The sequence below is a fragment of the Ambystoma mexicanum genome, chromosome 10 (assembly GCF_040938575.1).
Source record: "Ambystoma mexicanum isolate Mex_15411 chromosome 10, UKY_AmexF1_1, whole genome shotgun sequence".
NCBI classification, from domain to species: Eukaryota; Metazoa; Chordata; class Amphibia; order Caudata; family Ambystomatidae; genus Ambystoma; species Ambystoma mexicanum.
Window position 1 is genome coordinate 1106061835 of NC_090932.1, and position 72089 is coordinate 1106133923.

Genomic DNA, 72089 nt, shown 5'->3' on the forward strand with positions numbered 1-72089 from the left:
TTTTTTAACCACTGTGCCAACAAGATTGTTTTCTCTCCCAACATTCCTCCTCAATGCTCATCGTCTCCCATATCCACCATTCCACCAGGGCCGTTCCTGCTGCAAAGTTCGAAGCAACATCTCCAACCGTTGGCTTTTGTTGTTAACCTGCTTGTAACCTTGTAATATATTATTGTGATTTAACCATATTCTAATTTCATTACAGCTCTGGAGGCGAGGGTGGTAACGGATGTTTTTGTCCCTTATCCTCCTTATGCGTCCTTCACTTTGCCTCAGGCCCATAACTTTGGTATGGAGTGAGAACCCTCTCCCCAGGGTTGGACTAACTCCCTACTGAATCTTGACTCGCCCATTCTTCAGCATATACGATATAGGCAGAGTACCATGTGGACCTCAAAGTAATGAACCTAGATTGATCTGGATTACTGGAGGAGATGTAGTGTTAACCAACACTTGATCATGCTTTCTTATTGACCTCTGTGCTGTCTGCTTAGTTCATTTCGCTTAGCTCTTCCCTTTCCTGAACCGCACAGTTAATTTGCAGGCTTTTGCAAAACTTTTTTAAATCTTGCACTCTGAGTGATAATCCTGGGGAGTTATCACTTATCCCCAGCCTAAATTCTCATCCCTTGTGGCCAGGGGAAGGCAGTCACTACCTGATCCTGAACCTGGGGGTGGTATTACAAGGGAGGATCACATGGGAGGAGATGGCTGCTGAGATTTGGGGAACACATCAGGAGGGATGCAGTATTCTTCCCTTCCAATGGAAGAAGGCCCTAATATTCCAAAATTCTTGATGGTTTACGGTCACGTCAAAAATCCCTCTCATTGCAAGACTCAAAAACCTCTTCTTGCAAAACAATCCGAACAGAACACCATCTATACTTCATGTACACATAATTCTAACAACTCCTGTCTGTTTTTGATTTCAAGATCCGAAACAACTCCACTTTCAAGTTCATGTGGACTCCAACTCCCGCAAAGCCTCAAGTACTGAGACGAGGAAGCGGAGAAAGGAGTTAATGTGGATTAAAGGAAATCCCAAACCAAAGGTGCGGACTAGTTATTATGAAAATTGGCCATGCAGGACATTTACACCTGGGGAATGCATTCCATTGGCTGGTGGAGATGAGAGATGCAGAGCAGGAAGCTGAACTGGAGGCAGACGTTGGTGAACAGTAATGGACCGTACTAAGACCGGTTCTTACAAGCAATCATTTGCATGTCTGATTTACCAGCGCTGTGGGAGACCGAAAGAAGCACAGTAGGTGATGTGAAAGGACTCCTGTACCACCAGCAGTGAGGCTGCTGTCACCTGGGAAAGCAGCAGTTATGCCAGCGGCAGAACGCAAAACCAGAAAGGGAACCGAGCTAGTCTGCCAAGCAGGGGAAGCCTTCCCAAAGAGAAAGCGTCTCTGCAACAGTGTCACAGTTCCGAAGCACCAGCAAACGCCAGTGAGTCTGCACATGTGGACCCCAGAGTGTACAGACGGGTATATGGACAATCAAAAACCCAGTTTTGAATACGGACCAAGTAAATTTGAAAGACCAGATTTACACAAGTCCTCAGATAAGAGAAGTTGATAATGGGGGGGAAAATTTGTAGTAAATATCACTAGTAAATGAACAATAAGGAACTTGACAGGCACTATACGTACAAGTCTTCATATGTGAAATGCCAATTTGGGGATAATTGGAACATGCATTGCCACAAGCAAATAACTACCAGTGAAGAAGTTAACAGACAGAACTTGTACAATTCTCCATATGAGATGTCACTGTGGGGAAGTTGGAACGAGTAGCATCTTAAGTCAAGGTAGTATAAACTATGAAGAAGTATGTGTTATACTGAAAGAAAACATGGAATGTCCTGGTGAGGGAAGTAAATCTGGCAGTGAGCCTTTAGGAGAAAGATGCCAGGCAGGGGAGTATACCGGGGGATCGGTAAAACCCAGAGGGGGAATCCTGGCAGGGGAGTATACCACAAGATCTGTATCATAAGAAGATATTGTTTGAAAAAGACACTTTTGATTTTCTTCCAAAAGACATTTTTGCCATCCTGAAGAGTGTGGGGAAGAGACGTTTCCACCACCCCTTAAAGAATCATTGGTTGAAAAGAACACCTTACTATTCTACCTGAAACAATCCAGGGGAAGGGTCTGATACGTTTTGGGCACAAGGACAGTTTGCATAATTTTGACGATGAGACATAGACTGATTTTTAGTCGAGCCTCGTGAAATCTGGTAGCCCGCTCCCATTGGTAACATTTTATGAAGAGAGTACTGTTTTCATGGTACTCTACCTTGTTGGCGAGTATAGGGAAGTTTGAAATTCATTTACTGCAAACAACTTTGGCCTTTGGGTGGCAGAATTGAACCAAATATAAAGTGTGCTTATGGTCGAATGTACCATTTTACAGAAAGCGCTGGTAAATATTTTGTCACCTTGGGACAAGTCGATTTCTCTTAGGCCAAGTATGTAAACTAAGGAACTCTCTATGCAGGTTTAGTAGGATTTTTATATAATTTGCTAGGCCTGGATCCTTGAAAATGAACACAGCTGGCCACGGAAATTACTTAATATTCCCTTTTTTTTATTATAACCTCATGCATGGTGCTTGTACAGTGAGCTCAATCTGCAATTGTATTTGGATGTTCTGAGTTTGCAAGAAAACAATAGTTCGAAAAAGAGCATGAACTCCCTTGAGCCGAAAATTGCATTTCCGTAGTGGATTAAAAAACATTGGCAATGCCAGCAGTTTGGGTTTTTGTGTAGGCCTGGGAAAGGCACTTGCCAGGCACTACTGTAGTGGTGTTAACTGGCCAATGATGGTAGCAGGTGCAAAATGGTGGAAGTACCTGGGCCTCTAATAGCCATGTCTGGCAGATGCCTAATACTTATACAAGCCATAGTGCTTCTAAATAATTCATTGGCTGAATGCAAACCCGTTAAGACGTTTTATTGCACCAATAGCATGTTTATATCAAATTAAGTCCCCGAAGACTGCTTTGAGAAATACTGGCAGCCACATCACGTGCAAAGTTTGATGGTTAGGCTTCATTGGAGTGAGCTCAAAGAGTTCCTATTAGGAGGTGTTTTGGGTGGGGCAGGAACTGGGTGGGAATGGCCTTGGGGATTAGCAAATAACCAAATGTCGCCATCAAGCTTTGGGTCCCTCCTCGTATGCTATTTCTCCTAATCTGTACTCTTTCAGTTTATAGGTGGCACTGCCACCTAATAGTCCCAACCACCTAATAGCCCATACTTAATTATAGTGGGGTTGGGGAGAGTGTAAGGGGGCCAGAGGATGGCAATTTTGGAAAAAAGGACACATTTGGACAAAGTGGACGGGTCTAATAAATATGGGTCCAGGCTAAATGGGAGGGCCGATCATCTATGCCAGGCCTTGCTGGCCTTGAGGTGCTGGTTCATTTCTGATGGAGCAAAATGGACAAAAGATGTTTGCAAATACTTTAATTCTACCTGGAAATGTAACATGCTTAATAATTGCTTGGTTTTCCTCTGAAATGACTCGGCAAAAAAAACATGTCGGTCTCCCGAAGGTAAATGAGTAGAGCATTTTGATCGAAGGGAAATACGCTTGTTGGCTTCATTTCAGCAAGTGCGAAAGAGTAATCTTGTTGGCAAAGAAACCAGATTCCAGCCTCATTCAGTTGGCTCATATTCGCAGTATGCCTAGGAAAGCCTTTGTGAAATTACCATGTCCAGATCAGGCCGCACAGGTAACTTGCAATGGCACCTCTTCCAGGGCCAATTTTGCCCTTTGCCGCCTGTTCTCACCGTGTGCTGCTTATTTGACCGCCTTTTTTTGTTTTTATTTGTTCTTTTTTGTAGTTTTTTTCCCTTAACTTCCAGTAGCTGTTGGGATGCTCTGCCACATGATCTCCTATTAATGCATGTCTGCGTAGAATACTGCTAAATTGGTATGAATGCCTTTATAACTAAGACTATATTACATGATTATTTGTAAAAAAAATTAAAAAAGAATACAAAAAATTATAAAAAAAAGGGGTTGTCGCCTGCAACAAAAAAAAGTGCATCATTTTCGGTCTATTTCAATCCTGCCACTGCTAGCTCAGTCCTCGCAAAGGATACGCCACAGTTAACTTGAAATGAAGTTTGGCAGCTGTTAATGGAGCTGGAGTTTTAACCTTGATGGTGATTTATCTCTTGGCGGATTTCAATGTGGTCAACCATTCCTTTCTATGTGTAGTCCATCTTGGACACAGAAGTTGAATTGCAGACCTCAAAGAGAATGTCACATCGCAACAGTCAACTTGCTTATCAAAGTCCCGGGCATTGCGTTCTAAATCCATGTGCACACGAGGCTCCCCTCTAGGAAGTGGTGGAAATGGGGGGGGGGGAATATAAAGGGGATCCCACAAGAAGTGGGGTGGGAGTGGGACTTGGAGGAGGGGGCGGAGCTCAGAGCAGGCAGTTGAACTGCGCTCAAAGGAAATGCTCCAGATAATTGTTTTAAAATGGGTGCAATTTCTTTCACGCTGCTTCTTTCCAATTACTATTCTGCTGGCAAAGCTTACAAGGTGATTACATTTTAAACTCGGCAATCTATAGAGCAATATTGCCTGGCAAACAAAATATCCAAATATGAGACATGTGCTTTGATGACCATATTATTTGGTCTTGTGGGTAAGCCCCAACACTGGGAACGTGACAACCTAGGTGAAATACTGGTAGCCAAACACTTGATCAAGCTTGCTGGCCTCAAATACATCGAACGGGTTCTGCACCTGCTTTCTGGGGGGGCGGGGGCGGGAAGAGCGCGATACTGTACTCATGTATCCTTTTCTTGTGCCCCGAAAAGCAGCACAGGGCCATAACTGCTCCAGTCTCCAGGATTGCAACTCTTTCCACACCCTGGACAAATATTCATGACTCGCTTGCACTCCTCTCCCTCCGCACTCCCCTATTTGGCTTTCAACAATACTCTGCTTTATTTAAATTTCTGCTTTATTAAATTTTCAAGAAACAGTTTACTACAGATACAAAAGGGTCCATTAAACACGGATAACCAACATTTTAACAAAAACGCAACAAAATGTCTTTCAACCTACCCCCAACCACCACCCCTCCTAACGTTAACACCCCACCCCCTCTCATAATAACATCTAGATGGCTCTCACGCGTTCACTCTCACATGGTTACTTTTTGAGGATTCATGGTTCTCTGGGACGAGTTTCGTCTTCAGCTTGAGTATCGTTTCATCATATATGGAGTACTCGGAGCATCGTGGTCCCACCAACCCCCTTTTGGTGATCTTCCTCCCTGATGCATGAATTTACAACAAAAATCCAACCATTCCACTTCAACAGAGCTGGGGTCTCCGTGGATTGACGCTGTTAAGCGTTCCATCAAGTATGTTTCGGGCTGTGTTGATCTGTTCTTTCTTTCTAGGTTTCAACTCTCTCTTCCAATGTGCCGCCTGGCATGCCCTCCTTACAAGGAGTAAGCCATGGACCATTTTCGGTAGTCTTATGTATTCTCCTTCTAGTTCTTGGAAGCCAAACAAAACCAACATCCGTGTTTTCCCTCGTGATCCCATCCAGGTCCCTAATCCAGTTTAAGACCTCGTCCCAGTAGGATTGAACCACCTCACATCCCCACCACATATGCCAATAGCCTTTGATCCACACTCACGCCAGTACATTGGGCTCACACTTTGGTACATTCTGGAGAGCCTAAACGGCTCATATTGCCATCTGTCTCAGCCTATCAGAAGAACCACTTCCTGTCTCCACTAGGGCCCTGTATAATGAGCCAATCAATCCCTTGAAATCAGATGCGGCATCTAAGATCCTCTCAAAGGGTGTGAGCTCCCTCTGTGTCTTTTCTTTCCAAGCCTCCCTCGTTAGCACCCCCTTCAACTGTAGATGTGAAAAGGAGAGCATACCCAATCCTAGGGCCTCTTCTAACTGTTATCGTGATGAATCTACCACCCATCCACATTTGTCCAACCCTTTCTAGTCCTGCTTCAAACTCTATGGATTTGGAATAGCGCCCAGACCCCCAGTACCCAGAGATATCGCAGTGGTGAAGGGATATTGTGGATTCCTAGAGCTTTCTCCAAATGTAGCTGGTTGTAGATGATAGTTGTCCAAGCCCACCCATTGTAAATAACCCAGTAGTCCAAGATGTGGCATCAGAGTCCTGAGCTGAGCGGCCTTATAATACAGGTGTATGTCCGGGAATCCCACTCCCTCACTTTCTTTGGGAAGACTCGGGACCTCCATGGAAACCCTGGGTTTCTTCCACTGCCACAGGAATCGTAGAAGAGTTCCCTTAGTTACTTTGAATTAGGAGTCAGGAATATGAATGGGCAGCATCTAGAACAAGTATAAAATCTTCGGGAGAATCATCATTTTAAGTGCATTCAAACGCCCCAACCAAGAGATCGTCGGCCATTTCTCTAGTTCTTCGGGGGGGGGGGGTAAAGTTTGCTTCTTACAGCCCCTTAAGATCTCTTGTGACGGGAACACGGTTACCTGGGTATTAACAAGTTAACTTTCATTCCTAGAGATAAGAAACGTCCCTACTTCTGTCCAAGGGGAAGAGAACTGATTTTGCTGTGTTAATTTTGAACCCTGCCATGTGACCATATGGTTCAATCAAACTAACCACAGCCGGCACAGAGGTCAGCAGGTTTACCACATGCAGTAGCATGTCGTCCGCATTTTTGTAGAACGTCCCTTCCACCCTAAACCCCTCAACTCGAGGGTCCGAGAGCTAGGGATAGCGGGCAACCTTATCTCATCCCTGTGCCCAGAGCAAACCAACGTGAGTATCCTCTGTTCACCGCAACACATGCCCTCGGGGAGGAGTAGATCGTCATTATACCACTTGGTCTCTTGCCCACTCCAAATTTGGTAAGCACTACCTCTAGGAAATCCCACTAAACCCTATCAAAGGCCTTTTCGGCATCAACGGAGAGGAGAGTCTGGTTTCCAGGCCATCCTTGAGCCTCGTTTATCAAATGCAATGTTTTCTTCATAGTGGCTGTCCACTGGGCGACCTCTGACAAAACCCACCTGTTTGGATCTTTTCTCACGAAGTGTCCCTACAACCTAGCTGCCAAGACCCTGGCATGTATCTTGGCATCTATTTAGAAGAGAAATTGGGCGGTAAGAGCCACATGACAAGAGTCCCTACCCTCCTTCGGTATTGCAGAACCCCATACGGTTCCCTTTCTCCCCTCCTCTGTCATTGATTCTATTCTCCATTTCCTCTTTAAACACAACGCCTTCCCGCAGGGACTCATTGCACCTCCATTTAGAATTTCTAGGGCACAGACCCCTCCATCCAATGTAAACTGACACCATGGGCCTCATTATGACCCTGCCGGTCCGGAAAGAACGGTGGCGGTCTGACCTGGCGGGTTTAACACCACCCGCCTGCAGGCGGACATGGAAACGCCAGCTGTCATAGACGGAACCGGTGTTTCCATGGGGACTTGCAGAATTCCACCTCCGGAATTCCCGGTCCCCGGGGTCGTAATGCCCCGGTGATTCCGGGAATCACGGAGGCGGAATGGTAATGGTCCGGCGGTAACATGCCGGTTTTTCCGGCTCGGTTACTGCCGGACTCGTAATGATCTGACAAGCTAACTGGGTGAATCTCTGACCCCATTGCCATGTCCCAGAAGTCTCTTGAAATGTAAAGGTAGTCTATTCTCATTGAGGTTCCATGTGGGGCAGAATAGAAGGTAAACCTCCTTTCCTAAGTAACTCCATATGTCCTAAAGCCTGTACAGCTCCAAAGCTGCTCTGAGCTTCATGCCACCTTGTTTCTGGGATTCCTGCCCCCACCCCTCAATGCTCAGTCTGCCTATCCAGACTGACATCCATCCATCCATCCATCCATACATTAAGATCTCCACCAACTAGAAGATGTTCCTGACCCTAGTTTTATTACTTTCTATAAGGTTCTCTGCAGGAATCTCCTGTTGACCCTGATTTGGGGCATCTTGCGGCAAACGTAAACTTTATTTTCTTGATCAAGCCCAAGATCAACACAACCCTTCCCTCCGAGTCTCACCACACCTTAGTAACCTCCATCCTGAGTCCCCTCCAGACCTAAATCCCAACTCCTGCCTCTCTTGTTATCTCTGAACCACAGTATTCGCATCAGATCACACCACAGGGAATCCTACATTCTTCATCCCTCTGATACCCGGTCTCTTGAAGGAATAAGACGTCGCTCCCAGGCCGGATGAATTCCCTTGTGACAAAGGTACTCTTGGTAGGGGAATTGAGCCGCTTGACATTCAGTGTACATACACGCAAACTCTCTGGCCTCGCCCCTCCTCCCCAGTTAACCATAGCAAACGTTTACCCAAACCGAATCTGACTAAAAGGTTAATTCCCGCACAGTATGTTGGGTAAATCCATGGGTGAACATTGCAAGAGCCCTACCATAAGATCTTCGTCCTGTTCTCCCGACCCCCCTTGAATCCCCCCTCTTTCCCCTACCTATGCCTCAGGGCGTTCTACCCCTCTGTTACCATCACTAGGCGAGTGCCGAACCACCCCGAAACCCAGGCCCCTATTACCTCAGTCCCGTGTGCACCAAGCCAGCCCCCATGAATTCAACAAATACAATAACACTTTTGTACATCTCCAGAACCACCTGAACCAGCCCTAGTGATGAATTTCCCCCCCTCCCCTCAATCACAGACTCAGCCCAACCCTCCCGTATGAAGCTTGCTGGTGGTCAGACCGTATAGAAAGTTTACATTATCACCTTAGTTTCCTTCTCCATTAGTGTGTTCAGGATGTGTTGGGAGAGGAAGTGTTCAGCTTCCTAAATTTCCTTTAGCCCGGCATTCTTCTACTATTCAGACCCTTAATACGCCATTGTCTATCTCCTTCGCTGTCCCCTTGTGAACCTGAGGTCGATTCTTCACGCCCAAGTAGCTCTCCTATGACTTTTTTAAAATGTCTTCTTCTGTCATCAGCCTGTACATAGAGTTTGAAGGGGATCGAGAACGGGAATCCCCATCTGTATACTACTTAGCCATTCAGCCATTTCGTCAAGGGTTGACGCAACCGTTGCTTTGTGAGGGTGAGGGTGAGGGAGGACAGGTCCTGAAAGATAGCAATTCTTGCTGTACCCAGCATCACCGGCCCCTTAGCCTTTGCTTTGTCCAAAATCTTGAGCCTGTCAGGGTAGTTGTGGAAACGCGCCAAGACCAGTCTCTAACCCCTGGCCAGACGTCCGGCTCTGTGGACTCTCTCAATGTTTGTTTCATCAATCAAGTTGTCATCAAAGAGGAGTTTTGTGACCTCATGTACGATTCTCGTGAAATATCAGTCTGTCTTCCCTGCCTTATCAGGTATCCCAAAGAATCTGAGGTTATTCCTTCCATCATGATTTTCAGTCTTCTATTTTTAGCACAATCTCAGCTACCCTCCCTCTCCATTTTACACATCCTCACATATATTTGGGTCGCCAAAGTGTCCAGAGAGGATTGGTTATATTCCCGCCTCGTCAAGTCTAGTATTGATCTTGTCGACTTTACCACCAATATTGGCCCTCATGCTCTGGATTTCTTTGAGTAGTGAGGCAACATCCTTTTTAGTTGCCATCGAGTCCTCTCCTCCCGCCGCCATTGTTTTCTCAGTGTTTTTGTCTGAGCCTTTTAGGCCTACCTATGTAAATTCAGCCAACCGACATCTAGTCTCCATATAACACTGGGCCAAAGAGGAGCCTCACCAGTCGCCACAGGCACACTCCCCCCTCCACCACACCAGTGGGGAAGACTGGTATGGCTCTCGTGGCACAGCTCTGTGCAAAGGTCCAGGACACTTATCTGGCAAAGAATATCCTCACAGCTTGTGTGTGGGTGGGGGGGATAAACCCTTATTTCACTCAGTCTGTCTTCTGGGGGCCCCTTCAAGTTTGCTGGGTTGAGCGATGCGCTCCAACTGTCCTCCCTTGGGATCTCCACAAGTCTCCCTCCAAGCCAACTCTTCACAAGAACATCGCATCTGTTTGGTTAAGGTTCAGGGGAGGCAGGCACATGCCCCGGGGTCAGGGGCCCACCACCACCACCACCACCACCACCCCCCCCCCCGAGGCCCTTCTTATTGTGGGCCCAGTGGGTGGAACCTGCTTGTCTACGATGAATCCTGGGGATCCACTTTCTCCAATTTGTTGCGCCAGCGCCCTCCGTTTTAAAAGGTCCAAGTGTGCAGTCATCCAACTCCAACTCTGGTCTTTCCAACCGCACACGGCCACCTAAAAATCCTGAGCTCCAGGACCAGCGAGGCAGGCACATGCCCTAATTCTGGGGGCCCACACCTTCCACGCAGCTCTTCTTGCTGTCTACCAGGCAGCTAGCCTGGTCCCTCAGCATGAGCCGATCTAACTTTCTCGGGCCTCAGATGAGGGGGACCCCCTCTACCCTGCTGCTCCACCCCTTACTGTTTGTGGAGAGTCCGGTGTGCCAGCCTGGGCCTCTCGAGCAAGGGTTCTCATTGGCGTCTCCTTGTGTCAAACCTTGCAGCTGGGGCCGGGGCCTCACTGGTGCGTAGGTCTCGTAGGCAGCCTATCCGATCCTCATTCCGAAGGGGGAGGGAGGGATCCCGATCCTCCCTGCGCCCCCGGAATCACTGGAATATTCACTCTGCTGCCATTACGCCGGTCTTCGTGCAGGCCCACAAAGCCCGAGAATCACTTTGTTTTCCCGAGTCTCTGTCGGAGGGCTGGTGCTCGGCTTTTATAGGACCTATTATTTCCGGATTTTGAGCAATATGCACTCCATTGGGTCATAGTCAACGTTCCCAGTCCTTGGGGGCCATAAGCCGGGGCACACTTACTTTATAGGACCCTGGGTTCCTGGAGGAGCATGATCAGGAGACTTCACCAGCGTGCCCCCTGGTGGCCTCAATACTCTGTTTTTTTAAGATGGCTTAAAAAGGGGTGCAAGGGGGCAGGGGCCTGAACAGGGGTGTGAGGGGCCTGGTTGGAGGGAATGGGAGGAGGCCAAAAAAATGCACTTCACTTTAAATTGGCCATTGTGCCACAGCATAACAGGAGCACACTTGCCGGACTATGTCCGTATTGGTTGCCTGACTTCCTGTGGTCCCAGCCAATCGGAGTGACTAGGGTGGGGATAGGGAGTGAGGCGGCCGGGACAGGCAGGAAGTCAGGCCAACATGCTCCTGTTGTGCAGTCCACACTGGGGGGTGGGATGGGAGGAGTGTAGGGTGGGGGGGCATCGCTTTGGCCTGCTTGCAAGCTCTACCTTTGGCACTGATCCACAGGGATTATCCAACTCCACTATTCTTTAATGTTTGTCTGGCCACTGTGTGTTTTTTAAAAAGAAATGTGAAAAAGAAATTTAGTAGGCGCACTAACTAATTAAAGTATAGAGTAAACTTTCTGATTAGTAAATGGTAATTTAGATATTATTTTTAGGTGCGGGGGGAGGAAAAGTGACCCTGGCACAGGATCACTACAACATATATGTAGAGAGAGAAACGAGGATCCAAAGGTAGGAACCCTCCCATCCCCTGCACTCTATTTCAAGTCCATCAAATGATGGTTCAACATGGTCAAGTATAATAGTTATTATTCATTCAACAATATATGATTGATATCAAGAAAACAGGCAATCCTTCATTAGATTCATAAAAAGACCTCAAAGAGGTTTTAATAATTGGTCAAAATGGATTCACCGTTAAAGATTTAAACTGAAAAAACCTAGCTGATTGTTAACAGTGTGTTCATAAGAAATGATGATCCATCTTTGAGGTCTTTTTATGAATCTAATGAATGATTGCCTGTTTTCTTTATCAATCATATATTGTTGAATGAATAATAACTATTATACTTGACCATGTTGAACCATCATTTGATGGTCTTGAAATGGAGTGCAAGGGACGGGAGGGTTCCTACCTTTGGATCCTCGTTTCTCTCTCTACACTGTGTGTTTTAGCCACACTCCTAGCGTTCATTTCTATACTCCTGTAGATGTCAAAATCCTGCTTTGGCTGGATGGGGATTTGGTTTCCGCTGCCCAATTTTCCATCTGTGCTCTATTACCGAATGGATAGGTACAAGTTGGCTGAAAAGTTGATGCTGAAACAGGTTTACCGTTGGGAGGGCAGCCCATCTTGGTGGTGATCACATTTTTCCAATTCAGGTTGGTTTGCAATAAGTGTTGGTTTGGACTACCACAGCCTGATGTAGATGGCCTTTTCATGATTTGACCGTCTGCGTGCTACATGGCAAGAACCAAGCACTTGCTCGCCACAGGGGCAATGAAGTCACTGGTGAGCCGGTGTTTGTTGCAAATGGACTGTAGGCTGCGAGCACTGCTGTGCTTTGTAGGGTTTGAGATTTATTGAGCAGGAGCTAAAAGCAGCTCCTTGGTGTTGGGCATCGCCCAGTAGGCAGGAGCTACCAGAGATGCTCCTTATCTTTTTGCCCATTTTGTGTAAACTATTGTATTTAAATGTGTATTAGTTGTGTTCTAATTCAAATATTCAAAGTTAATGTCACATTTACATGTTTGGAATGCCCTAGGAGCCAAAAGTAGCTCCTGGTAGCTGTTTTTTTTTCTCAAGCTAACCATGCTATACTGTGCTAGAAGCAGAGGCTCACTGTTACCTGGTTCTCTAGGCTTGACTTTTGCAAGAGCCTCCTCCTGAATTTACCCTCTTCCGCTCTGCGACTCCCACCCCCCCCCCCCCCCAAACTAATCCAGAATAGGACATCAAGACTTATCCCTGGCCTTAAGCCCAGGGACGGCATAGCTCCTGCCCTAGAAAGTCTTCATTGGCTCCCGGTTGCTGCACGGATTAAGTTAATATCCTTCTGCATCATCCACAAGGCTGTCTGGGTCCGGGGACCACACTATCTTCAACTTTATCTTACAAAATACTCTCCCTCTAGACCACTTCGTTCCTCTGGCACCAACTCTTTGTGTGTAAAGCGTTTTGCTAAACAGAGGGTAGGTGGTCGATGGCTTTCCTCAGCTGGCTCCCTCCTAAGAAATCGCCTCCTCCTGCCTCTGCACTTTGAGCAGGACTTTCTTAAATTCTGAAAGCTCCTCAAGACCTTCCTCTTCACCTCCTCCTTCCCATATTCTCTCCTCTGCTGACTCCACAGATGCTTTGATTGGTGTCCAGGGCCCTTATGCATACACAGGGCCCCTGATCTCTGCATACACAGGGCCCCTGATCTCCCACACCCAATCGGCCCAGCTCCTGTCTTCTCTGAACACTTTCCTTGGCACACCCTCCACCCTGGAGGATCCCACTTACTCCTAACGTGGCTCTTGGCCATGTAGCACTCAACAACCCAATCACTTAATCTGTGGCTCACCCTTGAGCCCGGACCCCCTAACACTTACTCTCTCTGCCCTTTTCCTTGCTGCACTTGCACGTCCTGAATACTCGCAAGGCATAGTAGGTTCATCCTTCCTCCTTTTCCCTCCACTACTGCTCTAATTATTTTGATGTACAATGTATTTCACTCCCTTGGCCCCCTGCCCCTGTGGGCGGTTTGAAACCATATTTTAATTGCTGTGTAAGCACCTAACGAGCAATAAATGGCCCCCCTCAATTTCAAACCCTGGTTTTGTGTTAGTGAAGTTCCTGCTTATGATGGATTATCCACCTCGTTGGTCCCAGAGAACACGCGCGTGCTGAACATTGGTTACCAATTGTTGAACAATTGAGAATGAAAGTCCTTTGTATGGCGGATCTGGGACGTTCTGTGTATGTGGTCTTCCTGATTTTGATTTTAAAATAAATTACTTTGGCAACCCGCTGAAGTATGTGATCTCACAGTTGTCATTGGTTTGTGGTATTCTCCTGTGTTAGCTCTGGAAGTCTTTATTTATTCCCCATTATGAGCCTTTCACTGCATATGTTGTCTTGTTTTTTCCTCAAACCAAGGCAGCTACTCCCTACTTTTAGTGGTCTATTAGCCATCGCCAGTCCCCGTCGAATAAAATGTTGGCTGAGCCTCATGAAATGCCAGCAGGTTTTTTGTATTAAAGGCGACTTCAATCTAATACATGATCATCGGTCAAAAAGAAGTAGCATCTCCTGTGTCTCCCGCTTCTACCTACAGGGTGGTGCGGACACCTAGAAGCAGGTTTTAGCTACTGCTCATCGAATTTTAAATTTCGAACCCTGCATCTGACTGGTTCAGAAATGGCACAGTGTGCTTGTGACCCCTGCGTCTTCAGATTTAATTACCAACACCCAGGGGCGTTGCAAGGTCTGGAAAAGATCCGGGGCTACGCTTATTTTGGGTCTGTCGGAAGTCGGGACTCGCTAGCCTTTTTAGTTGTAACCCCTGAGCTTCTATCCGGGGCTACAACCAGAAGACCTGGGGCTATAGCCCCCTCAGCCCCCCCGAATAGCAACGCCTCTGCCAACACCTGCCCTCAAGGAGAGGGAACACTCCTACAAGGAAGGTGGGGGGTCTACAGAACCCCATACAATACCCTCGACCCTAAGGTTGCTGTGTGCGGATTTGATTTATTGAGAAAAGCCTCTAATTTTGGGTCATGGTTGCTCTTGGTGCTTGAAGGAACGGGAAGCACTTTTGTATGCGATAATAAAACAATTAGAAAGCCGAAGTTAAAATGGCTGCAATAACAACGCAACATAAGTAAAATGGAAGGCGAGTAATGGGTCCTATAGCACTGGGGGCAAATGGGGTGGGCTGCATCAATTACATGAGGCCAGCAGTGACCAGATCAAAGTACATGAGAGAACTCCCCTGAAGGGGCAGTAGAGCTTGGAGAGTAGTTGAATGGCTCCCAGGGAGATGGTGGACCAATGGCTTAGGGCTCCTTTGGAAGGGAGGGGGCAGTCCCCCTCCCTTCCAAAGGAGCCCTAAGCCATTGGGCCATCACTCTGGAGGGAAAGTCTCGGGAATATCCAGTGCTAGTCTTACAACAACCTCCTAGCTCAGAGGCGATTAGCTCGAGGGGGTGGGGGCAAATGAAGGAGGACTTCCATAGACTGTACAAAATGCTTTCCCCTGTAGCCTTCCAGAGACCCTTGTAACTGCTTCCCCCAATCATTGCCCCATTCAAGGGCAGGAAGCGTCCCAGTAGCTGCCTTCAGGCTGCGCCAGTGCTGCCACTGCACATTAAGTGTAGGTTTAGGAACGTTTGCAGTACTCCAGCCTCCCAGTCTTGCTCGCTCATTCCCCTGCTGCTATCCAGTCATGGGAATTCTGGGAAGCAGTTGGGCGCATCTAGCATGCGACCCCATCCACCCCCCCCACCCCCGCTACCACCCAATCTTGCTCTGACCACTACACACACTAACTGGACGTTCACAGCACTGTCCACTGCCAAGGTGGCACCTGTTTCACTCGGTGCCAACCCATGCCAGCTGCCATGCCACACAGTCACTGCTACCATGACTGTTGCTTGGCTATTTGTGCAAAGCCTCTCCTCTGCTTGCAAAATCAAGGATGGAAATGGCTCGGCCAATCAGTGCGTCTATTGAGATACTTTTTTCTAGTATCGGAAGGTGTAAGGGGATAGCGGTGGTGTTCGAGAGAGTTAGTGTGTTGAAAGTAAGCGCAGTAAGAGGGGCTGATGGCCAAGTAGCCCGGACCTTGAAGGAGCATAGAGCTGGCTGGTGGCTGTAACATAAAAAGCTGGCCTAATCGAGTTGGTGTAGCAGGGATGGCTTTTTGAGGCTGGAGCTTGACGAGCATTACGTATTTCTAGAAGCAAGAGAGAGCCTCTGTGAGCTTTCTGGATAGGGACCCTTGGCTGTCGGGTAGGAGTGTTCATGATTAATGCGATCTGAAAAGCACACGGAAAGGAGTAAGAAAGCCTACCCAGATAGATTGAATGCTATCCACAGGGCAAGGGGGTTAAAGCATCAGGTCTTGCACCTGGTGGAATACCTTGAAGTTCACTGATGGTGTCCTCCTCGCCCTTTGCATTCTAAAACTAGACCACTACGTGGCATCTAAAAATCTTGTGCTAAACCGAGAAAAAATCCTTTTCACAGGTAAACCATAACACTGCACCTTTTAAGAACTGCACTTTACACCTCTATCTTTTCTTTACAAGTTAAGCACGTAGGAATGATTATGGGCTTGAGTCGAAGATCATATCTAGGACCAGAAATGCTTTTATTTACCTTGAATTCCTTTCAAAATGTATCCTTATTAGGGAGTTTTACACAAGATATTATTAAGTTACTGTCTGTGACAGAACTTGGAGAAGCCCACCTTAGGTGACTTGGTTGTAACCTCTTATTTTGGCCTGAACTAACCAAAGGTTTGGTAGCGATGGCTGAGCAGCCAGGCTTACTGTAGGAGGGAGAAGGGTTGTAGCGAAGCACACAGTACTTGCACCATACAGTCAGTTCAAGGAAACCCTGACACATTAGCAGTTATAAAAAGTTATTTATTATATATTCAGTTAGGCTTTTAAAAGTACTATTTACACAGTAATATTACAGTAGAATAAAGGTTAGCACACTTAAAATCAAATGTGAAGTAACACAAGTGGAAAAAAAAACAACTAATTCTTGCAAACCTTCGTTAACCCCTGCTCAACCAAGTCCAACACTATACTAAATGAGTTTTACGAAGTGAGGCACTAGGGAACGAGTGACCTAGGTCTGATGAGGAAGGAGGCAGGTAGGCTGCAGGCAGTGCAGCGTCTATGAAGATTTCTTCAGGTTTGCAGGTAAGTAGTAGTTGGTTTTAGCAATTTAGAGCACAATGGGTTGTTCACACCAAGTAACGGCTTAACTGCAGCCCTCCAAGAACACCCGAGCAACACAGCAAGACCAAGTTAAGTAGCTAAACTTGAGAGAGTACCTTATCAATGAAGAACTTGGTCCACCAGGTTGGTCCCCAAGGTAAGGCAACAATTATCCCCAGTTCGGATGTATTGGCCTGGATGGCTGAAGAAGGATCTTTTTGGCACTGGTGAGTTGGGGCCTTTCACAGGCTTCCGGTCCGTGACTGTTGTTGTCCGGTAGACTTTTCTTCACTTCACAGCCCACGACTCTGCTGATGGGACGTCTAGGATTGGAAGAGTGTTGCTGCAGGCCCAGAAGGATGCCCATTAGGTTTCAGCCGGATCTGTACTTCACACGACATTGCGCCGCAAAATGGAGGTCCCTGGGTATTGGCAGCTTGCAGCCCATGAGGATCACAGCTCTTCGTGGGATGGTGCAAAATGCAGGTGGTCTTCAGACTGGTTAAGCCCACCTGTCCATGGGGGGGGCCTAGTGGAGTATGCTTCAAGAGATCTTCCCTGTCGCTTGGTATTCGGGGTTGGGGCCTCAGCGGTCAATCAGCGGCTCTGGCTGTTGCTTGTAAGTTGCTGGGGTGTCGTTTTAAATATTCCTCCTCGGATTTGTAGTCCAGTGGTCGATTCTGAGGTTCAGCTGCAGGACGCTGGCCCTTTATGCAAGTAAACTGGCTGAGCCCACCCATCGCCATTCAAGTGTTTCATGCAAATCTTAGTGCGACGGTCCAGGGGGCCAGTCAGCCTCCCAGTTCCATCTGGTTCTAGGCAGGCACACTGCAGGACCAAGACATGGGGAGTTTTGGTTACTTCCTGTCCTTCCAGGCACTCTGTTCACCTTGGCGGAAATCCCTTGGAAAGTCTGTCAGACTAAAGTCCGATCAACCCCTCCCCCACCCAGCAAGGGAGGAAATGGGGATGAGAGTCGCCTCCTTTTCTAAAATAGCTACTGAAATCTGGAACTCCTTCGCTCTGTGGGAGACCTTGCAGAACTAGCCTCTTTCAGAATAAAAGACAAAAGCCTGGATCGTTGCAATATAAAAAATGTTCCAAGTACATTATGCACTGAATACCGAGGATTTCAGATTTGGATCACCCACTGGTTAGCCTAGAAGCCCTTATTTTAAAACATCCACTTTCTTGTTATACTGTTTTGATTCACCTAATGCACCTTGATTTATTCATTTTATTGAGTTTTTGTGTAGAGCCAGGTACTAACGCAGTTGCTTCGTAGCACTGCAAGAATGGCAAAGGACCGGGGAGGCCAAACGCCTCGGTACATTCTGGATCAGTTGAGTGCAGGTGGTGGTGTGTGGTTGGGGTGATGTAAGGGACTGTCCATTCCATGTTCACTTGCACGATTGTTTAGTGTGTATGTTTGTGGTTTTTTGTTGCTGGTAGATCATAGCAAAATTAAATCTATTTATCACTCCAGTTAGGGTACAATGCATGACTCGAACGTTAGCTTTCACTGCAGGGTAACTTCACTATTTCGGAGCATATAATGCAATATTTAAATGTAACTATGCCAGCATCAGGAAATGTACATTGTTGCTCAAATGCTTTGTTTGCCCCGTATTGCTTCCTGCCATATAGTTCCACCAGTGAGTCATTTCCCATGTTCTTGTAAGATGTAAATGTACATAGTTACACTCGCCCAGTAAATGTTTTTGTTTACAAGTCAATTGTTTAATTTCTCCCCTCCTCGTCCTATACTGGGATATTCCCCTCTCCACCGCCTTGAGTCCTGGTAGAGCGGGCAAAGATCGGGGTTGGGACTATGGAATGAAATGCTCTTTGTGTACCAAGGCCATTATTCGCTTTGGTTCCCACCCTGGCACTCTGCTTGCTGCAGTTAGGATTTCACATGACCATATGTTTCCCAGGCTCTTGTGCAGACTTTTACTGTGGACATTCAGATTTAAGGATTGGGATTATGTATCCCTATCATTGGGCACTTTAAATACTAATCCATTCAAACGAACGGGGTCAAATGATTGGCCCTTCCTTGGGTAGGGCTCCGAGCCATGCCTTGACTCTACAGAACACTGATACATTTGCATTTTTCAGATTAGATTCCCAGAGCGTGTAGAGACTAGGGGAATTGCTGCAGTGCTGTTCCCCTCTAATGCTTGGTCCCAGTTCTACAAGGTTCGCAAATGAAATGCACGTGGATCTTTATCTTGGTTTGGCCACTGTGGCGTCTGCTGTCCACGTGCATTATTAGACACTTGGGAGACTGGATGGTAATTGCAGCTCTCAGGAAAAAGTACTCCTACAGTCGGTTAGCTGTTTAACGGTACTGTCTCGAACCACGTGTTTATAAAGAAAACCTTGAAACCTCTTTGTGCACCGGTTGTGCAACAGTACCTATTACACACCCCATAAGCTCTTGTGGTGGACATGGTAACATGACAGTTGGGTTTGATAGCAGCCTTGGCCACACCACCAGGTACAGAGTTCCCGGAGCTGGAACCATGGCGTATCCTGGTCAGGAGAGTTTCTCGCAGTTGAGCGTGACGCTTGCAGCATAGCATTGAGGTTGTGAATGGAGTCCTAGCCGCATGTCCTACCTGGCTTTTCCAACTGCATTCCCCTTTCAATCTATTCTTGATGCAGGTGCATCTGGCCACCCGGCTTGGCAGTCCTAGAATTATTCTGCAATTTGCCATTGGAGGGGAGAGGGGGGGGGGGGGGGGGCAAAAAAGTAAAGATTACCCCAGGTCAAGAAACCCTACTATTTCGGTCTCTGAGGCTAAAGCACACCCTCAGCCCATCATGCAGTTAACATTTGCTTATTAAAGACCGAGTACTTTTCAAAACTGTCTTGGCTAGTTAATCTGCCTACTTCTTATATTGTGGTGTTTATGTAATTGGTGGATCCACTCACACAGCCAAGCTACCACAAAATGCACCTTTTCCCATACTACAGTATTCCCCCTCTACATATGTGGCCTCTCCACCCTGCTTCCCATCCTTTGACCTCCCCCGCCCCCCCCCCTTCCTTTGCTGACTAAAGTCTGGATACCCGAGGCAGGGGCACAATAGAGGCTAGCAACGTGCCTCCAAGACCACTGCTGTGGTGATGTAGAAAAAAATCCTGTTTAACGAACATAAACTTTCTGGTGTTCAGGGCAATCAGTGGCATATTCGCTGTCCAGCAAGGTGGACAAACCTGTGCATATGCCGACCAACCATAGTACTGCCATGTGTTGCCACTAAGGGGTGGTGAGAGATCCCTGCCACTTTGCAGAGGAGCCATGTTTTGGTTGCTGGAGAATGGCATATCCAGCAATATTGCCCAAGTGGAAGACAATCGAATCACACTTAAGAATCCCTCCACTTGAGGATGGCCATATCGCCCAAGTTGAAACTGCAATGGGATGGAAGAGAAATCCTCTTCCAAATATGAACTCCCTTGGGTAGACCCTTTTGCTCTCCAATGAATGTGAAAGATCCAGCCTATGGTGCTACGAGTTCACAACTGCTTGTGGGGGATGCCATCAATCTGGATTAGTACTTCGATTTGGTGAACAACCCCTGCCCCAGGCAGAAGGGTTTTTGCAACTGATTGATTTTTGTCGCTCCTGTTTCTGTGAATCCGGATGTGGTACCTGAACCTGCCCAAAATGTCTTTACCTTCGATGGAAGCTTCTGTTAAGAGAGGGCTTCCTTTCACAGGCTTATGAGAAGATCCTGGTCAAACGCTGGTTAAATCTTCTCCTGGCGCTTGATAGACCATACCAAAATTGCAGGTTTTGGCGACGTTTTCTGCTTATGGGCATGCTACTACGTCAGTTTATACGTGCCTGTCCAAACTTTTCTAAATGTTTCTGTAGTAAAGGGGTTGACAGTTATTATCGTCTTTGGATAAGGCAGTTTATCTCCCGGTAAGGTTAAGTGTTATTTGGTAGCTCTTCAAGTTTGTAAGCAGAAGCGTTCAGTCCCAAATTTCCATGCCATCCATGATGCCTTTTACTGTAACATCTTGTAATTTTTCAAATGGTTGCTTTGCTTCAGTTGTAATAATGCCCCTTGCACTTGATCTTTATTCTTTTTTCCAATTGCAATCTTCTCAGCTAGGAAAGAGTGAGCTGCACGAGTTGTCTGCTGAAGCGCCACCGTTTTTGACGTTTTCCAGGGAAGGGTTTTTCAATGAGGGTTTGAGTGTTTACTCTTTGAAAGATCATCAGAATTTGATCTGATCGTTTTTGGTCTTATTTTGGCCTGTGGTTCTTATGTACTTGCAATATTCCTATTTTTCTAGGTCCTAGTGACTGTGCGATCACTGGAGATAACTTCAATACTGTATTTCTGATGCACATGGCGCTTGGCCATTGCTATTGGCATCATTGCGCCTGCCGTTGTTTAGATGGAGCTCACTGTCCCCTCTAGTGGCTACACATCTTTTCCCGATCCTGTTTGGGCCTAGAGATATTTTAGGACCTCTATTTTAAAGAAATAACCTATTGGAGAAGTAATATGCAGAACAGGTGTATTTTTCCAATTGATGAGTCTTCTGTGAGGCAATAATGCAGACTAATCTTGGTGACTGATTGATTAACCTTTAAGTGTATATGGGGAGGAATAAGCCTGGACATAATATTTAATTCTGAAAGACTTGGCATCTTGCTACATCCTTATTTCCCCAGTGCCGCCCCCCACCCCCCCTCAATAGTTTTGCTGTCTTATCATCTTGTCTATTTCCCTGTAGAAGTAAATCGTCCAGGTAGTGTATGTAGCTCATGCGCTTACTCTGCAGTCTCAGAAGCTCTTTTAAAATACATTTTGCTTCCTGCTGCTTGGAAAAATTATTTTGCATTTCTTTTATTTTTTTTCAAGGATTTGCAGCATTTCTACACACACACTCCACTCAGTGTGAGGTGTGTTGAGTGGCTCCATAAGTGTGGGCCCATCAATGTTGGGCAGTGACCTCCCTGTCTATTCTCTGGCTAGGCCTATTGAGCGAACCCTGTGCTTCGTTTAGCTGTCTCTGTAGTAGTGTATCGATACATACCAAAACTGCTGGGATGAGTTGGTGACAGACGTTGCTCTTGCAATTTAAATCATTGCATTTTTACTCCTAAAGTTGCATAGGCTTTTAGATGCTTGAATGTCAGCAGTAGAGGTGACTTTGTTTTGCACCCGACACAGTCCCAGAAATGTGCAAGATATTTTTACGGAGATGCAAAACTTGGTGTATGTATAGAATTGCCCATGTGATCTCTGTTGGGGCGATCATGACGATGTGTGAAAGGTAGCGTAGCTGAATATAATGATACGCAATGAGAAAGAGCGAGCCGTGGGCAAGGCATAGCTGCAACAGCAAGGATGTGATGGATAGGTTACTGAAAAGGAAAGGAATCGATTGCATCAAATCCATGGGCACAGTGCATCCCAGGGGAGTGCAGGAAGGGATGTCTGAAGTTCACTTTTTACTTGTAAAGCACAAGTGCTAGCTGAAGAGGTGAAACTGTGCACCAATGTTCTACATTTAAGTGTGCAGTCAGATTTTTAAAATCAAGCGTGTGGTAACTGTACTTGATGGGGCTTAGGATTGCCCCCTTAATAGTTGTATGTGGTTCAGTCCTACTTAGTTTCATGGTACATACAGTAACTGTAATGAAAGGACAGTAACAGAGACTGGCTGGTAAGTTTGGGTTCCACCACTGAATTCTCAATTTGCGATGAATCCATGCTGCATGAAGACCATAGGAAGCAGGATGGGCTCTCCTTCGTCCCGTCCCGCATTGTGGTAAGTGGCTTAACCTGCTGCATCCTCTCTCCACCCTTTCTTTTCCACGCGCTCGTATTAATTTTCCGCTCCCGTTCTCATTTGTTTTTCCTTGCCCACTACATTGAATTTCCCGCTCTCTGCCTGCACCTACACATTTATTTCTTAATTTTCCACTTTCCCGGCCTCGGTCCTACTTTTGCCCGGGTCCCTCTGCCCCTTCCTTAACTTCTTCCCCGCCTTGCATGCCCGTCATTGGCTAGCCCATGCTGGTCGCTCTTCTTAACGGAAGGACCCGGGGCAGCCTTTCCCGGTCAGCCCGCTGCAGGGCAGCCCCCTCCCAAGCAGCTTCTCTCAATGTTTGCCTGTGTTCGCCTGTAAACGACCTACAATGACAGACAAGTAAGTGTGGCATGGGTGGAGATTAGAGCCATCACTGCACTCCAGTAAAACCCCACCACTCATATTGCCTAAATATCTGAGGTCTACTTGCATCTAGCCTAACGGTGTAGTAGTATTTCTTTGCTAACGTTTTGAATCTAAGAGGGTTTCATTACATGTTGAACAGAAGTGAATTTTACTTTCTAGGAGCATTTTTCCCCGCACTGTTGTGAGTATAAATCTGTGATTTTCCAACTACTGTGAGTTTTGAGTCTAGGTGCATTTCCCGTATTCGCTGTTCATTTAATCTAGGTGCATTTTCCCCCTACTGTGTCCCTTAAATGTGAGTGCATTTCGCCTTTGCAGTGTTAGGGAGAATTCTCAGAAATGTGCTAATTTCCTCCACTTTAGAGATCCCCAGCAACTTTGCTGGATTTTGAGGACTTGGATTTTATTAACCTGGAGAGAGCGAGACCCGTTTTCCCACTCTCTCATGTATTGTAATGTGATTTTTGTTAACTGTTACTTTTGGTTGTGGAGTCTGACAAACCCCATAGGCATCATCTTTTACATTGTCACACAGCACCTTCTGTGCAGTGGCACAGGGAAGTCTTTCAGATTTCCCAAAGGTTTAACTACTTTCTCGGACGAAGGAACTGAAGAACTTGAAGAGGACGCCTGCTGCATCTCCTGGACTGTTGGTTTGCCCAGTGAAGCCCTGCTGCAGTGCCGAAACGGCAAGTTCGCATCGACCGAGAAGCCCCTGCAAGGATGTCTTCTCCCCTTGGGTTGGTGGGACCAATCAACTCCAAAGTAAGCCACATGGACATCCATCTCAGAGCTGGTTGAATTTCCACAAAGTTGCTGCTGGAAACCGTGTAGCCAGAGAGAAGACCACCAGATTGTGTGCATTGCTTTTAAGCTGGCCTAGAGCTTTTGGAAGATCCTCCGCACTCCCAGGAAGCAGGACCGACCAAGCCTGAGCCCCCTGAACAGAGTGCGGGACCCCAGAAGCAAGAAAAGTCCACCTCGACGGCCAAAAACCACAGTGTTGCTATTTGTGGTAGACACGAGGAGCTGAGACACTGAACAGCCACTGAAAGTGAAGTTTGCTGGTTGCGAGATTTGACTGTCCCAGTGCAGTGCAGGAGTCCCCCGACGTCCTCCCTCTTGTCCCCACGACTGATGCCCAGGAACAGAGAGATCTGCAGAGGAGTCATCTGTTGCATCTTTTCTTCATTTTAAAGGTACTGTAAAAAGTCTGAGAGAACTTGCCTCTTACTGTAGAGTTCCTTGCATCTTCTACTACTCACAAGTCTAATCGGCTTGTGGCCCTACATTTCATTCTTCTTTTCTTCAAAGACTTCTAAAACATTGTGCAAAGACTTTCTACTTAACTACAAAGAAGTGTGTCAGTTTACATAGACTATTGCCTATTGACTTTGGCTTAGCCTCTTCCACTGAATGACTCTTCTTGGAGGATCTGAAAGTATTTGCCTGCTTAAGAATATTTGTGGTCTCTTGTTTGTTTTAAATAATCTTTTCCTTTGACTTATTACTATATGATCACTAAATTCAACAGTGATATATTAATGTCCCCAGCGCCCTAGCAATTTAAGTCACCTGAGGGTGTAGGTAGTGTCTGTCGGCCATCCCAAAGGGGTATCTACTGATTCAGAGAGATTAAGAGTGTGTATTTCATAAAGTGTATTTGAGTGTTACTATTATATTGCTCCCTTCTGAGTGACTGATACATAAATTAATAATTGTTTATTCAAGAAACCCTGAGTGTAAGAGTTTATTTGAATACTTGCAACAGTAAATCTCTGTGTAACTCCACTACAGCTCGCATTGACTCCTTTTGAGATGAGCCTAGCTGCTCAACACGCTACCAAAACTGTGTAGTACAAGCTTTTACCAAAGGTTGGGTTTCCTATATCTGTAGTCCAGAGTTGTTTGTAGTGTTCCCAGAGGGTACTGCATACAAACTTTGCCTAACAGGTGTCCCTTTGAATCTAGGGGCATTTCCCTTACTGTGTCCCTTTAACTTGAAGTGTGTTTATGCTTTTGCTGTGTTTCTTTGAATCTAGGGACATTTCCCCTTTGATTACAATGTGCCCTTTGAAATTCCAGTTGCATCTCCCCATTGCTGTGTTAATTTAAATGTAGGTGCATTTCACCTTTTGGGTTTAGGGGTCATTCCCTGTGCTGTGTTCCAAATGCTGCGAGTGCTCGATCTAAGTGCATCTCCAACAACGTGGAAGATGTGTAGTATCTATGTCTATTTAGGATATGTCTATTGAGCTCCGAGAATCCCAAAAGGCTGTTTTCCATGGTAGCCTGTCTGCCCCACCTAAAAGATGTTCTAGGACAACCAGTCTATTGCCCTTTGTAGTAGTTTGGATACCATGCCCATAGTGCTTAGCAAAATCTACAAAGGTAGCTGACTTTTTCTTCCAACAGAGGACCAGATGATCCATCAACATCAGTTAGGCTCCTTCTGAGCTTAAGGTATGTATTAAAGCACCACGATGGTGGAAATCTGCCGTAGGCACAGCTTTCAATCCACACACTGTAGATTGCAGCTGCCACTATGACTAATTCGGTCTAGCTGGTACCGTATTGCACTGAAACGCCATACTTGCCTCAACACCTCTACCATTGGAATCCAGCGACAACCTACGGCAAAATTCGGTCTACCTGGTTACACATCCAGCCGCTAGCACTCCCAACCTCTTGGGCTGCTTGCTGGAGCCTAGCCAGCCCTCCTAAATCCTAATCTTGGCCAAATGTGACCAATGCACATACACATCTAAAACCTTCTCTTAGAACTTCCCCATATCTGGGGTTCCTGCTACAAAACGCTTTGAGGCCATACAGATGGGGGGGGGAGGTGCTATATAAATGGCTACTACCAATACAATTCACCAAAACACTACTTAATTCACCTCCACTTCGTGTTCTCCGACCCAGATAATTTATTTGTTAGAAATGTGTGATATCGTTGGTGTATAGACTATTGCAAGTTATTCAAGCATTGGCAAAGCAAACTGCTTTGGCTTCTGTGTAGGCATGGGATAGGCATTTGCTAGGTATTCCCATGAAGGGCAGAAGATTGCAACAGCTGGCAGAGGGGGGTGATTGTCTTAGAATAGGATAGCCGTGCTTGGCAAATGCCTATTCAATACCTAGACACGAGCCAGTTGGTTTTGTCAATGCTAATTTTTAACAGACCACACTACAAAGCAAGGAATGAAGCTGTTGGAGGCGTACTGCAGCAATTAGCTTTGACTCTCGTATACTGGTTGCAAGTAACCCTGGCAGACCAAAGTTTGATATTACTGCTCCAGAGATCGCAGTAGAATGTTTTTGGGCAAGGAGTGATGAGTAGTGAGTGGGAACAGCTATGGGTATTAGCATGGCCATAGGCAGTTAATCGGTAAGTAACCAAGCCACAACAGCAATCTGTGTCTCACATGCCACCTCTTTCCTGTGTCCACTCCAATTCCAAAACTAAAATTACTACCCAGCGAATGTTTTTGAGGGGCCCGTTGGTAACCCACATCTGAAGGAGCAGGAGGACCCTAATGCGCATTAGAAGAGGGCTGGCACCCGTGATTAGGAGTAGGATGAGGGAAAAAATTCAATGTGCAACATTATGAATAAAATTATGATTAAATTCCCTAAGTATTCAGTGTTTCAATTGGAGCGGGAAGGTTGAATGGAACTGTTCTCAATAAATGGAGGTGGCATGTATTTTATTTAATTTTTGTGCCCCTCAAACCTCCCAAAATGACTTTCTTAGTCTTCGAGGGGGCATTGCATATTGATAGTAAGATTCTTTTTTGGGAATGTTATTAAATGGTCTGTAGGAGACCTTGTAAATTCTATCCTTCTCTCCGTCGCCTTCCCTTGTTCACTTAACCAGGGATGAGAAGACAAGGCCTGATAATTGAATCCGACCATGTCCATATTGACCCACATTTCTACCCAGCTGCCTTTATTTTTGCATGGATTTTAAGTTCCTTTTTGATGGTATGTTTGCAGTAATTGTTTTTGATCAAAGGTGGCTCTTTAACACCACATGGTGGGCTAAAACAAATGCTCAGTTTGTGTCCTTGGATTTGGTACAGGTTGCACTTTGATGGCTTTGGTATTCTGGATTCCTGGGTAGCTGTTAAGTTGGATTTCTAAACTTTGATCTGGCGGGCAGAAGTTTAGGAGGCGACCCTTGGTGTAGTGAAACGGGGGAAGCTTCTGGACAAGCCAGACCAATCTAGGTAGCTTGGAGGCGGTCAAGACCAAGTCTCGGGAGGGATGAGTGATCGGAATCCCACCCAGCAAAGAACCACAAATTACTCTTCGACAAGTGTGTATGAAAAATATCTATACATTTGTCGGCCCAACCAAATAGACAAGATTAATTTAAGCAATGAGAAAAACAATGATCGCACAAATCCTTAATCTATACAATATATACAACACATTTTCTAATGGAATTTAGTTACGAGATATAACCACAACCTGTGAAGAGAGGGTTAAGTTGGCATACAAATGGCATTGGGTATTCAGAGTTCGTTCCCTAACTTTCAAGTCCAACCCTAACAAGAGGGGAGCCTTGTGCTGAACACAGTGGCGTGTTAAAAACACACAATTGCGCAGATTAAACAAAGGGGTCTTCTTTGTAGGGCTGTAGCAAGTTAGGAAGGGGCTTGAGGCAATGAAGAATGAGTTCCCACTATTCGAGTAGGCCCTGCCCTTGCCGGAAAAGCAGTATTCAAGTGGTGAAAATAACTAGGGAGCACAGACTAACTCAGCCATGTTTGAATACTTTCAAGGGATACTGGGCATCTATAGTTAAGCAAGCATGATGTTATGTGGCTAGACTGTCATTTTGGTGCATCCAGTTTGGACCGGTTTACTTATAGTACCAATACTAGCAATATGCTCGAAGCCACCAGGAGTATATTCTTATATGGGAATATTGGCATATATTTGTGCGGCCATTATGGACATGTATGTGCAGAGCCAGTGTGAAAATGTTTACATACTGGCATATTGGGGTAAACGCATAGTGAAAATGTTCCTGTGCACTGTTGGTGAGATGCATTTATTTGGATTGGTTTTGCCCTACAAAACCAATTGCGAACTGTTTGGCTTTACAGAAGTGTGCTGTATAATGCACCATTTTAACGCATTAATAAAAAATAAAAAAAATTCTGGGGGTGGCTCGCAGGTGGCCCCCACATTTTGTTATGCCACTAAAGGGATCCTGGATGTAGCCACTTTAGCTCGGGGACAATGCACTTTTTTTCTGGTGGTGCTCCTTTGACTTTGCAGGCTGCCTCCTTGTCTATACCTCCGGCCGAGGAAGGGATTTGCATCTAACTTTTTTCAAATTGCATTCTAAAATCTTTCTAGTGTGGGGGACCCTTTTCCAAAAGGTCTCTCCGCCCTCCCCTTTCACGAACAATGCATACAGAGGGTAAGCTTTTTTCTGGAGGAGCAGGATTGTCCTCTTCAGATACCATCTTGCTCACTTTGACTCTTCTGTCGTTTTTTTTTTCTTTTCTCCCGATGTCTTTCCAGCTTTCACCAAAACAGTGTTGTATGCTCTTGTGCAAGCACTGGCTTCCTCTTCGGCGGGAACAGCAGCTCATCTGCTTGCCTGTCATGTTCCGCATGATGGCTGGTAAGTTCCTATGCCTCCTGCCTTGTCCCAGTCTCTCCACTCCTCTTCCTCTGGGGACGATATCCCATTCTCAGTCCATGTGGAGTAGTTCCTTTTTTTCCCAGTGACCTGCTCCCCTCCCAGGTCCTTAACTGAAACCCTTTGCTGGGACCAATGTCTACTATTTTCTTTTGTCGTCTTTCCACCAACTCTGGCGTTTTGTCCTCCTCTCCAGGCTATCTGCATCCTTCCCTTCGTCCGTGCAACTCCCTTACGCTGCTCACGCGGCATACCACTGAGACATCACTTCCATCTGCCAACCAGGCAGCAGCATCCTCGATTCCTCTTATTTCTGACAGGTTGGCTGTAGTATTTTTTTTTCTTTTCCTCCATTCGTGACACCTTAATTTCTTTGGGGGGGGGTGGGGGGGGGCAGAGGATGCTCTAACCCCCTCCTGTATCTTGTTCAGAGTGATGTTGCGTGCAGCTTCTCGCTCTTTCACTAGATGTGCCCCTTTATGCCTTCGCCAGATGTGAGTTTGGCCCGCTGCCCCTTTTAATCTGTGCTTCCCCCCTTCATGTTTTTACTCTTATTTCCCTTTTGATAATCGGTCATTTTCCTGCTGTCTGCTCCCTGCCGACCCAATTCCTATTAGGCAATCTCATGACTTTGCTTCTCATGGTTTGATTAAGATTAAGTCTGGACCGACACCTGGCAAAGCAGCCATACTTTTTGACTTGGAAAAATCGCTTTATGTTATGTGCGTTATCTTGTATTTGCATCGAATGCCTTTCCATCGAGGGTTTTGCAACGAAAAAAGTTGCATCGAATGTATATTTTTGATGGGTTAAGGGTTCATTTTGTGTTTATTTTATTTATTTATTTTATTTTTTGGGGGGGGGGGGGTTTCAAAGGCCAAAAAACAGGGCTTTGGGGGAGGGGGCCAAGAAAAGAAAAATACATTAAATGCAACTTTTTTCGTTGCAAAAAATTCGATGGAAAGGACCTTCGATGGAATGACCATAAACCGTTCCGTGCAGCTGAGACCCTCAGGCCTGCTTCCTCTATCCCGTCCTCCTCCTTGCTGCATTCATCTCATGCATGTTCCCCCTGCACGGAGTCAGGAGCTATTTCCCCGCTTGCCAACCTGATCGCCCCCCCCCCTGCACATTCCAGATCTGCCCTCCAATGCATGCTTGTTTAGCCCCCCCCTCCTGTCGCATGGAATGCGCGGTGTACCCGAGTTGACACTCCCAGCAACCATGCGCCCAACCTGCAGCCAGCAATGAGGGCGTATGGGACCTGTGCAGGGATGCTGCCTGCACCACAATTCCCAAAGGATGCAGTGGGATAGATTGCCAACCCTGCACATCTGGGGGGTGGTGGGGAGTGCTGGGGGGGCGGTGGGAAGGGTCTCCCTTTGCGACCTGCACTACATCGCACCCATGCGCCATGTTTCGTGTGTGTGTGTACACCTTTGTCTAGTGACGCTCGTGTTGCTCTGCGCCTTGTTTATACTGTACGCCCTGACCTAATGCCATAATACTGATCTACTTTTTCCCCCCTTACCTTCAGCGGGAGCCCCTGAATGTGACCAGGCTGCTGCCTCGACTCGTCAGCATAGCAAGACCATCCTTGGAAAGTAAGTGCTTTGTGCTCATACAGCGTGGATCGTTAACACCCTCACCGGCCCACGCAACATAAAAAGGAAAGACCCCCTCTCCCCCATCCTGCTCACATGGGGAAGCTGAGAATCCCCCCAACTCTCTCCGGTCACCCATATTTATCAGGTAGGAGTCCCTGTGACATCTGAATCTCTTTGCACCCCTGTGTGCCCGGGCAGCCTTCTACACTACTGCAATAAACCGCACTGCAAAGACCCAGGAACCCCCACTTCCGGTGCACACCTAGGGATCTGCGTTCATTCTGTGCTTGCAGCATACTTTGCAAGTGAGCAGCCACCCCTTGGGAAAAGTGAGTAAAATGGCTAACCTCTATGCACTGAGGGATTGAAGTATGGAGCCACACCGGGACTCCACACGACCTTTTTTGAGGGTGAAAATATGAAGGACTAACATAATAGAACAGAACTTGAGGTAGGTTTTCAGGTTTGGCTTTCTCAATTTGTACTGGGATGTTAGCATCTCTCTCTTCCAGCATGCAAGAGTTGTTCTCAGTTTGTAATGTGAATCTGAAAATCCCAGCCTGCATTAGTTTCTCAACTAGTGATTCGGTCCTCTGCCTCTGGGGCATTTACTTCAGTGCTCCAGAGGCACAGTTTCTAGTACGCAAAGCTTTAAGTTCACTCTCCTCAGTATATGCATTTTCTCTGCAAGCGCATCCTCTAGGAACTGATCCCATGTCTCACAATACCACTGGCTTTCAAACCTTTTGTGCTTGGCCCCCACTGGAAAATACATTTGCCCCCACCCGGTGTCAGTGCTGCAAGTTTTCCTATTTATATTTTTTTTATTTTGGTATATACATGTGAACGTTGGCTGCTGAGTGCTTGGCATAACAATTTAGAGATTTTTTTGGGTACATATTGCGGGACATTGGGACAATCCCTCCTAATCAAAACTGGTAAAGACCAAGTCAACAGAAAAATCTTCAGTGGAGCTTATCCTCAAAATAAATTCATATTTGTGTAGACCACAAAAATCGGCTTGTTTTTTTTTTTTTTTAAAACATTTTTTTTTTAGAGTGAGCATTTCTAATGGGAAGGGTGGGCCTGTCTCTTTGCAGACAGTCAATGTGTGGCTGTATTTTTAGACTGCAGCTGAGTTTGTCCTCCACTTTCTTCCTTGTGCAGTATGTAGTCTTTAATGCAGCCAATGCTGACAATCCTATTTCACACAAGTAAGAAGGTCCAAGGTGTAACTATGATTGTATGGCACACCGTGCCAATGCTGCATAGTCTTGGTTCCCCTTCATCTGAAAGTCACCTAAGGAATTGTTTCTAAATTCATATTTTAGGATGCAGGGTGCTCATTCAGCTCCTCCTAGTGCCAACCGGAGATGCAACTCTGCCTCTGCCGCAAAAGGCAGTCCTGCGCAGTTGCTCATGGTAACATTTACTTTGGGACCTATTTATCAAAGCTGGCCCTTGATGAGCTTGGATGTCTTTGGATGTAATGTACCATTCAGTTCCCCATCAGCTTTTGGCTAGTGAGTTAGTAAGAAATCTGTCTGTCTGTCTGTCTGTCTGTCTGTCTGACTGACTGGTAGCTTGCAGCATGACATTTTTATCCCCGATTAACATGCTGCGTGCCTTTGTGCCAGTTTCCTCAAGTCTTTCTGTTATCAATGGGAATTGAACTGTGACCCTAATTTCAATTGTTCTTTTCCAGAGGTCCAGCTTCCTTTTTAGACGAAAAAAAAAAAAGTTTGTATTCATTGTCAACAATTTGCTGTAGGCTCCCTGCAAAGACACTTTGAAGGAATTCACTTTGTCAAAAATACTGCATGGTATGCCAAGAGCACAAGCCAGCAAGGGTCACAGTCTTTGGATTTGCTAGTGTTCCATATGCAGAAGGAATTGCTGCACTTTATTTCAGAGCTTATCCGCATGCTGCAGCGCTGTTCCCTTCAACGGCGACCTCGCTTCGGCCGGAAGAGGAAGCCCCCCATGTTCTAGCCCCCGTTTCTGTACTCTGACTAGCAAAGGGACACACTTTTCTAGTTTGCGTTTTGACGGCTTTAACGTTTTTTTTATGGCAGAGTTCACTATATCCGCAAGTTCCGTGCTCCGTCTCAGCAGCACGTGCTTTACCGTGGAGCAACTGCCGCTCATGAAAGGTGCAACATCCGTGCACGTTCCTACAAAGGCTTCCCATTTCAGTTGGTGGTGGCTCAGGAGGTCATTGTAAAATATAAAAATTCTGATAAGTGTGCCCTGATGACCCTACAAAACAAAACTCTTCCAATATTCTTGGCTCACAGCACCCGACGAAGGCAATTAAATGAGCCTGTTTGACTATACCTGTTGCCTCCTCCAACTGTAATGCAACTAGATGGGTTTCAGGTGTGCAACCACTACGCACTGATTGTTTTCCTACATTTCGGACATGCTGATGGTAGTGTCTGACAGTGCTATCATTTTTAGCTTCTTTGCCACTCTGTCCGCATCCATATTTGTAACTTGCTAGCAAATCAATCTCTGCTCCTGTGAACGAGGGTGCTACATTTTGTTTCTAAATGGTGCCTTCGTTTTGTTGGATTCAGGCAATTATTTCACAAAGTTGCTCCACGCACCACACATTGAGGCCTAATTTCATCGCCGGCCACAATGGAAATGAATCCAGTCTAGATGTGTGTTTTACTTCTTGCACTTTGACGTTTCTTTCCGGTGTCTACCTTTTCACATTACCATTTTAGGGCCTAAAACGCGTTCCATTTCAAAAGGGGCTTCTATAATGATGCATAATACATGCATGGTTGTAACATGCCTATCGCAAACCGAATTTCATGTAGCAGGGTTTGTAAATGATCACTGTAAAATAAACGTGCAAAAAAACTTTACTAAAACGTAGGCTCGCCAAAAGCACCTGCACACCTAAAGGCGAGTAACACCTAGGGAAGGAAAACCTGCCAATTTGGCCCGACATGTTTTATAGTGTGCTACATGTCCCGTGGGCCCCTTTTTGACGGTCTGGGTGGCTCCCAAACATCGCAGCATTGCTGATTACTTAAATGGGCCGTGGCCAGTTCAAGCATTCACTGAAGTCTCTCTACGAGTGAAGTTCCAGCTTTGGCTCCAGTTCAGCCTTCAACACTGCCCCTGAGCCACTTTGCCCATTGCTTCACAAAAATAATTCTAGTCACTAGACCATTATTCAGAAACCTTTGCCCCGTCATCGCTGTAACGCCTCACTTTCACAGGGCTCCAAAATAACCATGTATCCAATATCCCGCAGGGGTACCCAGCAGTGGCTACCCAGAAGTGTGCATGCTCGTGACATTAAAACCCAACCCCACAATGCACCAGGTGTGGATACCACTAGAAAACACCCTACCAGCCGGTCACCGTAGCAAGACCTGCAGTGGATGCGGCATGTTTTGAATTCTGGGAAATGGCCTTTTCTGGGCCATGGCTGTATTGACTGGTGATCCTGGAACGTAAAAAGAGCCAATTGGAATAATATTTGTCACTGAAAAGGTGTTTCTAGCTATGGCTCTTGTGCCCCTTCAGCATTAATTCTGCTTCCCTTTGCCAGATACTGAAAAGAAAATGCTCACAGTTCTACTGTCAGCAGCGCCCGCCCCGTTAGCTGTCCTGCTTGTTTACCATCTAAAAGATGCCCACACAAGCCATCGGCTTTAGGTCCTGCGTGTTCTAATAAGCCTTCAAATCATTCTAAAGTGATCCTTACTTGGCTGCCTACATTAGCAAGCTCCAACTCTGGGGGATTGGCCCCTTGGATTTTGCCAGGCCAGTGATTTGAATGGTGAATCTAAAAGTGATGAGAACAAGGGACTGCAGACGTTTGTTTGAAAAACAAACTCCCAAGTTGTGGTTTCTGTGAGCATTCCACAACCACCATCTTACTCGTGCCCACCACCCGAAAAGCAAGCAAATGCCCACAATTATAATGGCAGGATGAAGAGCCTGCTGCTTCGCCACATAATGGAGCGGGCTCCAAGCCCATTTTAATTTCAATGAGTAACGGGGACACACACTCTCATAGATTGGTGTATGTTGTTGAGGCAGTCATCCTGTTGCCTCTACAGAAGTAGGGGACAGGGACCTGCAATGCAGTTTGGGGCAGCCTTCCCCCACAAGAGCACTACTTTACATAAAGCTAGGGGGGTAAGGTCTTCCTGCAGGGGCTACCTGCCCCGCAATTGTGTGGTATTTGGCAGTTGTGGTTTTAGGAATGAGGAAAAACGTGTTGGGAAGAATGGTAGCAGAGGGCGAACGTGAGTGTCGGGCTGAATGCGTAGAGTTCTGCACTTCATTCCGAAATGTGTAACAATGGAGATAATGCAGTATGAGTTTGGACAGTTTTCACTAAAAAGCATTATGTGGTGGAAGAAGTTATCACTATTGAGAAAATGTCTGGAGGCAGAAAAAAATCTGGTGAATGATCTTGAAGGGTCGTTTATGGTTGGCCTTAAAGTATGTGATAGAATACTATTGGATTAGGTTTATCCATGCAAATTCTCATAAAAAAATCCTGGTAAGGTCAAAGGGCTTATAAGGGCATTCTACTGGATAGAAAATAATGCTGTAGTTCCAAATTCAATTCTGTATTCACAATTTATCGTTTTGTAAATGGGAACCTGTACCCGAAAAATACCCTTCTAGAATTTTTAGGAACGCAACCATGAGATTTAGGTTTAACGTACTGAATACAAATGAGATCATGAATATTCATGTTAAAAAGGATGAGGAGTTGAAATATTGCAGGCATTGCAAACTAATTGGTGTGAAGGAATCACTTATTCATTTGCTATTGATCTGTCCTAACCTAATGAAGCAGAGGATTGAATATTTTTCATTTGTTAACAATACCTCCTATGTGAATAGGGACCTTCTATGGTACGAGATGCTTCATGGTAACTCTGTAGTTTTGAAAATAAGAGTTAATACATTTTTGAGGGTGATATGTAATTTGAAATGAAAACTTATGTGAAATACACAAGTCTGTACAATACACGAGAAATGGTACAAATGGGTGATGAAATGATATATAATTTGTTTTGATATATTAAGAAAGTGAAGGGTGAATGTTACGAACAGAGTTTTTAATGTATGTGTGAAACGTTTGTATCATATGTAATTTAAGGTCAATTTGTATTATGAAATGTATTGCATTTTGAAATATTGTTGAATGAATTTTGTAAAGGTTTAAATAAACCATACACAATAAAATACATTTAAAAAAAGAATGCCCCCAACTGTCGAACGGAAAATCATATCGTGCCTCCTATACTGTATGAATATATGTTTATCGGCCTATGCCAAGCTGCTTACAAGCCACTTGTGAAGAAATCCGTGTTGCAAGGTCTTGACCTTAGATCGGTGTAAACCACCATTTTAGGTCTATCTGCCATTTTAGAGTCTCCCTCTAAAGCAGTGGTATTCAAACTGTGGGTCGCGACCCCCTAGGGGTCCGCGGGTGCATCCCAGGGGGGCCCTGAGAGCTCGGCATGAAAAAAGATTTTTTTTTTTTTTTTTTAGATTGGAAGAAATGGGCAGGGGTGGCCCACATGGGCGGGCTGAAGCATGAAACTGTCTCAGGCAACAATGAAAAAGTGGCCCACAGTTGTAAATGGATATTCATTCCTTTAGTCACAGACTGGGCCTCATTACTACTATGGCGGACCAGTAACAACGGTGCTGGTAAGCTACCGGCACCGTTGCTACCGTTCCGCCATAGTAAGAGTTGTGCTCGTGGGTGCTTGACAGCCCCCGCCAGGTCTGACCTCAGCTCGTCGGATGCACCGGCACCGTTATTAACGGTGCCGGTGCATCCGAGCTCCCCCTTCCCATTTGAGCCATATGGGGCTCAAATGGGAATGGGGATCTACCGGCACCTTCGAAAGGGCAATTATCATGTCCGCCTAACTCGGCATGACCTAGTAATTGCCCATTCGCGGGTGCCAGACCCGGATGCAACTCCAGTGGCAGCCGTGCCGGTTTTACCGGCACAGCTACCGCCAGAGTAGTTATGAAGCCCACTGTTTCAATAGTACCCAAAGGGGTGCTTTGTGTTAAAATGTAAGTAAATTGTGATATATTCAGCAACAATGGTCAACATTACTAACTGCATAGTGGCCCCTCACCCATTATGGAGGAGCTAAGGAGCCAGCCCAGTGAAACAGTGAGCACTCCCTCAGCTGCTTTATCCAGCTAATGGAGTGCTCCTGGGCTGGCTGAACTGTCAAAGGGAAACACTGTTTCCCTTTGACAGTTCAGTTTAGTTCCCCAGCCGCACATGCTCACTGAGCCATGCAAGTGCTGGGGCGTTTTGCTTTGCCAGCATTGCATAGCTCATTGGAAATGCTGGCTGGGGCACTGCATGTCTGTATGTCCGAGGGGGAGCTCCTGCGCCTCCTCGCACATACGGACAGAGCAGCTGGAGCAGCACCCACACACAGGCCAATGCAGAAGGTACGTTTATGTTCATTGTTTTTATTTAAACATGTGTATGGATGCGTTATGAGTGAGTGTATGGTGATGGATGCTCATGTGAATGATAGAGTGATTGCTGTATGAATGTGCAGCGCCTTGCATATACACATAATCATGTTCATTGTGTTAGGACCAGTGGGGCCCAGGGGACAGGGATGGTATCTTTTTACCGGACATCTATCATTCAAAACCCTCTGCCTTGTCCACAAGGCTTTCTGGGGCCTCGGTCCAAAATACCTTCAGCTATTCCTCCGCAAATACCTCCCCTCTCGAGCTCTTCACTCCTCTACCTCCAACTCCCTCAGGGTCAGTCGTTTATCAAAGAAACGAGCTGGGGGTAGATCTCCGTCTTCGGCTGGGGCCTCCCTCTGGAACAGCGCCCTGCCACTCTAAAACTTGAGGAGAACCATCTTTCTTCCTGCACTTATCAGACCTACCCTGTCTGCTGCCTTAAACGTAGCACTTGCAAATTGCTGGCTGCACTACCACTGTTTGTTGCCTTTATTATTTATTTATTGTTATTTATCTGTTTCTCCTCTGCTTCGCACTTTCCACTTCTCCCCCCCTTCCATGCACTTTTCCCCTCACACTTGCGCGTTCTCAATGTCACTGGGCCTAGTAAGATTGCTGTTTTATTCTCCTCTGTTCCCCTCCCTTGCCTTGTCACGCTCTGAAACACTTGTGTACGAGCGCGATAGAAATAAAATATCAATGCCTGCCCCCTGGACTCCCAGCAACAATTGCAAACTGTTTGGCTATTTACCCATTTTTTGTTAAAAGTATGCTCTACAATGCAACATTTTAACCTATTATTTAAAAAAAAATTCACAGGGGGAAACCCCCCCGAACCTCCCCTTAATGCCCCTCCACTTAAAAAAGATTCACCAGCCGCCACTGGCCCTCAGACTGTGTTGGGAACGGGATGGGGGAACCGAGGGACTATGGTGGGAGCACAATGGGCGGGAACCATGGGATAGTGATGGGAGCAGAGTGGGGAGAGCCCTGGGTGTGTGATGGGGTGGGGAGAGACCAGCGACTGGGTAGGAGTGGGATGAGGGAGCCCAGCGACTTTGATGGGAGCAGGTGACGGCGCGCAATATATACTGTCCATTTGGCATTTCTGGGGGGTCCCGACCTGCCCAAATTTTGCTCAGGGGGGCCCTGGCCAAAAAAGTTTGAAGACCACTGCTCTAAAGTCACCCTGTGTTCTAAGATAGTGGACAGTGTCATTCCGAATGCAACATGGCCGTCTTGACCTCTGAGTACAAACTAATATGTAACTTGCCTGCAGGCCACATGTTGGGGTCATGAATTGAGACCTTGTCCTTCGTTGACCTGTGTATAGAGGGTTGCCTGCGTCAACGGAGCTAATCCGTGAGCATATGTTAAACACCATATATTCAAATACTGAAATGTGAACACTTGTTTGACTACATTGTATAAAACTGTTTGAGAAGGCTCTACGAGAAATCCTAAGACATACTATTACCATTGTGACTTGTTGGCGAATGTATTAAAGGTAAACCCTAAATGTCTAGATGTATGAACTCGGCACGAACCCTAGATCCGTGATGTATTTACTTGTAGGTGGGTTGAACATCATGTTTTGGACTGCATAAAAGGCACGACTATTCGAATGTACAGTCCCACTCACTGAGCACACCGAACAGGGCTGCAGTTCGCTGTGTTGTACTGAGGGCCGATAGCTATCTGTTGCTTTGTCCTTTGAAACTGTTCAGTATAGAAAAAGATCTTTGTATCTTTCTTTGTAACCCGTTTGGTGTATTTCCTTTTGGGGTATTCTGCCCCAATATCCTTTTGATTTCACACAACAGGGTAGCTGAGGATAAAGAAGCCTGTGGTGCTGCAGTGGCCTTACTCCAAAAGCGCTTGGTTGAGTAGATGCGAGAGTGGGAGGAGAGGGAGAGTGGAATTGTTGGAGGAAACCAGGGCCTCAAAGCTGGAATGGGGGCTGGGTGGGAGAAGAGGCCTTTAGCTGTTGGCGAGCGCCAGAGAAGGGGATCTTGTGCAAGGGCCTCATACACCCAACAGTTGGCTGTGGCTGTTGGGAGGGGGGGGGGATAGGGTGTAGAGGAGAAGAGTGCAAAGAGATGTGTAGCGTCCAGAAAAGAAGCACTTGGTGGGTGACGTGTAGAAGGGCACGAGCTACAGGCCTGGATAAGCCTAGCCATCTACCTGCAATGCAGGCGCTGCTCTGGAGGACCATGAATGCAGCCTGAAAGATTTGTTACAAACAAAAGAAAACGCAAACCCCTTCCAGGCTGTTCATTTCTTGTTGGCACTGCTTTGCAAATAGCCATGCAGTCTCATCTTGCTTCCTGAGGCCTAGCCTCTGTCTCACTGAGCATGTCCGGTGGGGGCCATGTTGGTTTGGGCTGCATTGTGAGCAGCAGCCCGATTACTACCACACTTCCTCCTTCTTTTCAGACTATATGCGCACCCCCATGAAGCCATGATGGGAGGGCGTGTGCCACAATTTGAATGATGTTGCAATCTGCAGTGAATGGGCTCCAAGGATCTTTGGTGCTCTTCTATTTTGTACCTTTTACTCTTTGGGTTGCTCCATTTTGTTTCGCTCCCCTTTTGCCCATTTTCTTTCACCCAGTCTTCTGGTGAACATCTGTAGGCTGCCCTCGTTTGTTCATGATCTCGTCACTTCATTTTCTTTCCTGGATTCGGCTCTCGCATCTCTTGTCAGAGTGCGTAACCTGGAGACACAGGTTCTGCCCTTGTGTGCCGTTGGTGTGTGGCGTTCAACAGGGCATACTTGCTTATCTTCAGTTCCCACTGGGTCAGTGCTGGTCTCTGGTCTTCCTTGCACCTGGAGTAGAAGGGATCGCTCAGCGTGTAGAGAGGATCCCCAGCTGCATGCAGCTACTCTGAAGCAGGGTGTTAGTGAGGCAGCCTCTTTCACCAAGCTGGACTTTAAAGTGGCCCGTATAATGGCAGATTTCAGTTTATGGCCTGCCAACATGGATAATTCTACCATGGGCACCTCCTTTAAGCTCCGTCCTCATCACCCATTCTGCAGGCATGTGTTCTGGGATGGGGAGAGGGGGTAGGACCTCCTCCACACGTCTGGGAAACAGTATTTGTCGTTTGGTATGCTGGGAAAATGCCAGTCATGCACACACAAGAAACTGACAGTTTCCTCTACACACCTGTGATGTAGCCAAAAAATCCCCTGGGCCCCTCACCATCACACCTGTGCTTTCAGTCAAACTTGTACACTTATGAAGTGGGTATGCTGTACATGAGTGTGATTCTGGAATCTGCCCCCTCCCTTATCGCCCAATGTGCAGGAAATTAGTAGGCTGATTCTCACTACCTCCCCATCAGCTGATAAACTGGCCAGTCGCAGTCCGTCGGTGTTGAGGAGAATTTTAATTTTTGTGCCAATTTCCTTTAACCTTAGAAACCCCCAGCTCTTTTGCTGGACACAAGGCTTTTTAATTTTAAATCCTGACTGAGTGGGACTTCTTTCTCATGTGGTTTTTCTCCCTAGGATTTATGGGTTTCTTACTGTTTAATGGAATCTTGTAAACTCCATAGGCATCTGCTTTTTGCACTGTGACACACAGCACCTTTTATGCAGTGCCGCTGAGAAGTCCTTTGGACTTTGTTTATTTAAATGTTCTTGGGTGAACTACTGTTAGAATAGTAAGATGACCCCTGTCTTACTTACCTGTTCCGTTGTGGGTCCAGCACACACCACCCTATGTGGAGTGCTGGGGGGGTTACCTAGTAACGCCTTTATCCCACTCCTCATGTAACATTGTTACACTACCTCACTTGACTGGCTGGTGGCAGTGGTTTCTTTTTTATCTGCAGGCTGATCGCAGTACAGCACCCAAGGGTGACCAATTTCCCAAAATGGCCCGGTCTTCTTTTTTCTCCTTTTCTTGTCTGTTGGTTATTTCTGGGCTTTTACTCTGAATTGGGTTCGAGTCCTCTGTGTGTTTTACCTTTGGCGGGTTTCAGCCCTGAAGCCTGCCCAGGCTCCAGTGTCTGGAATGGCAGGAAGTGAGCGAGGGTCCCGAAACCTCCCTGTCCTTTGTCTCTAGGTGTGCCGGAGTGAAACCAGTTCTGATTGGCCGGCTGGCTGTCCTGGAGGACAGCCACCCTCCTGGATAATTGACAGCCTAGGGCTGTGAATGAATGGGAACTTGCTTAAAAGGCAAGGTTTTTGATACTAGAGGCAGAGTCGACCACTGGAGGACAACATCCGATGAAGATGTGAGACGTCGGCAGCACCTTCCTGGACCGCGACGTGTCCGGTGAAGCCCTGCACTTGTGCTGACCCTGTTTTTGTTTCGACTGGGAAGACCCACACGGGACAACTTCCTCCCTTAGGCTGGTGGGACCAACTAGCTTCAAGAACTCCCGTTTTGGCGCAACCCCCGACTTGCTTTGACTTTCCTAGACTGCACTGCAGTCTTCCGAAGTGCAAATCCAGCCACAACTTTGTGGGCATCCAGAGGACCCTACAAAAGCAGGAAATCTTGTCCCCTCAGAGTCCAGGACTGAGGGATAGGTTAACTTCTAACCGGAGCTGTTCGTTCTTCTTTGGCGCTGAGAAAAAGGCGCCAAAACCAGAGCCGCTTAATCAAGGAGAATCCATTGCTGCAGGGTCCCTCTCTCCAGTGCTGCTGCAGGAGCCTTCCAGACGTCCTCCCTCTTGTCACCACGACCAAGGAACAGTAACAATGTTCTGCTGCACCCCAACCAGAAGGCATCCAACTGGAACACATTCAGTTCACAGGTACTGTGGGGCTTAGGGTACATCAACCTTTTGCCATTTGTGGGGCTTCCTACCTTTGGGTGCCATTTTACCATCTTTTGGAGTTGACCTCAACTCATTTGCACTGGCCTTTCAGCTTGTGCTTCTTCAAGGTGACTCCTTGAGTTGCTGTGAATTTTCTATTTCAACTACTGAATATTTAAAAAAAGCATCAGAACTTTGACCTGGCCCATTGAATGTGGCTGTCCTGGCTCCCTAAAGGGCCCCTTCTGAACATATTGGCTTTGGCAGTGTTTGTTCCCTTACAGGTTTTAATTGTTGAACACTATTGCTTGGCTAAAAGACTACCTGCATCCCTCTGGGAGAATCTAGTTGTTTTTGTAGAATACCAGTATGCTCTGATCTATCTTTTCCCTCCCTTACTCAATACTGCAAAGGTGATACAAAATAAGTGTTATTATTGAACTCAAATGATGTCACCCATGGTGCTGGAAAATGTATAACATATGAAAGAATTACTCACCGCCTTTTTATTCACTTTTTGAATGTAATCCTAACTTGAAATTCATGTTACTAGTTGCTGCTTTTTAAAGAATGCTTTAAATATCTTTCTGTATATATAAATATGTATACTATAACTTTAAGGGTGTACGTTTTTACTTGGATACCTGCATTTACTGATTTCATTTTACAGCTTACATTACACCTTAAGATAAACCTGGCTGCTCAGTCAGACTACCAACTTGTGTGGTACAGGCCTATATTAAAAAGTGGGTTACCTAATACCAGGAGATACGTCTTGTGTAGTCCCACGCCAGTTGGCACCAATTCTTACCTAACAATCATCATGGTATGTGGCATTTGCATTACATTTGGCCTGAGCTAGGAGAGAAACAAGTTCCAGAGATCCTGTTTATGAATCGGCTAGGGAGGGCAACAAGGTTGAACCGAGTCACATGTATATTGTATTAGATGACATTCATCAATTAAAATTCATAGATTATTCCTGGTAAACTGGACCTCACACTTGAAAAAAACCCTCAGAACTCCATATATTTTTATCCAGACTGAAATGCAGACAAATATTCGAGGGATGCAGAAAATATACCTGCTCTCTCTCCATGACTCTACCTATCCCTCATCCCTGATTCCAAATCCTACCACACATTAATTCTCCTGATCACAGCAATCTAGTTGTAGGTTTCTAGGAAAGGCTCCCAAATCCTGCTCTGTTCCTCTTTCCTATAACTTTAGTAAACCCAGCGTTGGCACTTCAGTGAGTCAGAGTAATAGACTGCTAATATTCCAAACAAATGGGCTCTCGCGTTATAATTGCACCTCTTGCTTAATGCTTCTGCTTCACATCTTGCAATACAGGATTTACATCCTGTTATTTGCCTTGCAGCTGTGTCTGTGCTTTGATCGCTGCCCCTAAAATCCCTTCACTCTGCATTCTAGTGAATTAACAATCTCTGTCCAGACTTGGTCTGTAGCCTTTGCCCTTAGCTTCCAATTGTTTTTGTCTAGCTTTCAGAATGCCTTGGCTGTTGGTTCCCCTTTCAGGACAGCGAAGTATGACACAATCTTCTCCCCACTCCCTGCACCACTTTTCGGCTTGGTCCTGTCTGGCTTAGCCTTTCTAAGACCTAAGACAGTCCTTCATTTCGGACCCTCAGCCGGGTCACCAAGCTTTCTTGTATTCAAAAGCACCAGTGCTCTGTTTTTATCCCGCAGACCCAAGGTGGTGGTGTGGGCTTTACTTTTTATAACACCTGCCTGTTATTAAATCATATTTCCTTTATGTGCCTGTTAATTGTGCTGGTGAATTCATTTAGTTCATTTATTTTGAATCGCTAGCCGCAGAGCAGACAACAGCTGTGAGCTTAATCTCCCATCTCCCACTGAGGTTCTTTTCAAAATGCACATCTTTATACACTTTGCTACGCATGGCTCCATGACAGGTCATTAATTCACAGGTTAACTTGTGCAGCTGTTAACTGGCTATTTCTACACCTGTAGCTTGTTCCAAGAATATGCATGCAGAGCAAAAACCGCAAAAAGGCTTTCCTTTTATTGCAATGCAAGCAATCTCCAAACGTGTGTGTACAGCCAGTTAAATTGGAGAACTGTGTTCATTCATATTACTAAGTGCTTACAATTATTCATAATTCGCACAATCGGTCCTTTGAACCTAGTTCTATAATTGCAACTAAGTCACTCTGTGTCTATGGCCATCATCTCTTGAATGACATTCTCTTGCATAATAAAACAATTTGCAGTGGATTTGCAGTTGACTGTGATTTGTGACAGGGGAGGCTGATTACTATACCAAACAAGGATCGCGCTACATAACATTCCAGTATAGATAACCTACCTAACAATTACTGACTAGTACTGCATATACAAACCCTTTGGAATAATGCCTTGGTTTTCTTTCTGAAAGCAGCAAAAAGATGCGTGGACCTTCTCTGGAGTAAAATGGCCATATACTCGTGGTTTGGCATAGCTTATGAATGGAGCAAAGCAAACCGCAAAAAGAAATTCCATCGGCACAGATTTCACGGAGCTTAATTGCCCCTTGGAGTGTCTTTTACTACTTCACCCCTCCCAGTAGTGTGTCAAAGATGGTGGGCTTGCCCACCTGGTGGCGGCTCCTTACTGCAAGGATTCCTTTTTGCAGTTTGTAGTCCAGTTGTCGTTGAGTCTCAATTTCCTAGGTCTCAAGTTCTATCGCCCACTCTGTTGCTCCTGCAATGTCTTTGTGAACGAATAGCAATGTCTCAGCAGAAGGGGTGCTTTTCGCCACTGGACACGGCAGGCAATGGTGTGGGTAAAGAAGATGCTTGCTATACGCTTGAAACATGGACCAAAGACTAGCAGCCACAATAGTTCTTGGCTGCCGTCTGAGTGGTGAGCAATAGCTGCGACAGCCCTCGTCGCCTGGGCTGCAGTCCTGATACTCGATAGGTACCCAGTTTCTGCATGGATTCCTTTTTCTGGCCCCTCTACTGGTTTTTCGCAATTTTTAGTGACCTGTTTGCGGAGAATGGACAAGTGTTTTAGCTAACTCTTCACAGTAGTCAAACAGCAGATCTGACGCATGTCTTTGGAATTTAGCACAGCACATACATTTGCTGGGCGGTCCATGGCTACTTTGTAAAGAAACAAGCCAACATCTGAGTGCACTAATCTCTGCTGCAGTATTTAACAATATGCACATTTACTGTTGCTCCACACAGTGTAAGGCAGCCCAAATTGGGGTAAATACTATATGGACATAGCAAAACCAGTGATGTCCATTATATATTTCCTGGCAAAAATTCACAAACTACGAGACTTTTCCACCATGCAGGCCCATTACCACCAATGGTATAGGATCTGTTATGGAGAGGATATCACAGTACATCGACCTACATCTTCAACCTCTTACATTATATGGCATTATATTTGAGAGACACTAAACATGTCATCCATCAGATGGACCTTATTCCAGGGGAGTCTGATTTTCTATTTGTGACCCTTGATGTGGTGTTGCTATATAGCAGCATACAACACACCAAAGGATTAGAAACGGTTGAATGCTTTCTGAAGACACGGTCTATTTCATTCTTACAACAGAACATGATTTTAGAGATGCTTAATTTTGTTCTAAACAATATCTTCATGTTTAATAAATCAATATACAAGCAAGTGCAAGGAACGGCTATGGGTGCCAAATTTGCAACCTCATATGCCAACCTATTTATGGGGCATTTCGTGCTAAATCACGCATTGCAAAGCATTCATGGACATATTGGGGGGGAGGTACATCGACTCATGATATGGAATGGTAACAGGATTGAACTTGACAATATCTAATTTAGCTTAATGACAACATTATAACATCAAATTCACAGGAAAAAGTTAGCCCTACAACCATTGGATTTACAATTATACACAGATGGGGAAAGAATATTAACAGATCTCTACATCAAACCCACGGCAGTTAACCATAAACTACATGCACAAAGTAATCATGTAAAACGCACCATCAAAAATATCCCTCTTGGGGAAATACTCGGAGTGAAATGTAATTGCAGTACGGAAAAGAAATATCAAACACACTTATTGGACCTAAAAGAGAAATTCATCCAAAGAGGATACCATGAGGAAGCTTTGAATCAAGCTATAAGGAAAGCAGAAAGAATCTCGACCAAGTCTATTGGTAAACGAGCAGAAAATCACAAATGTGTCACAACACACTTGATCGCTACATATAATAGTGAAGCTTTCATAGTGAAAAAAGTATTAAATAAGCACTGGAATATTTTGCAAACAGATGAAACACTACACAAATACCTAGAAGAAAAGCCAACAATGGTATATAGGAAAGCTCCCACACTAAAACGGAGGTTAAGCCCCAGCCACCTCAAGAATCTAAGTACCAGTAATTTTAGTGAATTTCTCAAATTACCAGCACCAATAGGATCATACAAATGTGGAAACGGCACAATCTGTGTCCAGATGCTACATGGCACAAAACACAAGGTTGCCAACTGGGAAACTGCAAGAAATCAGACCATTTATCAATTGCAAAAGTAAATGTCATTTTAGGCGATCATATGTGTTTGCAGTAAGAAATATATTGGCAGTACGATACGCGAAATGAAAAATCGTATCATGGAGCACTTAAGAGCAATAAAAAAAATGGAGACACAAGATATCCTATGGCCATACACTTCATTCAAGAGCACAACCAATCAAACATTAAGGACATTAAAGTTTTGCGCTTGGAGAAAATTGCCCAACCGGAAAGAGGTGGTGACCGAGAACTTCTACTATGCAGAAGAGAAGCGAAGTGGATTTGTATTTTGGACACGTGTTTTACTGGTTTGATCACGGAACACGAGATGGCCTATTGCCTCTAAACAGAAGATGTGAGAGACTTTCTGAGGCACAGGAACAATGGATATGGCTGTCGGATTATGCTTTGATCATTTGCATAGAACAATATTGTATATTATGCATAATTTATCTTTTCAGCTCATATACTCCTGAATTTTCTTGCAAAAAATGACTTGTGTTTTGTTGGGAAATAATCCTTCATTTTTCATCCTTAGTTTACCCATATGCATATACGTTTTGCTTTCAATTTATTTATTACATATTTTTTTAATTGAACCTGATCCACAAATGTATCGCCTTCCACTTACACATCTTTCACACTAATCTGATATATTGAGACCAAAATAAGAAATGAGTCCTTCATTTAAACCCCAAACACAACCATTTAAAAACAAACAGTAATGTTAGCCTCGTGGTGAACAAAACACTTTTGGTCGCGGCACGCTTTGGAACGTATGATGTCATTGCGGCACGTGTACGCGATGACATCCTTACGCGCCAAATCACGTTATAAAAGCGGAAACGGGGAAACCCAGAGAGCCATTGTGGATCCTGCTGAGCACAAACAAGGCAACCGAACCTTGGGGAAAATCACCATTTGGAATAGAAGACTAAGGCAAAGCGGAATCCCTTTATTTTGTAAACTTTCTCTGTAAGCAGAAAATGCAAAACATGCATTTATTTGCCTAGCTACTTAAAATAAATACTTAAGCATTTTTTTTTAAACTGCTTGGATAACTTGAATAATTATAAACTCATTGATCACCTAAGTCCTTGATGGACAAACTGGTCAAATGTACCCCCCCAATCCTGAACAAATTAGTGCACTAGTCTTAGGCCTTGAAGGACACTTTCAACCATGAAGAAAGGAAAAGTAATTTGTTTAAAAATAATGTCAGGGCATCGGATAAATAACCGGTACTCCTGAAAATGTTTTAAGATTATTACCTTTGGCGACAAGAATTATTTTCTAAAAACCTGAAATAAAAACTAACAAAGAGCGACCATCACGAAGGGGTGAGTAAATTCAACTATAAACCTACACATCAAGTCCTCTCTCTTTAAACATTTTCATATGGTTTTTTCCTTGAACCACATTTTGTTGAAAATGTACATATATTGTTTTTTAAAATGAAGCCCTATTTTCTTTTTAGTACAGAATCTCTCCTGAGGAACCACGGCGAAAGGCTGTGGGGAAACGCGTGTTGGAGATTGTGTTTTATGGGAATGCAAAACTTGCACAAATGTATGAAGTCAATACATGAAAAATGAAAGAGTAACCAATACGAATTGTACAGTAAGCATTTGTTCAATGCTATGTATGAAATCAAAACATGGAGAATACATCCAGATATAATTTAAGAATAAACTAAGTCTTTCATTTATATTTTGGACTATAGTTTGAGATTTATTGCTGGGATCGCACAGATTACAAGTGCCAACACAGGAAGAAAAAAACTAGTGTGTATATGTATGTATGTATGTATGTGTATGTGTATGTATGTGTGTATATATATATATATATATATATATATATATATATATATATATATATATATATATATATATATATATTTTAATTGTGTGGTTTATACAAACCATTACAAAGTAAAACTCACATTGCATGTTACAGAAAAGGAAACGAGAACAGTAGATATACTTGATAAAAGAAACATCCTAATAATATTTCAACAATTTATGAGCAATATAACGTTTTAAGAAAAATTAATAAATTCTTTAAAAAAAGATTGATCTTTGTATATTGGGATTTGCCATGACTTAAACAGCAACTGCCTCAACTAATGATGTTGGATTGAGGAATCTTGTCCATAGTTCATCTAGGTCAATATGTTTATTGGCACCCACACTTCTATTAAAATAGGAAGTCCTTTCAGAGTGTAAGCCAGGACAATCCATAAACAGGTGTTTTAAAATTCTCTGCAATGTCGATGCCATTACAGTGTCTACAAGTGGAGTATGAGGGGTCGATGGCCCCTCCTAATGAGAATCACCTTGGTATGGAGTAAGTTCCAACATAGATTGAGTATCGTAGAACGATGTCTATCTGGAAACATCAAAAGGAAGGGGGCAACGGAACCTCTACGTTTATATTCATGTGACTAATGCTGTAAAGGGGTAAAGCCATTTAATGCATCAATCGTATAGAGCACTTTTAACCTTTGTCAACGTAAGTTTCAGGGCTTCTGTGTCTAGTCCTAAATCATGAAGTATTGATTCACAATGGGATTTCAAATTCCCCAAAAAGCCACCCGGGCATGGCTGTGTGACGCTGACGGGCATCATTGGCTTCTGAATATAGAACCTAAATCTGGTTTAAGGATTTTGTGGTATAGGAGTAATGTCTGTCACTGAACGTGAGCCCTGAGTGAAACTAGGCCTAGTTCAAATCTTATAGCCGCTTTTGGGACATCATTAGGCACTCGCAAGATCTGTCTCCACATTTTTCCTTGTATGGTATCAAACCAAAATTGAGATTTCATAGGCCATAATTCCATCCCGTAGGTCAACTTTGGAATTGCCTTCCCCCGATAATATTTTAGAGTTGGTTTGCTGGAATATGTTCCATATTTTCTATCTATGAAGGACGGTTGGTTATTTTTTTTGCCTTACAAATTACTGAAGCCTGTTTAGCTGCGAAGTTAGGCCTAGAGGTGAAATGAAAGCCTGAGTATGTCAGGTTCAAGATCACTTCCAGTTCCTTTGACTGCAACAGCTATTTGCCTTTAAGTCTTTAAACTCAACTAATATTCCTGCGACAGATTTATGAGACCCAGAGTGCATCGGCTATGGCCTTGCTCCTTCCAAAACCAGACAATGAACAGATCTGGACATGAATTAAAAAGGCTAAATCCTCTGGGGCACCTAGCCCAAATGGTCTTTCCATAAACGTTTTTGTTTTAGGTGGGTTGATCACAAGGGCATTCTCCTTACATTCTTGTAAAATGCTATCAATAGCCTACCCATGCCGATCTTTCCCTGATCCAAGAGCAAAAAAACGTCTGCGTAGGCCATCCACAAAGTTTTTAAAGTGCCAAACTTGGGAGAAATTAATGCGGCTGGAACCAGACACTCACTTATGTCTGAGACATACAAGTTATAAAGATGAGCAGCCAACACACACTCCTGTCTGAGGCCTTGAGTTGTTGCGCTTCTACGTGAAAGGTGTCCAGATTGATTTAAGCAAATACAGATTGCAGTGTTAGAATATAAACACATGATCAGGCGCAAAAGGCCATCCGGAACCCCATTTAGCTAACTTAGACTTGTCTGCAGCCTTTGCCAAAGTAGACTGTAATCACCTTTTGGCCTATCGCCATGACATAGATACTTTTAGTGTGGGCACTCCAAGCTGATTCTTGCAGTTCACGTATGACCACTCCACTTATTAGTTGAGTAAAGGCAGCGAAAACTATTTTGAAAGCAATCTAGTCTGCTGTATTCTTCGCCCATTTTTCAAGGTGCAATAGGAAAACTCCTGCAAAGATCCTGCTTTCGATGTCTAGTAAAACAATGGGTCTATAATTCATCGGGTTGGAAAGCTCGCCTTGCTTGTAAATGGGAACGATAGGCGAAGGGCCCCAAAAATTGGGAACCAATGCAGTGTCAATGACACTAGCAAAACAAATAGATGGAATAAAGGCCCAAAGTATGGGTCTCTTTTCAGTGCGTTTAGGGAAAGACCATTTGGGCTAGGTGCCCCTGAGGATTTAGCCTTTTTAATTCATGTCCAGATCTGTTCAGGGTCTGGTTTTGGAAGGGGCAAGGCCACAGCCGATGCACTCTGGGTCTCATATGTCTGTCACAGGAATATTAGTTGAGTTTAAAGACTTAAAAGAAACCCAAGTAGGTTCAAAGACCACATTGACTTGGTAGCAAGGGTTTGGATTAGTCGCTGTGCTCAGTTTTCCGAAAGAGGCGGTGTCTTTCCCGTTTAGTATTGCTAACATTGTTTCAGCATCTTTCTGTGTTAATTCAGTTTTGATCTGTTTGCGAAAGTTTCTGTTTTTTGGCTTTACTTCTGAGATTCCAGTTCTTGGTGTTTAAATTGCACTGGGCGAGCTTGACTGCCCTAATCTACCTTCTAAATTCTCATATTTTATTTCATTTTTTTTTATGAAGACGTTCATTGTGCTGGTGTGAGTGATCGCATGGCTTACTGTAAGCCTTTCTGGGCCTATCAGATAAACTATAGGCCAACAATCGCAGAATGGTATTTGCGTAGTTCTCAACTCCGAAGCATGTATTTTGTTTCGTATGAGGTTTTTGATGGCAGCACATTTAGTTTGTTTAGGTCGTCTGAGGTGTTAAAAGTCCAACGCAAAGTATCGCCTCTGTTGACACTAAGATTGTTAGTCCCATGAGTGTCAACCAGAAAGTATATCACTTCGATATTGATCTTTAGCATTTTATGGTCACTCCAATTAGTTTCAGAAACTGTAAAGGCAGAACAAGCATTCAATAATGGTGGATCAACAAAGATGTAAAGGGTGAACGCCCTGAAAATGATCTCAGCCCCAAGGATTAATTATGTTCTGGGTATGCTTCCTTTGGTGTTACCATCTTCATTTTGGAAGGATTTGGACAGGATGCTTCAAGAATTATTGTGGGATAAGAAGCCTCCAAAATTAAAGTTGTGAAAATTACAACTGCCATTAAATGAGGGTGGTTTAGGGGTTCCCAATTTCAGGGCCTACCACTTGGCCTTCATGTCTGATTTTTTTGGTTCCGTTCGTGGATGAATTGGAGGATGTGTGGGTGGAGGCTGAGACTAGCTTTGTTGGACCGTTGATTCCGCGGGCGGTCTTGACTTCGGTTTCAAAAAAGAAGTGTGGGAAAGATCCGCTGATTGAGAATTTGAGGAGCTCATTGAAAGGTATTTGTGAATGTTTGGGTGTGGACGCATTTAGAGAACCTGGTGTGTCATTGTGGTTTAATCCTGCTATTCGGATCAATGGTAATGTGGTTTTTTGGGCGGATTGGTTTTTGGGTGGGGTGCGGTGGGTGGCTGATCTGTTTGAGAATGGTATTTGGATGTCTGCAAGGGAATTGCAGCGGCACTTTGACATAGAGAATTTTAAGATCTCAGATTATATGAAGCTGAAACGGGCAATTGGGGTTGTGGACTTTGACAGTAAAATTTATCTGTTTGTTTACTAGGAAACCGATTGGGAGGGAAGGTGGCCTGGCCAGTCGAGTCTATAAAGAGATTGTGTCGCACTACAATGGTAATGATTTGCTGAGAGAGGAGTGGGGTAGGAGAATTGGTTCGGCTATTTCTGAGGATTCATGGCACAGGATGTGTGAAAATGTTAAGTTATGTTCTTTGGGGCTCACGGAGAGGTCGAGACAGATTAAGATTCTTAATTGGGTTTTTTGGACACCGGAGAGAATGGTGAGTAGGGGGATGTCGGAGAGCTCGGATTGTTGGAGGTGTATTCATGTGGCGGGTACGTTGGAGCACATGCTGTGGGACTGCAGGTTGGTGAGATTGTTCTGGAGTGAGGTTGGTCGGGTGTGCGATGTGGTGATTGAGGGTTTACCTGCTTTGGATTTCAAAATGGTGATATTGGGGGGTGATGAGTCTCTGGAGGATCTTACTCAGAATCAGAAAAAGTGGTTGTTCCGAGGGGCAATGATCGGTAAGAAAATTTGTTTTGCGGAACTGGAAGTCGGTATTGACTCTGAATATTGAGACGTGGTTGACTGAAATGCATGACTTGGCGGCTATGGAGAGGACACTTTACAGAAGGGAAGGGAAATTGTTTTTTTTTTTAGAAAATTTGGGGTAAATTTCTTCAGCTATACTAGACTTGGTGTTGTACTTATGTAAATAGGGGCTGGGGGGAGGTGACTGGGGATATGGTGAATTAGGCTGGGGGCTATGTGTGGTTATATGCTTCAATGTAATTAGTTGTTTTAAAAAAAAATGTGTTTTGATGGTTTCAAGTACTTTAAATGTCTTATGGAGTGTATTGTAATGTATGTGATTTTATAGTTTTGTAAATAAAGTTTCCAAAAAAAAAAAACAAAGATGTAATCAAGGGTCGAATGGCTAGACCCTCTGTTCCATGTAGGTGCTTTTAGGCCAGTCTCTACGTCAACCCCACTAACCATGAACCAATCTAAACTGCACATGGTAAGGGCCCATTCTAGGCCTGCCAAGGTCTTTGGACATTTCGGGAGGCAAATGGCAGAGATTCTGTTAAGGTCATCTGGTATAATACAGGAGCAGGCTGCATTTAAGTCTCCGACTAGTAAAAGGGGAGCCACCCTTATGTGACTTCGCCCATCGTATAACGCAGGGATTTTACAAAAACGTACAAAGCAGCGATCCCTTTATGCCAATATATTTTCACAAGAAGTATTGGGACATGGAATTTACCAGAGTGCATCTCAACAGCCGGAACACCAAATGGGGGGTTTTTGCGATCTTTGCGGCAGTCGGAACATGCCCGGTTTGAATTGCTATAATTTGCCCACCAGAATTTCTTCCTGTTTCCCCCAAAATGGCTGCTTGATAGAAAAGGTCATAGCGGTCGAGGAAAGTGCATTTGATTAACCTCGTTTCCTGAAAGAACAGTGTTCGCCTTCAGTTGTGTCCAAGACTCTGCGTTGTTATTCAGATGTGCAAATCCATGGGTGTTCCAGCTAACTAGCTGGAGAGAAAGACTGACGACATTATCCGCTACCAACCTTGCATCAACTGAGATTTAGGTCCCACCGGGCTGGGTGCAAGTCAAAATGTGCGTAGTTTCGGGCAGCACCAACCTCCTTATTCACTAGTTTACCACCCTTAAAATCAGAATCCGTATTCGCTGAGCTTGGTTGCAGAGCAGAATAGTGAGGTTCCTCTTGTAGCAAGTTTGGCTAATTACATTTTTTCTATGTTAAACTTGAGGGCTCAACTTTAATCTTTTTCGGCTAGGACTAGACCCGTCAAAAGTGTGTTTGTATTTTAACAATGCCTAATGCAGTACTGTCTTCTCAGGGGAATACTTCTACCCATTTGCTATATACTTGCCACTATCTCAATTTTTCTTGACAGGGAGGCAACGTTAATAAACTGTAGCTGTAATGCTTCAAAAGAAATTCAGGTGGCCGAAAATGTTTTTTTGGAACTTCCTCACTCTTCCCAATGTTATAGGACGCACATACTTAAAAGTAACCAAGGCTGATCTTAATTTAATGTTACTACACATTATAGTGAGAAACTTTGCACATTTCCTCTGCACCTACACAAGACAGGCCATGTGCATAGGACAACATTAAAGGTAAATAAATTTGTGGCAATTTCCATTTTCTATCATTTTGCATTATGTAGCCAATAACCATCTACATATTGCCCAGTCTGTTTACATTCCTAAAACTCTTGCTCAGTGGCCTCCGTCTAAATAGTTTGCACTGTCTCAAGGGTATTTATCAAATATAATATCCTCTGGCTGCATCATGTGTGTAATGTACATAAGAGATTCAGGGAAATGCGCACTTGCCTTTGCAATTTGGTCAGCAAAAGTATTACCTGTCCAATGGCATTGTGTGCGCTGTATTTGATGTCAGTTGACGGGGTCTGTGCATATAATAATTTAAAAATCATAGTACCATGCTGTATTTTTATCCCATGTGAAATAAAAAATCCTCGCCCATAAGCAGCCAAAGTTGTGAGCTACTCCAACGCGTATTGGCTGTTAGTAAAAGTATGAACTACAAGACCAAAGCTTAACTCCCAACCTCTTGTAAGGGCAATCATTTCAGCTGCTTGTGCTAAATGCTGTGATACAAGCCTCATCGATGGTTTTCAAATATGCTGCCGTGGTAGTACCATTTGGTAATTTAAAACGCGAACAGTCTAAACAATGTACCATCAGGAGTATCCATAAAGTCTATCCGTCCCTTTGATTATCTGTTATTAATATACAGTCATGCATTAGTTTTGAATCATCCGATGAGAGGGTTAGCAAGGTGGCAGGATTTGAAATAGTAACGGTGTATGGCAATATTTGGAGCCAATAACGTCCGTTCATATCTAGTCAACCTGGCATTTTGTCAGGAGCGGTTTTAGTTTTATTCAATGTGGCACAGACATAGTAACTTGGTGTCCCAATATTATGGCAACTGCCTGCTTCATGGAAATGGCTGCAGCTGTTAAACCCCTTAAACAATTTGGAAGTGCTTTTGCCACTGGGCCCACTGTGGAAGAACAATCTGCACATAATCTGTTTTTACCTCCTTGTTCTTTGAGTTAGTACAGATAACTCTCGGCCTTGTTTTTCACCGCACAAACCACATAAACGCGACACAACATTTTGTTACATGTTGGGTATACTCCATCAGGCGAATCCATTCCCAAAAGACCTAAAGCACATTCAACAATGAGTTGAGCCATGCAAGATATAGGGCTGATACTGAACTGTACAGGATCAGATATTTGGAACGGATTATTGGCGAATAACACTGATTTGTTTACTTTCCCAGAAAGGGGAATATGGGGCACTAGTTTGTGGGAAATTGATGTATTGGATGCACCTGTGGCGAGGAGAAATGTCGCCTGTTTCCCTTGCACTGTAACTTTCCCAAATGGCCCCTTTGAATCTACAGGAATACTTATGCGCCCTTTTCCTTCTCCAGGGAAGCCCTATGTTGTGCAGTGCTATGAATATTGCTGGCCTTACCTAGTGTCAAAATAATTGTTGTTGCTAATTATTCTCTTCTAATGTCCCAGTATTTGCTATTATACTGTTCCCAATGTCGGTCCTTCTAAAAGTTCCTATTGCCATTCCTTGCCCATAAATGGAGTGCCTGTGCCCTCTCCGGCGCAAAGGAAACTCCCTCATGAAGTGGTCTTCTGCCTTACAAAAATGACACCAGTGTCCATCATACCCACTCCATTACTTGGCGAGCGCTACCACTTCTTATTCCTCTATACTTTCTTCTTTGCCTATACATATTACCTCTTTTCTGGAAAAGCCTGTTGTATTGGTGCTCTGGTTTTTAACTCCTTCATTCTTTTCCCTCTCCCGTTTATCTTTGATATAGCAATTGCATAATAACCTAATCATAGTCAAAATCTGGGCAGCAGTTGTCGGCCATGTAGACGTCTAGGTTTGAATATCTTTCTTTAGATGAGGCAACAATCCCTCAACAAAATGTGAACAAAAGGCTTTCTGTCCCTCTGGCATAGCCTTGTCCATTCGACTAAACAAGGTAAAAGTTTCTTCCTTTCATGCTAAATATTTTTCAACGGACTCCACTTCTTTCTGCCTGCAAGCAGTCAATTTATCCCAATGCATTTGCTTGCGGGGAACCACTTGCTGGATATGTGTTTCCAGTAGTGCTGCAAGAGCTATTATTTTTCCGGACCATTCCCCCGTCTCCTCCCGACTTTGACTGGATCTAAACTGCCTTGCATTCTGCATTGGTGACATATTTATTTTATTTATTTGAATTTGTATATCGCACAGCGGCCCTGAGGCATCGTGACGCTGTTACAGAGGGTTTGCTTAGTACATACATATGTGAGTTAGTACAATACAGAAAAGGACCATAAATGCATTATATACAGAAAAAGCACATGTGCGTGTTTTGTTACAGAGGAACAGCTTAATGTGGCAGTGAAAAACATCTGTGTCAGTTGCATAGGGATGACATTGAACTGGTTAGTTGAACAATTTGGTTTTTCAGCAAATTGTGCAAGACATTATAGGATTCTTTATTTCTGAGTGCAGTGGGGAGGGCATTCCAGTTCTTAGGGACTAGGTGTTGAAGCTGGAGCCTCCTGCTTTTACCGTTTTGAAGGAGGGGACATAGATCTGGTTAAAGAGAATTAAGGAGGGGCTTCGAGTGTGAGGCACTTGTGTGTAATGGCCATTGTTTTAAAGAGGATGCGTTCTCTGATAGGTAGCCAGTGCGCATCTTTTCTGGCCTGTGAAATATGTTCCCTTTTGGGAATGCTTAATGCTTCTCTGAGGGCATTGTGTTACATGGAGCTTATTGATGTTTGTGGCATAAGTGCCAAGGAAGAGTGCATTGGAGTAGTCTGTATCCCTACATAATATCCCCACCAAAAATATTGCCATATATATGGTCGTCTGGAACGCCATAGGCGTTATTTTTGGGGGGATAATTCGTGGGAGCGGGGGTGTTCCCAGCACATCTAAAAATAATGCAGGGGTTGCGGGGGTGACCCCAGCAGCGTCCATGCCTCAATATCGCTGCAGAAATATGGCGATATTTTTGTATCGCAATATTTTTGCAGGGATATTAACACATGGAACCCAGTAGTCGAGCTTGGTGCCTACTGTGGCTCTGGCAATTGATAGGCGGTTTTTGATTGACAGGTAAGGCTTGACTGAGTTGAGGAACTTTGTGGTGAGGGCAGCAGAGGATGCTATGAGTCGAGGTAAACCCCTAGGGTTTTTATTGATGCTCCAGTAATGGTGGTATTGTCAATGTTGAAGGTGCTGTATTGGGGGGGGGGGAGAGTTTCTTAAGTGTTTTTGTGCCTACCACGAGGATCTCTGTTTTCTCCATTGAGACAGCGGCCGTTGGCTGCCATCCATCTTTGGATGGCTATATAGATGTTGGTTAGCGCAGTAGCGTCTTGTTCGTATATGGCGGTTAGGGGAGTAGGACTTGGGTATGGTTGGCATAGTTTGTGTAGGCTATGTCCCGCCGATCCAAGTCGTTGAAGAGGGGGAGGGTGAAGATGCTATACAAGGTGGGTGCAGTGCACGAACCTTGTGGAACTCCAGTGTATGGTGGTGGGAGAGGCACAGGCAGAGGCAGAGAATACTCTCATGAGCCTCCCTTTGAGGAAGGACTTGATCCAGGCTGTGGCTTGTGGAGAGAAGTGGGCCGCATTTATTAGTTATTTGCCGAGATCAAAGGCAGACGAGAGATCTAGCAGGAGAAGTGCCGTTTTGCCTTTGTCCATAATGTCTCCGAGTTGGATTTTAAGATCAAGAGTGGCAGATTCTGTACCATGGCCCTGGGCGTTAGCCTGATTGCTTTTTGCCTAGGATTTTATTTTCGTCCAAGAATTGCTAGATTTGAGTGTATGCCACCTTGCCCAGAATTTTAAGCAGAAATGGGACGGTGTTGATGGGCCTGTAGTTGTTGGCTATTTCAGGGTCCAGAGAGGGTTTTTAAGGCATGGGCGAACCCATGCTTCTTTTAGGCTGTCGGGAACTGTTAGTTTTGAAGGATGCATTGATGAGTTTTTAAGCAAGGGGGCGAGGGCTTCTGCGCAGTCTTCGATTAGTTTGGCTGGGCAGGCATCACTGAGACACAAGCTGTGAGCTGCCACCCATGCCAGAATTTCAGGTAGATTTTGTTTATTAGAGTGGAGTCATTTTCATAGCAACCCGTCAGCGTAATGAGGTTTTTTAGGAGGGGCATAACCCATGCCTCCTTGAGGTTGTTGGGGACCGAACTGGCGTTGAAGGAAGAGTTGATTACAGCGGCAATGGATGGGGCCTACAGAAAGTAGGCGAGGGAGAGAACGATAGGAGGGACGCACTTCTCTTTTGCCTCCCATGCTCTTCCAAGGTGGGGGTGAAGGAACAGAATTCAGCTTGCCACGATTTTGAAACTAGGTCCTGAGTTAAAGTAATTATGTGGGGCCTTTATTTTCTGTGTTCCATGTTTGTTTTAAAAGACCATTCACATACTGCTTTTGAGTTTGAGAAAACCATCCAGTGGTACAAGGGAGGTTGCTTGTGGAGAACTAACCATATGTTTTTGTAATGGAAGAAGTTTGTGGGGCAGAACTGTTAGTAGCGAGTTACACTTGCAGCACTTGATAGCATTTATCCCTGCTTGGTTCAGTTTTTAAAAGGCTTCAAGTCCTATCCATGCACTGTGCCTCACTGCGAGACCTTTTGGGTAGAACATCATCCTCTGATGCAAGTGACTCCTCAAATCCCATACTTGCAAGTGCAAGAAACGAGTAATCCCTACAAATGTCGTAAATGCCTTTCTGCATCTGTACTTGGTCCGTTTGTCCGATGACCAGTGTGAGTAGCTCACCCAGTCAGGTTCACCCATAGTGTCTGTAGTTGGGTGCAATTCGATATTGCAAAGCTGCCTAACGTGTTTTATATAGGGTTGTTACCACAGTGTTGCAGTTTTAAATGGCTGCATGAAGCTAATTCCTATGACTAATTCGGTCTAGATGGACACGAGTCTTCTGTACATGCGCACTCGCACCCATCCACATGCCTGACCATCATGGGTAGCTTACTGGGGCTCCGCCATCCCTCCCAATTTCCTATTTGTCAGAAGGGTTCAAATGCATGTGTGCATTTGGCCAATTTCCAATACTTTATAATTCGGCCCCGAGGGTGTCCCTGCCACCCCAACAAGTGCATTGAGGCCATACTTACAGGATATAGGCACATTCTAAAGGAAGAACTACTACTACTACTATTCAAATGAAGCTAGCTTGTGCAGTTAATCATGCCAAATGTTTTAAAGCTCTTGAGGGCTTTTTTTTTTTTTTTTTTTTTTAGATGGTTGCTCCTAATAGAAATCTGGCAGGCCCTTATTTCAAAGTAATGCTGCCTCTTTCGTACTGTTATCGTGAAGTTTATTTTTTTCTCTGGGCGTACCAGAGTGAATTTTGCCTACCCTTACTTGATTGTGAGTATAGGGTAGAGTAAGCCATCTACTATGTTCCTTTTTAATGTAGCTGGCTCCACACACACTGATGCGTCTTGGACTATAACGTAACTAATTGGTACTCCTTTCATTTTGAATTTTTGTATTTTTATAGCATTTATAAAGCGCCTTATTCCAAAGCGCTGCACACAATTAAAATGAAACAGTACAACAATAATGGTAATTATATAGGTCAAGACAACCATGCTGAAAGCTAACAATCGAGGGTAATGGAGAGGTGATTTTTTTTTTTTTTCAGAGAGCCGAGAGAGGGAAAGGGAGAGGAAGAGGGAGATCTCCCCCTCCAATGAAGGGGAACTAGAAGCTGAAAAGGCCGAAAGCAGGACTCCTCACAGGGAGGTGGAGGAACTTCAGCGAGATAGTCAGGGGGGGTGGGAGGGGGGGGGTTTGGGTATGCCATAAAAACATTTAAAGAATAAGCAGAGGAAATTTTATTTGGGAATAGAAGGGTAGCCAGCTAAGTGAGGCAATTGATGCTGTAATAGTCACGATAGAGTAAACAGAGTGCCTGAACTGAAGAATGGTAGATGGATTTTAAAGGAGCAAGACGAGATGGGAGACCAAATAGTGTAACGGAACAATCGAAAAGCCGCGAGAAAATAAGAGGGGGGAAATGTTTAGTAGCATGGAAAGTAAGAAAACAAACTTAACGAATGTTAGAGATGAAAACGACAGGCGTGAGACGCAAGAGAAATGTGGCGAGTAAAAGATTAGAGTCTAAATAAAGACCCAGATTACTTGCGGTAGAAGAGATAGAAAGAGTAGATGGAGGAAATGAGATACGATGGAGGGGGGAGAGGAGAAAGTGTTAGCAGGGAAGAATAAGACCTCAGTCTTCCCGGCATTTAAAGTGAGACGCCATCCAAAATTTGATGGCGGAAAGACAAGTTGTAAGGGTATGGTGTATTTCCGGAGTAAAAGGCAAAAAGGATAGAAAGAGTTGCGGGTCGTCAGCGTAAATGTGATGAGTCCAAAGGAAGAGATAACCGGAGCAAGTAGTGCAGTATATAATGAAAAAAGAAGGGGGCCCAAGACTGACCATTGGGGAACACTGTGCTCAAGCGGGAAAGGTGAGGAGAGCTTACCACCCCAGGAGACAGAAAAAGTTCTATTCGACAGATAAGAAGAGAACCAAGAGAGAACGGATCTCACCCCAACCCCCCCACCCCAAGACCAAATGAGAAGAGGGTTTCCAGAAGCAAAGAGTGATCAACATTGTCAAAAGCGCAGATAGATCAAGAAAAAGAAGAAAAGAGGAGTGTTTACAGTAGCGAGCTGAAAGAAGAGAATTAAGGACACAGGTCAAAGCAGTTTCGGTTGGGCGACTGGGTCGAAACCCTGATTGAAAATGTGGAAGGAGAAAGATCATAAGAGGAAGTCTGTGAATAAACTAGGTGCACAAGAAGCTTAGATATATAGGGTAAGAGTGAAATAGGACAGAAATTATAAACGAAAAGAGGGTTAGCTGAGTTGTTTAGAATGGGAATGATAGTTGCATGCTTGAAAGCTAGAGGAAAGACTGAAGTGGAAATGCAGATATTAAAGGAGACAATAAATGGAATAAGGGAAGAATAGATTTTAGGAATAAAAATGGATGGAATAGGATCCGTAGGAGCAGCAGTGGGATGAACCTTAGCCAACAAAAGTGATACACCTGAGTTAGAAAAGGACAAAGGAGGAGAAAATACAGTGTTGGAAGAGGACGAGTTTACGATGTCCTGACGTAAAGCGTGAAGTTTCATCAACTCTGAAAGTTGAAAGGTTGATTTGACCTCACTGGGATGGACCACCGTGATCTGCACATTGCACCAAAACCTCCAGTGGACTATCTCACACTTTTTCTTTACACCGTCCATAAAGACCTTGCTCTGGCTTGACCGCAACACTGACCTTGGCATACTCTCACTCACTGAGACTTTGTTCAATGCCAGCTCTGTCACTTCCTTTGACTCGCTCTTACCCAACGGCTTTAAGATCACTTCCAAGCCTCGACCTTACGGGGCTGGCAAGGGGGTTGCCTTAATCTTCCCTGAATGGATTCCTTCTTCCATCCGATCCACTCGGTTCTATTCATCCTTTGAGAGCCTAGTATAGTGTGCAAACTAGTCATCTCTCCCTCCTCCACCCTGACCATTGCTGCCATTAACCAGCCTCCAGGCGCTTCCTCTGTTTCTGAGTGGGCTTCTGTTCCTCCTTACACACTACCACCTCCAACTTGCTACTCCTTGGTGACTTCAACATCCATTTACACTCCCTGTGCACAGCATCCACCCTCTTCATTGACCTCTGCACCTCCATATCCCTTTCCATTCCTTCTGGTCGGTCCAACTCTGCCGGACACACACGCTTGACGCCATCATCCACTCAAACCTCCCTCTCGCTTTCTTCTGGTCACCCCTCTCTTGGTCGGACTTCTCTCCTCCCACCTGGGTTCCTATGGTCATGTGTGAACCCCTCCAAAAGCCCTGCCAACCTCGTTCACGAACATATGTCTGATGAAACGAGTCAGCTGCTGCCTTCATTCCCCCTTGCCCACCCAACTCGGACTCTACCTTCACCTCTGAATCTGCTCTCGGCAACCTCTATCTTTCCATTGCCAACACCCTTGAGATCCTTGCCCGTCATGAGGATCCACCTAAAACCGGTCTCCAAGCGTAACACCTAGTTCACTATGAACTTGCAGGCCAAAAACGTAAGAGTGGGGCTGCAAGAACGGCAGTGGCAAACTTCAGGTTCTCCCTCTGACAAACTGGCCTGCCGCCTTCTCCAAGGGCATTAGACTCTATCCGTGCAAAAAAGTGCCCACGTTCAGGCAAGATATCTGGCACGTCCAACAAGACGGCTGAACTCTTCAAAATCTGCAGGGAACTTGCCAACCCATCCTCTGTATCCTCTGCCCCTATTCCTTCCCAGGCCCTTTGCAATGCACTCGCCACTCACTTCACCACCACTACTCAGGACATACTGAACAGCCTTGTCACACACTCTTCCAACCCATACCTCCCCTGACCACTCGCCCTCCTCCTTCGCACCTGTCTCTCCAGAAGAAGTCACCAGAGTTGTCAACTCCATGAGGGTGTAGGGGAGGACTGGTCCATGAGGACCCCCCTCGCCTGCGCTTTCTCCCCAGGTGAGGACTATGGCTCTCTTGGGCGTCCCCTCATGCCACCCGGGCCCAGGTGGTGGAGGGTTCACCCACTGGAGACATTGCCCGCACGTATTAAATGCCCACATGTATTAAAATTCAGCTAGGCCCAGAAACCATTTTGTCTGGTAAAGATGGTGTGAGCTCAGCACACTGTAGTGCGGCCCCCACCCTTGGAGGGTTTCAGTCATCCTTGTTGCCGCAGCACCCTGGCAGATCCGCTGCGAGCACGTTCCCACGAACAAGACGGACATGAGCTAGCGTAACACCCTAACATTGTAACAGTTCACCTCCCGCAGTGTATCATCGCTCCCAGCCTGACCCGGCCAGCAGGCCTGGGCAATGAAAAGAACAGTAAAATAGACATCAGGTGGCAGACAATCTCCATACATTGATGTTAAAACCACTCGCAAAATATGCTTCCTTCCACAAAATGCCTTATATTACAAAAGCCTGTAAAATGTATAAAATATGAAAAAGTATGCTTCCATGATATAAGTAATGGCGAGCCCACCCCATTTCAGTTGGGTGCTAATGATAAAGAAACGCACCAGGAATCTATTTGTTACGAGTATCACTGGGAAACTTACACCCCATAGGCTCGCGCCATAACTGAACTAATGCTGCTAGAGGACACACGAAAGATGAATGTAACCATACTGAGGGCCCATGTGAAGGATGCACGAGAAGGCGCATGTCATGTGTGCATGTCCAGGCCCCATATGTACCACCACCGCCACGAATAGTGGCGGGTTACTTTCTATGTTCTCCACCAATCCTAATTCTACCTCACTTATTGCAAATATATATATACATATAACTAAATACTGTACTCATTAAAACATAATGTATGAATAAGGTGCTCAGACTGGGTATACTCGAGACACATCCAGCAAAGCTTAAATGCATGTTTTGTATTGCTTACAATAAGTACTATAGAGTGTTCAAATGTTTGATGTTTTTACTTAAATCGGCAACACACGAGGGAGATACCTTTTGTGAAATACGTGCAAGGCCATTCCCCCTCCCACCCTGCGAAGGCTGCCAAGGCATGAGAGCAGAGACCGCGCCGCGCTGCTTTACCTCCCCCAACCAGACTGGAGCCGCTTCAAAGACTTGTAACCCCCTCTGTAGCACCCAAGGCCGCCACCCGCCACCTGCATTATTTACAGCACAGCAGTAAACCTCTGCCTGAACACACGCGCCCCCCTCGTAAACCTCGCAACCCACCGGACCATCTCAGACTTATGGCCCTGTGCAATCAGGACACCCAACACTTTGACAACACACAGCGGAACATCCATAACAACTTCTAACAAGGCAGAAAGACATGTACCGCCCGTCCCAGGCCCTGAAGCTTAGCCCCTCGACCTATGGCCCCGGTCAACAGGACACTGGTAACCATGTCCTGACGTATTACCTCCAGACCTCTCACAAGGTGCATTCCTCCTGTGTTGCATTAACCTGTAGTATAACCTATTGGAAGATTTACTAAAGAAGATAATATCGAAATTGTTGAATGACTGCGGTGTGCATGGCCTAGGGCAAATAAGTCAGGAAAAGACATTAATCTCTGTCTCTGGCCGCGATGGCACAACAACACCGCCCGGATGCACTCTGCCACCCTGCCAGGCCCAGCCCAACCCACGAGGCTGACCAGTGACGTCTTCCAGCCAAAGCCAACCACATCGCAGCAGCACCTATAGTTAGTCGTCGCCACCCAATCCCCTTGAACTTGTGCCCCCTATAGTGTGTAGGTTCTTATGACGTTTTTTGTAAATATATACGCCTGTCTTTGCTATTGTCAGACAGAGCGCTCTCGGAGTTTGCAGAGTTCTTTGCATGCCCTATTCTGATTGATAAACTCCCATTTACGTTCACCCGCACTCTGTCTTGGCCTTATTCCCATCTTGGGAGAGTCCTTCATTGTCTCTCATTGCGGGGAGGATCGTGCTGTTTGGGGACGCTTGCTTTCAGTGGTGACCCCGATAGCGTGATTTATTTCTCTTCCTAACTCATTATCGCCGTCCCCTTTTGGCACGAGAATCTCCGGTCGAAAAGGGATACGCACGGTGAGCCGGCTCCGGGAGGCTGCCCGCCAACGGCGACCGGTACACTAAGAAGTGCGCACTCAAATAGAGAGAGGGTACGGGATCCCGGTTGAAAAATCCCCTTTGAGTACCGCTCGCCGGAGCCGGGGCTGACTGTTGAGCTGACGGTGACACTGCCTGGACGGACCCAGTTTCGGAGACTATCGGTTCAAGACGGGCACGTGAGTACTGAGTGTGAGCGATTGTAAAGGGAGCGGGGAGAGAAGTGTAGGACAGGGAACGAAGAGGGGGTACGAAGATATACTAAAGATCATTCTAAAATTTCCTTTCTTTTTCTTTGCATATGGCCATTAGGATCAAGAGGTGAATAAGAGATAAAAGTGACGGGAACCTAGCTCCGAAAAGGGGGTGGAAGGCGGCGCCGCATAGTGCTATATTGACTAGTACTGGGAATATATGACCAAGTGAAATACAAGATAAAAGTGTTCAGCAAAAGGGGGCACTGAGAATACATTAGTGATCGCTATTACTTCTTTTCTTTTTTCTTTAGGGGTAGGGGGAGAATAAAAAGCGAAGATTAGCACGAACTTGGGAAGAAAGTAAGAGAAACAGGTCCTACGAGAAGGGGGGAGAGCAGGTTAAACATATAAATATATGCAAATGCGCATCCATCTATCTAAGTGAGACGGACGGGGACAGCCGGCTAGGGAGGAAAGGGAGGGCAGCTTGAATGGTGAATTGAGTGTTACCAAGAGGTGTGTGCACCTCGTATGTGTCAGGGGACAATTTGATGTTGTGAATGTGCATAACGGTTATAAATGTATAATAGTTGAATGGTCATGGTAAGTGTGACCGGATAAAACTTTTTCGAAGGCAAAGTTGACACAGTGAAGTGAGTGTGTACCTTTTTGATTTCCGGATTGATATTGTCGAAATAAATGATGGGTTGCTCTTGTATGTGCCCCCCCAAGAGAACAGAGTAGACACTGTGTATAGCCAGTTTTGTATTGTGTAATAAGGGGACGGGGGGAGAGCCCAAACGAGCCCAACATTGAACGTGAAGTAGCATAAGAAAAATAATATTGACACTACATTTACAGTGTAATTGCAGACACACAGAGACACACAAGCACTAGGAGGGCACAGAGATGGGGGCCGAAACACCCTTATCACATATTTGTAAAAGTCTTCCAGGGTACGCGGAGCGGATTAAGAAATATCACGACCAATGGGTAACTTGAGTTGAAGGGAGAGGGGCTACCCCAGATATGGCCAGAGGGAGGGTCATTTGATAAAAGTGTTCTGGACATGGTGGTCACATGCATTTTCTTGAAGTACAAAGGAAAGCAGTTGCAAAATAGGAGGGAAATACTAGATCTTTGGAGGTTGTTTGAAGAGATACCACCGCCTAAAGCACCAGCATTAAATCCTGATCTCCCATCCACCACAGACAATCCACTGATGATACAGAAAGATATCAAAGAATTGTCAAGTGTAGCGCCACCAGTAGAGATAATAAGTTTGTACCCGATATTAAAAAAGCCTGTACCCGCAGAAGGATACAGTGATCCGACGTATGTGCCTCCCCCGACAACTACTACACCCCTCCGGCACACTGCACCCCCACCATATGAAAGTACAAGGGAGCGAGGCCAGGCGAACACACAAAGGGTGGACATAGAAAAACTCACAGATGATTTACAGTCAAGACTGTCAATAGCAAAAGATGAGCTCTCGAGGATAAAAGACATGTGTGGACAAACAGCACTTAATGCGGCTAGATCAGGGCGCACGTCTAGAGCGCCAGGTGAGAATAGAAAACCTGAAGAGGGGTGGAAAAAAGGTGAGATACTGTTCAGAATTGAAGAAGAACCGACACGAATAATTGAAATAGAGACACGCGAGGGAGATAGTGACAATGATGAAAGGCCTGTGGGGGATAGAGAGGAATTACTATGCGACATAAGGGACGAGTTAGAAGAAAGTGACAGGTTGAGCATGGCTATGGGAGGGGGAAGCGAAGGGGGGGATGGCACCTGTTCAGTGAGAACACTGGACGATGAGTGGACGGGACAACTAAGGAACAGAGTGGGGAAAATGGCATCACTAGAAACATCAGCATCCAAATTGGGTACGGATGCCATAACGAAAGGAAAGCTACAGCTCCCGTTGATACACAGAGGAGGAGGGAGGCCTAATTATATCCCATGGGCACAGATGGATAAAGTCAATTTATTAAAGCTATTGCCCCCATTATCAGGAGGGGCAAGTAAGTGGATATACGCCTTTGAAAAACATACTGCTGGAGTACCCCTAGCTGTAGGAGATGTGAAAAGTCTACTCGTATCAGCGGTGGGCGATCAGGCTGAAAGAGTATGGGTTAAAGCCGGTTTCCCAGGAGTAACGTTAGATTGTGACCGCCATGATGGGGCCTCCTTTAATACAGTGCGGGCTAGGGTGTGGGACGCCTTACGCGAAACATTTCCAGATACACCTGACTTACAGTCAGTGATGCAGTGTACAATGAATGACAGGGAGGAGGCTATGGATTACATTTTTCGGGTCCAAGAGATGTGGAGAGCGGAGACGGGCACGCCTTGGTATCAATCGACATCTTTATTTTACTTCATTATAAAAAGAGGGCTCCCAAAGGAAGTGCAGAAAGCGCTCGACAAGATAGCAGGTATTGAAGCAAAGGGATGGCCAGAAATTCAGAGCATAATAGTACACCATTGTAAACGAATAAAGGAAAGGGAGAAGGAGGTGGCGCAGAAAAGATTGGCAGACGAAGCGAAGCTAGTACAGACAAAATTGGTGAAGGTCGCAGCAGCAGTAGCTGCGCTCCCACACAGCAGGGAGGGAGACGATGAGGAGGAGGGGCTGATAGCAATACAGGGAAGGATGGCAGCTAATTGGGCGGGAGCAGGACAGCGGCAGTGGAATGAGCAAGAGCAAGGTGGAGGTCCGCAGTGGCAAGAGTGGACCCCTCGAGGGGGACGAGGTGGGTACAGGGGCCGAAGAGGAGGCGGAACGGGGTACGGGGGGAAATGGATGGCAGGGTCCTAGAGGTGCACAAGGAAGTTGCTGGAACTGCGGGCGATGGGGGCACTATTCTAGAGAGTGCAGAAGCAGACCAAATAACGGGTTCCAAGAGGTAGAACAATATGGCCATCCCCACCCGGGAAGCCCATATGGCCTCCCAATGGGACAACAACAACTAAGAAACCCAGGCCAAGGTAATGCTAGTCAGCAACAGGGACCCCAGTATAGAACACAGAACCACCCACAAAACAATGACAGTATGCAATATACGCCAGGTAACCCTTTCGCAACAACAGCAAACGGGGCTCCAGCACCAGCACCTTACAACGGCATGTCAGTGGTCTCAGGAAACGTATTTAATGAGGGGGGGGCGATGAGACACCCCGCATAGGACAGCCCACAGAGAACACTTGCGTGTCCAGTTCTATCTACCACCTACAGTGCAGCAGAGGAACCATTGGTAGGGGCGCAGATAGGAGACAAGCAGTTTATATTCATGGTTGATTAGGGAGCGGAGAAATCATGTGTCAGAGGGGGCCGGTTCCCGTTATCTAACAGGAAGTTAGAGACGCAGGGGTTCTCTGGGGCTGTAATTGAAGTTCCTTACACAGAAGTTTTGGATGTAACAGTGGGGGGCAAGACTGTAAAGGCACCCTTACTGTATTACGAACAGTCCCCGATAAATTTGTTGGGGAGGGATCTTATGAGTAAACTTAACATGACCATATCATTTACTGAAGGAGGAATAGTGTGTTCTACACCCGGGATATGCCCCTTGCGTGCAATGTTGGTAGTACAAGCCTACACAACCACACAGGAAATACGAGGGCTGCCACAAAATGAAGAAATGTTTATTGAAGGGCTAAAGACTTTGGCCCTCATAATTTCAGAGCTAAGAAGCATGGATTGGAGGATTCCAGCAGAGTTCCTCTTCCGCCCCATAGTGTGTCCAAACACAGCACCAGGATCAGTGGTATCGTTGGATTTGCACGCTGTGCAGGTATCAACGAAACGGATCGCTGTAATTGGAGTGGACAGGGAAGGATGTGAGTGGCGCACAGTGCTGTGTACAAACGCCAACCTCGCCCTACGCGAAGTAACAGATGAGGACCTCTTTTCAGACACAGAAGCAGATGGTGAGATAGTAATGGAAATAGCGATGCCCTGTGATATTTTGATCCAAGCCAGGGAAATCCCCGTCCAATTGATGGCAGTGGTAGGAACACCACCGTCATTTTTTGATGACGACATGAGGCTCGTACCAAACAATTTATGGACAACAGGCCCCCATGATGTAGGGCTGTTGCACGGAGTACAACCTGTGATAATAAAACTAAAACAAGGAGCTATCTTACCTCGAGTCAAACAGTATCCATTGTCCCGTGAAGCTGAAGAAGGGATAAAAGAAACAATAAATGCACTACTAGTACAAGGGATAATAGTGCCTTCAAACTCCCCATGTAACACGTATTTATCCAATCAAAAAAGCGAAAGGGGGATCTTGGAGGATGATACAGGACTTACGCCCCCTCAATGACGTAATTCAGAAAGAGTTCCCTCTAGTCCCGAACCCTGCATCAATACTATGCAGCATCCCAAAAGCGGCATCACATTTCACAGTAGTGGACTTGAAAAATGCATTTTTCTCAATACCCCTGGCAGAAGAAAGTAGATACCTTACAGCCTTTACACTGGGGGGTAAGAGATATGAACACTGCAGACTACCACAGGGGTACTGTGAGAGCCCGAGCATATTCAATCGCATATTGCATGAAGACTTGGGAAACCTATCAGTTGAAAGTACAATTATTCAGTACGTAGACGATTTATTAGTGTGTGCACAAGACGAGGCAACATGTAGAAGAGATTCAACAACGTTCCTGACTTTACTAGCAAACAAGGGATACAAGGTAGACGAGGAGAAGTTACAGTACTGCCTGACTGAGGTCCTATACCTGGGACAGCTCATATCAAAAGACGGAAAAAGAATAATCCCTGACAGGGTAGAGGCAATAAGATCAGTAGGAGAACCCGCGACAGTGAAAGATATGCAGAAATTTTTGGGGATGTGCAACTATTGCCGAGCATGGATACTAGATTATGCAGCATACACAAGGCCCCTCCTACAAGCACTCAAAGAAGCACAACAGGAGAATGAAAAAATAAAATGGTCAGAAGAAATGAGCATATCATTTCAATCACTGAAAGAGCTAATTTCAAGCGCTCCAGTACTAGCAAACCCTGATTATGGACGCGAATTTTACCTATTTTCACATTGCAAAGGAACACTTATGACGGCGGTACTGACACAAAAAACATCCTTAGGACACAAGCCATTGGCTTACTATAGTGGTACTTTGGATGCCGTGATGCAGGGTCATTTCGCGTGCGAACAATCACTCGCAGCAGCCGCATTCGCGATTGAGAAAAGTGCCACAATAGTAATGGGTTGCCCTGTGACATTGTTTGTGGAACACTCATTATTTGCAATACTTGAGAGATCAAAAAGCACACTGACCACACAGCGGGCAACAGCCTACGAGATTATATTGTCCAGCGCCAACATCCATATAGTGAGATGTAAAACAGTGAACCCCGCCACATTCATTACAGAAGCGTGCACATTAGAGGATATGCAAAACCACGATTGCGCAACCCACACAGGAGAAGGAGGGGAGGACACAGCGGTGTGTGAGAACGCTCTAAGCGAGGGGGAAGTGTACTTTGTGGATGGGTCTGCATCAATTGATGTGGACACGGGAGAAAAACACGTTGGCATGGCGGTAGTGAGATTAGAAGAAGGTGAGTTTGAAACACTAGTACAGTACCGCCTCCCGTCACATTACTCTGCACAGGCAGCAGAACTGATTGCGCTCATAGAAGCACTACATGCAGCAAAGGGTTGTGCAGTGACAATATACACAGACTCAGCTTACATGACGACAGTACATGGAGGTCTAGCAAGATGGGGCCGTAGGGGATTAAGACGGGCAGACGGAACACCAGTGCAGCATGCAGAATTGTTAAAAGAATTAATTGAGGCCCTACAAAACCCTACTGCTGTAGCAATAGTGAAGTGCCAGGCCCATACATCCAATACAGACGTTGTGTCTTTAGGGAACGCGGCAGCGGACGCTGCCGCCAAGGAGGCTTCCTATTTTCAGAAATACGACACAGGTGAGTTCATGATTAAGAACACAACAACCCGAAGAACTGTCAGAAGGGTACAACATGATGTCCGTATCACAAATACTAGAATTGCAGGAAGGAGCTAGTGCAGAAGAAAAATTGACGTGGACAAAACGAGGATGCAGCCAATCAGGAACAGACCTATTATGGCGGCAAAATAACTCAGGGAAAGTGGTAATGCCACTACAGTTACTTGAAGTTGCATTTCAACAGCTACACTTCCCTGCACATAATACTAAACAGCACATCGCAGCAGAAATACAGGAAGAATGGTTCGTGCCCTGTCTCCAGGAGCATGTGTCTCGATTAGCAATGGAATGTACAACATGCCAAATATACAACTCAGGAATGACATTACGCACACTCCGGGGAACAATTCCTAAACCCATTGGCCCCTTCAGAGAACTGCATATAGATTACGCAGACATGGGGGAAAGGTGTAATGGCGCGCGGTACATGATCGTGGTTGTGTGCCCATTTTCAAGGTGGGTGGAAGCAGGACCCTGTGCGCGACCTGATGCCAAAAGCGCCGCCAAGTTCCTAGTAAGGGAAGTGTTCCCGCGCTGGGGAATTTGTGACGTAATTGGCTCAGACAACGGCACTCATTTTGTGAATGAACTTTTCAAGGAAGTTACCACATTATTGGGTATAAAACATAAATTGTGTTCGATTTATCATCCCCAAAGTAATGGCGTAGTGGAAAAGATGAACGGACTGTTGAAGGGCAGGTTATCAAAACTATGTTTCTCATTGAAGAAAAATTGGATTTACTGTCTACCCCTGGCGCTATTTGAATTGAGAAATCAGCCAAGCAAAGACCACCATTTGTCCCCGCACGAGATCGTGACCGGGAGACGAATGAATACAGCACACTCTCCACTGCGCGAACACTCAGATGCTCACAGAAGTGCCGCAATATTGGGAGATGAGTTTACAGACTATTTACGAAAATTGACAAGAGCAGCGCGCGCCATTTCAAAGCAACTCTCCCCACCCTTCACTAGAGAAGAGGGAAACGTAACAGAATCTGTCGCGGAGCCAGAGCAACAGCTGCAGCTGATGCCAGGCGACTCAATTTATGTCAGAAGCTTTGTGCGTCGGTGGAATGCACCACGATTCCATGGCCCATACGAGGTAATATTTTGCACGCCAACAGCAGTGAAGGTGAAGGGCTTGAGGTACTGGGTGCACTTGACCGACGTACGGAAAGCATACAGCAAGGTACAAGAGGAGATAGATGAGGAGGCACAGACAACAGCAAACGATGTAAATTAGTAGGATGTCTAAATATAAACTTGTGTGTGTGTGTCAGCACTGGACTGAAGTGGGATAATGACTGATAGATATTTCAAAAAAAAAAAAGTGTTTTCTTTTTATCTTGTTAAGTGGTATGTAATTAATGAAATAACCAAATAATAGCCTGTATACACCCTTGTCTGTGAATACCCCTCCCCGCATCCCCACCCGCTTCCATTCCCCGTCAAATATATAATGGCACCAATGGTGCTAGCAAACTGTTTACATGGATGAACTTAATGCACTTTTATATCTCGAACAGGAGCTTCCATGGCATCTAACGGGCGGCCTGCAACGGATAGAGTTAGTA